The sequence below is a fragment of the Rana temporaria genome, chromosome 4, assembly GCF_905171775.1.
Source record: "Rana temporaria chromosome 4, aRanTem1.1, whole genome shotgun sequence".
Lineage (NCBI taxonomy): Eukaryota > Metazoa > Chordata > Amphibia > Anura > Ranidae > Rana > Rana temporaria.
Window position 1 is genome coordinate 310692194 of NC_053492.1, and position 72089 is coordinate 310764282.

The 72089-nt window shown below is 45.5% G+C and overlaps 1 protein-coding gene and 1 non-coding gene across 2 annotated transcripts; both read right to left on the reverse strand.

The window, feature by feature from the left end:
* Window positions 1-1084: 1084 nt before the first annotated feature.
* NUP43 (nucleoporin 43) lies at window positions 1085-32527 on the reverse strand. Its single transcript, XM_040350602.1, has 8 exons — window positions 32260-32527; window positions 18095-18217; window positions 16246-16323; window positions 15701-15872; window positions 12148-12283; window positions 9965-10116; window positions 9691-9810; window positions 1085-1537 (listed from the first exon to the last, which is right to left on the reverse strand). Exons 1-8 carry the CDS (start codon window positions 32377-32379, stop codon window positions 1311-1313), a joined length of 1128 nt encoding a protein of 375 aa, XP_040206536.1. The 5' UTR covers window positions 32380-32527; the 3' UTR covers window positions 1085-1310.
* Window positions 13910-14099, reverse strand: LOC120938553. Its single transcript, XR_005749129.1, has one exon. It is a non-coding gene; the product is annotated as a U2 spliceosomal RNA (small nuclear RNA).
* Window positions 32528-72089: the final 39562 nt, after the last annotated feature.

Genomic DNA, 72089 nt, shown 5'->3' on the forward strand with positions numbered 1-72089 from the left:
AACCATCTCTGCAGCACTCAGTCAATCAGGCCTGTATGGTGGAGTGGCCACTTCTCAATAAAAAGGCACATGACCGCCCACCTGGTGTTTGCCAGAAGGCACCTGAAGGACTCTTGGACCATAAGAAACAAAATTCTCTGGTCTGATGAAAGATTCAACTCTTTGGCTTGAATGGCAAGCATCATGTCTGGATAAAACCAGGCACTGCTCATCACCTGGCCAATACCATCCCTACAGTGCAGCATCATGCTGTGGGGATGTTTTTCAGAGGGAGGAACTGGGAGACTAGTCGGGATAGAGGAAAAGATGAATGCAGCAATCTACAGCAGTGTTTTTCAACTCCAGTCCTCAAGGCACACCAACAGGTCATGTTTTCAGGATTTCCTTTAGATGAAACGGCTGTGGTGATTACTAAGGCAGTGAAACTGATCAAATCACCTGTGTAAAATAATGGAAAGCCTGAAAACATGACCTGTTGGTGTGCCTTGAGGACTGGAGTTGAAAAACACTGATCTACAGAGACATCCTTGATGAAAACCTGCTCCAGAGCGCTCTGGACCTCAGACTGGGGCAAAGGTTTATCTTCCAACAGGACAACAACCCTAAACACACAGTCAAGACAACAAAGTAGTGGTTGTGGCAAAACTCTGTGAATGTCCTTGAGTGGCCCAGCCAGAGCTCAGACTTGAACCCGATTTTTTTATTTTTAATAAATTTGCACAGATATCAAACCAAACTTCTTTCATGTTGTCATTATGGGGTATTTGAAAATTTTTGAGGAAAATAATGAATTTAAGTAATTTTGGAATAAGGCCGTAACATAACAAAAATACTGAAAAAGTGAAGCGCTGTGAAAACTTTGCAGATGCACTATACTTCAACAGGCAAAAGTAGGGCTCCATATCATAAACTTGAGAAAACATTTGGGTGTTGGTGCAGCTAGGTTTGAAAAGTGGTTGTTCAACAAAAGTCTGCCATTAGCAAATATACATTTTGAGTTTGATAACCTTTTACACCTGTCTTTCTATTTCGTAAGGTTAGATTTTCTATAGCAACCAGGCAAAAATATACCAAGAATACCATGAAAACACAAACATCGTTTTACTACATTTGTTTGAAGGAACACCACTTGCATCCGCATATCCTTATTATCCCAAGGATACATGGGAATCTTCTTTTGAGTATGGCATCACTAAAAACAAATGATTTGCAGATTAGACAATCATTATAAAATGTTTAATCTTCTAGCAAAATACAAAATCAAAAGGAAAAAGGCCTTGCCACATCCCAATCCACTCTTGTTCAAAAATCTATGTGAAAAGGTTTTTGGAAACATAGATGGACTCTGAATCAGTGCCACATACAAGGTATTCGCCTAAAACATCCAGGCTGTTCACAGATAGTGTGTAAGAGGGCATTACATTGATAATTTCTAGACGTCCTTTTGTGGGATCACTGCTGAGCCAAGGTGTCATTAATGACTGGCTAACAGACTGTCCTAAAGTGCTACGGGACAAATGTGAAGTTCCTCTTCCTCCTGTAAAAGTAGCAAAAAACAAATAAATGTATGAGCAGGGTTAAATAGACAAAATGCAGAGATCAATGTATAAATGTTTTCACACATAATTTATACAACTTTCAATCAGAATTCACATGTTCTCTATTTAATCTATTCAGTACAATGGATGTATAAATGTTTTGGTGAAAGTAATTTAAAGGATAAGTTCACCTTTCATAAAATGTTACGTGTTGCCTATTCGGGGTGTAACATGTTAATGAATGCACCAGCCTCGAATCCCCCACTCCCATGCTGAGCAGGGATCTTCTCCCTCCCACTAGCTGTCAAAATGAAGGCTTCACCCACCCGGCTGTGTCACTCATTCACAGAGCTCTGTAAATCAAAAACGACAAGGTCTGGCAGCCTTTGAAGCTGGTAGTTCATCAATTCTTCCCATCAGCCTGTATCGGCTTCCTCGTAAGAGGTACAAGCAAGCCGACACACTGACAGATCTGCAGGAGACCTGCATGGCACCAGCAATCTGCTGCTTGCTGGTACAATGCTTTACAGGCTCCTACAACAAAAAATACATGCACATTTGTTTACCCGCAAAGAAAGTGTGCATTTGTTTTTTTTGTGAAAAGATCAACTTATCCTTTAAAAATAGACTTCATAGTAATCAAATAAGAACATTAGAAAAGACAAAAGACTATGCCAAAACCACTAGGTGCTTCATTTATTTCGATTCAGTTTAGCCACTTGCTGACCAGGCCTTTTTCTGACAGACATTCTTGTACAAATAAAAATCAGCATTTCTTAGAACACACATTCATTTTTTAACAAAGGCTCTAGAGAATAAAATGGCGGCTGTTGCAATTTTTATGCCACAGCAATTTATTTGGAAAAAATACACTTTTTTTAATATATTAAAAACACACTATTTTCATATATCGTTTTTTTTAGAAAATATGAAAGATAACGTTTAGCCGAGTAAATAGATACCCCACGTCATGCTAAAATTTGCGGGCGCTCGTGGAAATTTCTACAGGCTACCCATTTAGCATTACATAGGAGGACTAGTGCTAGAATTATTTGTGGCAATACCTCACTTGTGGTGCGAAAACCATTTACATATGTGGGCGTGACCTACGTATGCATTCACTACTATGTGCAGGGATGGGGGTGCTTTTTAATAAAAAAAAAAAAAAAAACCCACAAACACTCTCTAATATAATATATACACACACACTATATATATATATATATATATATATATATATATATATATATATATATATATATATATATATATATATATATATATATATATATATATATATATATATATATATATATATATATATATATATATATATATATATATATATATATATATATATATAATACACACACACACACACGTAACCACCTTTTGCCATCGCAATAACGAATGTAAACATGCAACAACAATACAGCCTGACTGCTCAACTTTATGGAGAGATCTGGGGTCTAAAAGACCCCAAATCTCTCCTCTACCCTTAACCTTTATGTACACCCTGCCTACATTTACCGCGGCAAAAACGAACTGCGATTTTGCCACAGTTTGCGTTTTTACACAATCGACAGTCAAAATGTTTCTATCCTGAACCCGATTCTTCCATGTTTACACAACCTACCCCTAACCGCAGCAGATCCTGCAGATTCTGCTAAAAGCCTATGTGTAGGGTTGAGCGAACCCGAACTGTAAAGTTCGGGTTCGTACCGGACTTTTGGAACCCGAACAATTTACTGTAAGTTCGGGTTCGGTGTTCGGCAATGTAATAGCGAGCTGCAGGGCAGCCAATCAACATTTGTTTAACTCGCGTGACCTAGAAGCCATCACAGCCATGCCTACTAATGGCATGGCTGTGACTGGCCAGTGCAGCATGTGACCCAGCCTCTATATAAGCTAGAGGCACATAGCACAGCACGTCACTCTGCTTTAGATAGGGTAGGGAAAGGCTGGCGCTGCTGCTGCTCTGAGGGAGAGAATTAGATAGGAATCAGACTGTCCTGCTTCAGAAATCAAATTTTTTGCAGTGTTTTCAGTGCTTCCTCCATATCTGTACGTGCGAGATAAACACTTTAGCTACTGTTCTTCTATTGTGCTATTCAAAAAAGACAGTGTATTATCTGAACGTGTATTTAGCACGGCAGGGGGCGTTCTCACAGACAAGCGCAGCCGCCTGTCCAGAGCCAATGTGGACAAGCTCACATTCATTAAAATGAACCAGGCATGGATCCCACAGGACTTGTCCGTACCTTGTGCAGAATAGACACGTATACCGGCCTTACCCAGCCATTCTTGTATTTCTGATCTTTCTCACTCTTATGGGGTGTACCCCAATTTAAAAAATAGATTAAAAATAAAAACCTGTGTTGGCCACCTCATCCTCCTCCACCGCCGCTTCCACCTACACTGCCACCTCAACCTCCTACTCCATATGGACCTCGTCCTCCTAGGTCAAGATTTTTTTTTATGTATTTTGTTATTTTAAGTTATTTCCCTATCCACATTTGTTTGCAGAGTACTTGCCATGCTCTTACCAACATTGTGCTGCCATTTTCAGCCCTCTAGCCCTTGCCATTACTTTTTTTAGAGACATTTTAGTACTCAAAAGTTCGGGTCCCCATTGACTTCAATGTTGCTCAGGGTCAAGTTCGGTTCCCGAACCTGGACACACACACACCCCCAAAAGCACCTAAGCTCAAGTTTAAGAGCTGCTAGTGTACAGCCTTAAGAGAAAAAGATCAACAGAAACTCGTTTACATGGGATCGGAACTGACATGACGGCGCTTCCAACCTCCTAGGCCATTTCCTTCGCTCATCTCTGTATCCATTTGCAGCCCAGAACCAGTGTGGAGACGGTGACCCTTCCCGGCGCTTCTTCAAGTGATCCAGTGGCAAATGCACCACTCGGACCACTTTTATCTGAAAGACCAGCGCCTGAGGGGAATTTATTTTACGGGGGTTATGGCATCTAGCTGCAGCCATAACCCTGGTATTTAGTTATGTATTTTTTGTTAGGCGGTGGGATAGTAAATATTAATATACATATGCATGCAAAAACAGCCATAATAAAAAGGTTTTTTACTCAACCAACTGACCGCCGCACGCAGCCAATACGTGGACATAATGGCACTCCTGGTCAAAAGAACGTACCTGTACATTCCCTTTAACCACTTAAGGACCGCCTCCTGCACATTTACGTCGGCAGAATGGCACGGCTGGGCACATGCACGTACAGGTACGTCCTGTGCTAGTACCCGGTCAGGGGCGCGCGCCCGCGACCCGGTCCGAAGCTCCGGGACCCGATCGCCGCCGGAGTCCCGCGATCGGTCTCCGGAGCTGAAGAACGGGGAGAGCTGTATGTAAACACAGCTTCCCCGTTCTTCACTGTGGCGGCGGCATCGATCATGTGATCCCTTTTATAGGGATACACAATCGATGACGTCACACCAACAGCCATACCCCCCCTACAGTTAGAAACAGACATGAGGTCATACATAACCCCTTCAGCGCCCCCTTGTGGTCAACTCCCAAACTGCAATTGTCATTTTCACAGTAAACAATGCATTTTAAATGCATTTTTTGCTGTGGAAATGACAATGGTCCCAAAAATGTGTCAAAATTGTCCGAAGTGTCCGCCATAATGTCGCAGTCACGAAAAATAAATAAATGCTGATCGCCGGGGGGGGGGGGGAGGGGGGGGGTTATTTATTATAGAAAAAAGTAAAAAATACCACCAAAAGAAAGCTCTATTTGTGGGGGGGGGGGGTTGGGGGGGGAGGATGCCAATTTTGTTTGGGAGCCACGTCGCACGACCGCGCAATTGTCTGTTAAAGCGACGCAGTGCCGAATCGCAAAACCTGGCCAGGTCCTTTAGCTGCCTAAAGGTCCGGGTCTTAAGTGGTTAAGGAAGCAGCCCGACCGCAGGTCCCGCGGACTCGATCGCTGCAGGGATACCCGCAATCGTCTCACGGTGAGGAAGAACTGGGAGATGCTGATGTAAACAAGCATCTCCCCGATCTGCCTAGTGATCCTGTAATCGGAAGCGGTGATCACTGTCGTGTCACACACAGCCCATCCCCCCTACAGAAAGAAGCACTCCCTAGGGAACACTTAACCCCCACAGCGCCACCTAGTGGTTAACCCCTTCACTGTCAGTGTCATTTTCACAGTAATCAGTGCATTTTTATAGCACTGATCGCTGTAAAAATGACAAAGGTCCCAAAAATGTGTCAAAAGTGCCCGACAATGTCGCAGTCACGATAAAAATCGTTGATTGCCATTACTAGTAAAAAATAAAATTAATAAAAATGCCATAAAGCTATCCCCTATTTTGTAGACGCTATAACTTTTGCGCAAACCGATTAATAAATGCTTATTGCCATTTTTACCAAAAATATGTAGAATACGTATCGGCCTAAACTGATAAAAAAAAAAAAAAAAAAGTTGTTTTTATATATTTGAGGATATTTATTATAGCAAATAGTAAAAAATAGATTTTTTTTTTCAAAATTGGCGCTCTATTTTTGTTTATAGCGGAAAAAAAAAACACTACAGGAGAAAGCTCTATTTGTGGGGGAAAAAAAAAAAAAAAAAAAAACACGTCATCAATTTTGTTTGGGAGCCACGTCGCACGACTGTCAGTTAAAGCGACGCAGTGCCGAATCGCAAAAAACAGGATTTTTTAAAACAGCTTACCTGTAAAATCCTTTTCTGGGAGTACACCACGGGAAACCCTGCCTCACTCTCCTCCACCGGACCAGAGATTCCTTATGTTTTTGAGAATGTTGGTCTCAGCAGCCAAACCGTCAAATTTAGCCGCCCAGAGTATCTCTCCAGGACGAGAGATCCTCTGGCCTACAGATCGGAGGCTTTAATAATTCGGTGGAATCTGTTTTCACTGATATATGCATTTCCTCCAATCACCCTATTACAAAGGCTACTTTGCAGGATCAAGAGGAAAATAATTCCTGTAATCTTAGTGGCCCCAGATTGGCCCAGAAGACTTTGGTACGCCGAGATCATAAAGATGACGGTAGGAACTTCCGCTTCGTCACGACCTGCTGTCGCAAGGTCCAGTGTTCCATCCTTCCTTACAAAGGCTAAATTTGACGGTTTGGCTGCCGAGACCCACATTCAGAAAATGCAAAAGGAATCTCTTGTCTGGTGCTTTCTACACTTAATAATGCCAGAAAACCAGCTTCCAGGCTTATTTACTAGAGTCTGGAAAGCATATGTTTTATGGTGTGAGACCAACAAATGAAATCCTCAAAGATATGACATAAGTAGGATTCTCACCTTTTGTCAGCTAGGAGTAGAGATGAAATTAGCCCTTGGTACCATGAAGGGTCAAATATCAGCTCTATCAGTCTTCTTTCAAAGACCGCTGGCATCTCATTCCCTAGTTTGGGCTTTCATTCAGGGGGTACTGCGGACCAATCCGCCAGTCTGATCTCCCTTTTGCCCATGGGATCTGAATTTAGTACTGTAAGTGTTGCAGAAGCAACCTTTTGAACCTATTCGCCAGATTCCTCTGATCCTTTTAAGCAGGAAACTGGCATTCTTGATTGCCATCTCTTTGGCTAGAAGAGTATCTGAATTAGCAGCGCTTTCTTGTAAAAAACCCTCATTTGTCATAAGGACAAAGTTGTATTACGACGCCATCCTGCCTTTTTACTTAAGGTGGTGTCGGAATTTCATTTAAATCAGGACATTTTCCGGATCCGCAGACAGCGGAGGAAAGATTTTTGCACTCTCTAGATCTAGTAAGAGCAATAAAGGTGTATCTGCAGGCAACCGCTCAGATACGCAGAACAGATGGTTTATTTTGCCAGATGGTTCCAAGAAGGGACAAGCGGCATTAAAATCCACTATCTCCAGGTGGATTCAACAGATTATTATTCAAGCCTATGGTTTAAAAAACAGAACTCCTTTTTTCTGTTAGGGCGCACTCTACCAGGGCAATAAGTGCTTCATGGGCAGTGCACCACCAGGCTTCGTTGGCTCAGATCTGTAAAGCTGCAACTTGGTCTTCAGTCCACACATTTTCCAAATTTTATCAGATAGATGTGAAAGGACATGAGGATGCCACCTTTGGGCGAAGTGTGCTGCGGGCTACAGTATAGAGCTTCTTGTCCGTGGTGGCCTGCTAGATCTGTGTCCCCCCCCCCTTTATATAGGGCATTGCTCTGGGTCGTCCCATTATGTAATGATTATGGCTCTGTGTTCCGTGGTGTACGATAAAGAAAACAGGATTTTTAAAACGGCTTACCTGTAAAATCCTTTTCTTGGAGTGCACCACGGGACACGGAGGCCCCCCCCCCCCTGTCTTATGGGAATCCTTATTGCTTGCTACAAAAATGAGGAACTCCCCTGATGGGAGGGGTTATATGGAGGGGAACTGTCTCCGATTGGTTGTGCCAGTGTCGAATCACCTCTGGTGACCATCCAACCCATTATGTAATGATTATGGCTCTGTGTCCCATGGTGTACGATAAAGAAAGTGGCCCGGTCTTTGACCAGAAAAATGGTCCAGGGCTTAAGTGGTTAAAGCATATCGAGTAAGCAAAAAAATCGAGAATACATTTTTTTTTCTTTTTTATTAAACACATTGATACAAGCACATTTCCCCATGTTGTCTCATTAAAAATGCTGCAAGTGCCACTGCTCCACTGAAATGATAGGAGAGGGGAAGAAACAGCAGGCAGCTAGTATGTGAGGGGGATATGTAAACTAGGAGTGGAGTAATCTCAACTCAATATTATAATACTTTCTTTTTTTTGTTGAATAGTATAAAATTAGTTAGAAAAAAAAAATAAACACACTTTAACCACTTTGCCGCCCGCCCTATTACAAGTCGGGCGACAAAGTGGTTTCAATATCCTGACCAGATGTCATATGACATCTTCAGGATATTGAGCCGCTGCGCGCCCCCTCAGTCTGACACCCCGCAACACGATCTAGGTAAAGAGTCTCCGACGGAGACTCTTTACCACGTGATCAGCCGTGTCCAATCACGGCTGATCACGATGTAAACAGGAAAAGCCGGTAATCGGCTTTTCCTCACTCGCGTCTGTCAGACGCAAGTAGAGAAGAGCCGATCAGCTGTTCCTCTGACAGGGGGGGGGGGGTTTGTGCTGATCGATTATCAGCGCAGCCCCCCCCCCCCCCCGAGGATGCCCACACTGGACCACCAGGGATGCCCACCACAGGAATGCCGCCCTAGACCACCATGGATGACAATCCGAAATAAATGGATGCCAATCAGTGCCCACAATGGATGCCAGTCTTCACAATGGGCATCACAGATTGGCAGGCATTATTGTTTGGCATCCATTAGTACAACACTACAGTACATTAGTGCCACCTATCAGGGCCCATCAGTGCCACCTATCAGTGCCCATTATCAATGCCACCTCATCGGTGCCCATCAGTGCAGTACCATCAGTGAAGGAGAAAACGTACTTATTTACAATTTTTTGTAACTGAAACAAAAAAAAACGTTTTTTTTTCAAAATTTCGGTAATTGTTTTAATTTTTTTGCAGAAAAAAAAAAATCCCAGAGGTGATCAAATACCACCAAAAGAAAGCTCTATTTGTGGGAACAAAATGATACAAATTTAGTTTAGGTACAGGGTAGCACGACCGCGCAATTGTCATTCAAAGTGCAACAACGCTGAAAGCTGAAAATTCATTGGGGCAGGAAGGTGTATAAGTGCCCTGTATGGAAGTGGTTAATGAATTTTAAAAGCAGCAACCCAATTTTTTTTGTAAAATATAAAAAGATGTTACGACGAGTAAATAAATACCCAATATGTCCCGTAAAATTGTGTGCGCGCGTGGAATGGTGACAAAATACGGTACTGAGAAATCAATGGGTGATGCTTTAATTTTTTTTTTTACAGGTTACCAGTAACCCTAAAGGTTACACTAGAGGTCCTGAGCTAGACTTATTCATTCACGGTGATACCTCATGTGTGGTAAGAACACCGCTTACATATGCGTGTGCAACCTACGTATGCGTTCGCTTCTGAGTGTGCGATAGGGGGAGTTTTACATTTTATATATATTATATATATATATATATACACACACACACACACACACACACACTAAGTAAAATGATAAAAAGTATATTGCTTACCAAGAAGAAAAGAAGGTCGGTCTGCAGCGTCAGCTGATGCATCCCAATGCCAAAGGGAACCATCTTCAGAACATGTGAATATATGATCCGGTTTTGAAGGGTGAAAATGAACCTCCCACACTATAAAAAACAAATTGAAAAAAATATTACACCATCCAGCCAATGGACAGCAAGTGGTAGGTTATACGATTAATACCACTATATTCTCACTTAATTTTCTGTACATAAAATAAGAACTTGTACAGACGCTGAAGGTGCAAGCCTACCAACTTACTTTCTGCATTGTGAGCGCTGAGCAAGGATACTGGAATTTTGCTCTGTCTAACATCCCAAATACATAGCATTCCATCTTGACCGCCTGTTGCTACAACATGCTGTTGACTTGGATGCCTGTCCAAGCAGTGTAAAGGGACCCTCTCATTAGCTCTAATAAAAATAGGAAACAGAACAGAATTTTGTTACATAATTTTTAATACATATTCATTAAAGCTGAACTCTGGGCACAAAAAAAAAAAATGTAAATATATTTCTAAATAGCCACAGATATAAATGTCACTTTGTATTCACCAAATGCCTTACAAACCCAATTATTGCCGCACGTCCAGCTCAAGGTAGAATTTTGGCAATGCATCGTGACCGAACGCCTGCACATGAGCAGGAATTTTGGAATCTCGGGGGGACAAATAGAAATGGCTGGGGATTGATACCCAGAACCCCCAGTGCTGAAGATGTCAGCAGCCGGCAGGGAGCTCTAGGGGAGGAGTATACTTCCGCTTTAATGAGTTGCTTAAATCTGGATTTCTACACAGATCTGGATGATATACACAAAGAACACCAATATTCAACTGACAATACACATGTCTTATTTAGACAAAATCTTTTTGCTTATAATTCAGCTTTAATTACATAATTCCAATAGTGAAAAGCAGCAATATTACCGTAATTTTGCACACTACTGCACAATTTAAAGGGAGGAGCAGGAAGGAGGGCTTATACAAAACACATCACAATATGAGAGAGCAGCAGTGACTGGTTTTTACTCCTACTCTGGTAATGTAATATATCAGTCAGAGATAGATAAATTCAATTGCATTATTTTAAATTAATTTCTGACAATTTAAAAGCTCCTGGAAACTTAAAGCCTAGGCCTAGTTTACCTAAAAAAAAAAGCTGCTGTGTTCTCATTTAATCAAAATCTTCCTCCTCCAATGCCCTACAACCCCCACTGCTGTAATCTTCTATTGTGGCAGGGGTTGCTATAACTATGGCCTCTTGCACATTTTACTGATGTATGAGCATCAGACATTCCTGACCGAAAAAAATCCTGTAGGCATGTACTTGTGAGTATAAAAATTCTAACTTTATTTTAATGAAGGGAGTGTGGTGTGTGTATATTTGAGAGAATGCATGCAAAAATACCGACCAGTTAAATAAAAAACCCATCAAACTGCTACCTCTCCACTTTGTACACCTTAGCATGTCAATTTAATACCAATATTAGCTGAAGCAGGATTTAGATATCATACCAACCATGTATTCATCTTTCCTAATTTTACTGCGTTCTAATCTCCATAATCTGACGTAAATGATTGGGTCCACTGAAGTATTATATTACTAGATATCTAAAAATTAGACTGTACTCTATTGAGTTGAATGTCGCCGCTGGAAACCACGTCTTTCAGGCAACAAGTGTTTGTTTTGCTGGTGCGAAGCTGCATCAGCCTGGTGGCTTCCTACAGAGCTGGATAGAGCACTCTGTAAAAAAAGATAACACTACCATATTTGCTTCAGTGTTTTAAACCCAAATTTACTTTTGGAACCTACAACCAGTGCATGAACCTACCCAGAGATTTTTCAGCTTACAAAAATTAAAGGGTATTCCCTTAAGCTATGATTAAACACTAGGAATAGTGTGAAACGCATCAGCTGTCCAGATTACTGTGACTTGTAGTTCTGTTTTACTTTATTGGTAAAGGAAACGTTTGTTTTGAGTGCAGCTGTCCAGAAGATTTTTCCTTTTTCTGCCTATTCCCTTAATATGTAGGGATTTTTTCTCACTTCATGTTTTGGCAATGTGACAGATAGAGAAAGGAAATTTCCCCAATGAAACAATGCCAAAAAAATAAAATAATAATAAATTATTATTATTAATAATGCTTGCAAAACCATTTTAGATTCTAAGCTCGTACAAGCAGGGTCCTCCTAGCCCTCTATTCTTGAATTATTTTGCAACTGTATGATCTCTATTTTGTGAAGTCTTGAGCAAACTGCTGATGCTATATAAATCCTTTATAATATGAGTCAGTTGTAGTTCCGTGAAGTAGAATCACCCAGAACATACAATCAGCAGATGAACTGTGAACACAAAACGTAGTGTAATTTACATACTTCTCTCACCCCCAAACTTGATGGTGCACTTTATTACTGCCCCATTCAACTCCTAAAATGAATACTCACACAGAGAATATTTGTGTAGGGTCATTGCCCTGTTGTCTAAGGTCCCACATCTTCAGCTGTCCAATGGAATTGACAGTCAAAATCTCAGTGGTACGAAGAAATGTTACTGCATGCATTGTACTGCTGTCTGCATCATCTAAAATAAGGAAGTGAATATAGAAGATGCTTCAGTCAATTTCTGGTGTCAACAACATTCATCACAAATTAGGGTGATTATTCTTAGTTGAGTGCAAGATATTCTCTTATCCTAGTTACCTATATAAAGCATGAAGAGAGACTGGTCAAAAAAAAAAAATATATATCAAAATGACAACACTGCAAAATGAAGAAAGGTGGTGTACAGAAAACATTGTTCCTGTAATAAACGTCATCTCAGTTATCTGTATTGTACTTTACTAAAAATTGTATTACATCAGATTTGTCGTTAAAGGAAAAAAGTGACACCACCTTTTAAAGGATGAGTGCCGTTTAGTACCAAAATGTATAACCGCAAACAGAATTCAATTTTAAAATAAATCAATGGAAAGGACTATGCTGCTAGGCATAAGTCCCCATGCTCCGCTGTCTACAAACTGCCCAGTGTGTACAAGGTTGGTACAGCATTAGCTTTTTTACTCCAAGATCAGGATAAGTTAAGCCTACAAAGCGAAAGGTGAGCCAAGATGGCTCATTGGTGCCATTCTGGGACAGACCAAGCTTTCCTATATGCAACTCTACAGGCCCTCCCTTTCCTCACAAAGTCAAAATAACCACTTGCCAACCGCAATCCGTAAACATACGCTGCGGCTTGTAAGTGCTGTACTGGGGTTATTCATGGCTAAAGCCATCAGCCATAAGAATTTAATTTCAGCCAACGATTGGCTCTCTCATGAAAGCAGTTAGAGTGGCTAATTAACTGCTGAAACACTTTAAAGAGGAGTTCCAGTCCCCCAAACACTTTTTTTTTTTTTAAACCACTAATTTGTCCAAACATGTACATAAACAATTGCAACGCGTCATATGTGTTGCAATTTTACTTTCTTTAAAAATAGTTTTGTGCCTACTGATCTCAAAAGCAGGCAGGTTCCATTTAAGCCGCGGGCAGCTGAAGCCCTCCTGTCTTCATTCCTGGGATTTCTTCCTGATTTCTCGCATGCGCAGTAATGTCTTTCTGACAGGTTGCCATAGCAATGTCGGTGTAACTTTCCGCCCCATTGCTATAGCAACCTGTCAGACACGTTTGCGTCATTTACTGACTGTAAATAACGCGAGATTTCATCAGTAGGCGATTCGCAAGGACTCCTGGGATACATGACGCCGCTATCCCAGGAGCCCTTGTGAACCGCCTAGTGACGTAATCGCCTAGGCAGGGAAATGCCTGAAGTGCGGGCGATTTCTAGAATAAAGGCCTTTACATGCCAGAAAAAAAATTAAAAAAACTGTCCATTAGTAAAAGCATGATCCATAAGTATGCAAGTGAAATAAAGGGTGGAACTCCGCTTTAAGAAGCAGCAGGAGGGGTCAAACCCTCCCACCACTCGCCAATGTTTCTCAGGCTTACAGTTTTAACAGACGTGCGCCTGAGAAATTATCCAACGGTTCGTGCGGCTGGCCGTGGAGGTTACCAGAAACCAGATCATCCATTATCTTGGGAGGACCGGATAAATGTCATGACATCACTTCTGGTCTAGGGTGGAAGTAAAACATTTTTTTAAACCAAAAAGGTAGAATTTTAGTTTTCCATGTGGGGTTTTCTTTTCCCATTTTGGAAACCTGTATAAGAGAGGGATGCACTGGTCCTGGAGGTACTGCAATACCAAGTCGATGCATGGAGTGGACAGAAAAAGCTCTTCTTCCATCTCCCTACTCGAAAAATGTATTTAACATATGGTCCACAGATAGGGGACGTATCAGATATTAAACTAATAAGAACATATACTACACTTATCTTAGCCAAAAGGCCGAGAAGCGCTGATGACATTTTTTATCTTCTGCTTTTAAAAAGGTAGAGGAAAGGTTTGGTTCTTATTGACCCCAGATCCCTCCATAAAGAGAACCTTCTATTAAAAAGGATGTTTACCATCCTTGTAATAGGAACAAAAGTGATCAAAAATAGAAAAAAAAAAAAAAATGTATTAACCACTTCAGCCCTGGAAGATTTTACCCTCTTCTTGACCAGAGCACTTTTTACAATTTGGCACTGCAACACAAATAGATCTTACTTTTGGTGGCATTTGATCACATCTGCGTTTTTTTTTTTATTGCGCTATAAACAAAAAAAAAAAAAAAACGTTTTGCTATAATAAATAATCCCGCAAATTTTTTTTTAAACTAATTTCTTCATCAGTTAAGGCCAATATATATTCTTCTACATATTTTTGTAGAAAAATGAAGTAAAATCTGAGCGTATATTGATTGGTTTGCGCAAAAGTTATAGCGTCTGCAAACTATGGGGAAGATTTATGGCTTTTATTTTTTATTAGTGATGGCAGTGATCTGCGATTTTTAGCAGTACTGCGACATTGCAACAGACAGATCGGAGACTTGACAATTTTTGGGACCAGTGCTATAAAAGTGCACTGATTAATGTGTAAATGTCACTGGCAGGGAAGGGGTTAACAGTAGGGGCGATCAAGGGGTTAATTCTGTGTTCCCTCAGTGTGTTCCCACTGTATGGGGATAGGATTGACTAGGATGAGTCATATCGTATTGCCTACTTAGTAGGAACAAATTATATGGCTCACACAAATCTCCGTGCTGGCACTTGTGCACGCGATCCTGTCTGGTCGGCGGTAGATCGTGCCCGCTGGCCACACGCATCGGGTCCACCTCTGGCGTTGCGCACGCGCCCTCTGGTGCCTGATAAAGGGTAAATTTTGCGCAGGAGAGCCATTGTGCCGCAGTATATGTGCGTGACATGGTCGGGAACTGGTTAAAAAAGGGACAGTAATATATATATATATAATTTTAAAGCACCAGCATCCCTCTGTGCTCACACGCAGAAGCAAAAGCATACGCAAGTTGTGCATGCATGTAAATGGTGTTTGCACAACATATGTGAGGTATTGCCGCAAATGTTCGAGCGAGAACAATAATTCTTGCACTAAATCTACTCTAACTCTAAACAGGTAACCTGTAAACATTTTTTAAAGCTTTACCTATGAAAATTTGTAAGTACAGGCAGTCCTTGGGTTACAAACAAGATGGGGTCTGTAGGTTTGTTCTTAACTTGAGTTTGTATGAAAGTCAGAACAGGTAAATTTTTTAAGTGCAACACCAACCAAAAAAAAAAAAAAAAAATTGTAACTTTTTTTGGGGGAGAAGAATCACTTTCTGTCCCATGATAACTCTTACAGGAGTGAATTTCTCTTCCTAGGGGTACATTTCCTCACTTCCTGTTGTCTCCCTCTGTAAGTAGGAGTCGTTTGTAACTCTTGGACTGCCTGTATCATAGTTTGTCACCATTCCACGGCGAATTATATAATCCAAGTTCTGCGTTAAGATTCAAATGCTCTAGCTACAAACATTGTACTTGTCTCCTACTTGGTAAAGGGAGACAAGGTAAATAACTTACCTATTGTCCTTACTATGTCTTTGCTGTCAGCTCTGAAAACATTTATTCGGCCATCTTCTCCAACAGAGACAATTTCTGGACTGTTGCAAACAATACCAGTGCACGGTGCTCCTGTGCCATTTGAGTTAACATTTTGATGAGCATGCTCCCACTTCTGTTTTTCTGATAATGTCTTGAGAGAAAAAATATATATTAGACGTTTTCCTCCATTTTGGAGTAAGGGAGGGTATAACCCCTGTCAGTTTTTCTTTTTTTGGCATATGTGTCCCATGGCCAAATTGGGAAGTGAAAGGAAATCCCTAGCTGTAACCAGGCTCACTACCAGAACTAGGGTCCCCATTGATTTCCAGATTTACTGATACATCTGGATCACTTGCCGAGTCACAAGCCCTACACTGTGGATCCTGTGGATCCCTCTCCATTTTATGGGACTGGTCCTAGGCTGCATTTTATGTAACTTCAAAAGAATAGAATATATATATATATATATAAAAAAAAAAAAAAAAAATACAAAAAGAGCAAAACTACATCAGATGCAACGTTACCTCATTCGTCTGATGGTGACGAAAGATTGTTACTTTTCCAGTCGATGATGCCGTCACAATTCTTTCTTGATCTAAAAACTTTAAAACAAATAATGTCAGGTTCACTCCTAGGGTGACAATAAGCAAAACTATATGGGCATTTCCAATAAGAGATGAGCTTGGGCATCCTTTGAACTCCTCTTCAGTCATTTGGACATCAAAGTTGCATGACAAGTGATTTCCTGTCCTAATCTATCCAAAACAAAGAATTCCTATAAGTATTCCTTTTGGATTATTCTGTAATACCTGATCATTCTTTAGCCCCATGTTTCCAAAAGGTGCTCAGGGACACACACAAAAAAACAAAAACACATGGGCTATAGAATCTACATATCTATAGTTACACACACACACACACACACACACACACAGCTGCTTATCAGTGAATTATTTTAAGTCACTTAGGGGGAGATTTTCTAAAACTGGGGCAGTCAGAATTTGGTAGTTGTGCATGATAGCCAACCAGCTTCTAACTTAAAGTCTAACTCCAGGATGGAGAAACTGGTATATCAACACAGGGGTAATGCCCACAAGTTTCAGAAGTTATGGGCAAAGTGGCTGGATGTATCGGGTCTAGCCCCGGTGGACTTGGTGATGGATAGGTTGCTGGGTATTAACGTTGGGTGAGACATGGAATGGGAGTGGATGCCACGAGAGCGCTGTCCGGAGTGATGGTGGGGGGGGGGGGGGGTTTTCCCTCCAGAATGGGGTTGCTATGTCTGTACATGTTATTTTATCTCTGATCTTTATTTCTATTTTGTTTGTGTCCCCGATATGTCGAGGGGATTTTGTATGCCTTGTACCTCTGCAAACTAAATAAAAACTTTTTTTTTTTTTTTTAAATCCAACAAAAGTCTAACTCCACTTTTGTTGAGAAAAATAAAAAAAATCCCCCTGGGTGATCTTTGTACATTAAAAAAAATGCATAAAAAAATTCTAAAGTGGAAAATACTGTGCTATGGGATATGAATAACTTGTTAAACTAATACACTAATAACTAAAGCTGCAATCTTTCACCACATGTGATAGACATATGAAAACAGACAAGAATACAAAGAATAAGATTGCGCTGAACTGTTCAGCGCAATCTTATTCTTTGTATTCTGATCTTTGTACATTGCAAGGAGTATAACAAACTGTTGCAGATTCCTACCTTGTTTGTGTGTTTGTCTGTGCCTCTGTTCTGAGTTGGTGTGGCAGCAGCAGGGCACTAATGAGAAAATCTGCTGGCCTGAACCCCCTTAGATGGTTTCCTATTGAAAGTATGTCTCCAAAAATGTCATTTTTGTTGCAGGGGATGCCTAAAATCTGACTTGTATCCTAGTACAGATTTCTGGGGAAATTGGTGAGCCAATCACACAAGCAGGAAAAGTTTCTGGGGAGTGGACAGTACACACTCTGTGTACAGAAAATTCCAGGTAGCCATATTGCATTTTCAGAAAATTACAGTGGCTACAGATTGAAAAGGAAAGGTAATTTTTAATAAAATTCCAATATGGTCAGTGTCGCAATTATATGCGCTATATTACGTTTTCTTTACTTGCCTTTTTATTTCCCCCACGAAAGTGGAGTTACCCTTCAAGTCTGTTCAATTAAGCCTTTACAATAAAACCTGGAAGCTGACTGGTTTCTGTGCAGACCTGCACCAGATTTTGCACACTCAAGTTTTAGTAAATCTATCCAGTTTTTATTTGTATTTTGTCACCTCCTGTGCAGCACAATAAAGGAATACTGGCATACCATGGCTTAGCCTTCACTGTACTGTATATTTCCCAAATACAGACTGAACAAACTGTAGAAGTGACAATACCTGCAGGTCTGTTACATCGCCTTTGTGTCTGATCTCACACAACAATTTTATATCGGTTTCGTAATCTTCATCCATAGTAATTGTTCCAAACTCTCCAGTGGACCATATGGACACTTTGTTTTCCTAAAACACAATTGAGAAAAAGTTATGATCATAGAATCATATTATAACTAGGGGATCATTAGTAGAAATGTTCTTTATGGAAAACATGTTCCTTCATCAATATGCATATGGCATAAATATTACAACCCAGGTATCCTCTTCAGCAGGCGGTCCAGTTTCCAAAAATAGTGGTCTCTGCAGCGGATTCGCCGAAAGATCACTCTGCTGCTTACGGGAGCCATCTGCATTTTAGTGTAAATATGAGATCTGAGGTCTTTTTGACCCCAGATCTCATATTTGAGAGGCCCTGTCATGCTTTTTTTCCTATTACAAGAGATATTTACATTCCTTGCAATAGGAATAAAATAAGTGACAGACTTTTTTTTTTTAAGAACATGGTAAAAAATAAAGGTAAAATAAGAAAAAAAAGAGCTTGCGTGCAGAAGGGAATCCATTCGCCCGCATATGAAAACGATGTTCAAACCACACATGTGAGGCATCACCGCGATTGGTAGAGCCAGAGGAATAATTCTAGCCCTAGAGGATCTTGTTGAATGAGCCCCAATTCTAGAAGGAGGGATGCGACCTAGCGCTTTGTATGCTTCACAAATAGCTTTCCTAATCGACCTAGCAACAGAGCTTTTAGACGTTTTGGACCCCTTCTTGGGGCCACTGAATAACACCAACAGCTGTGAGGAACTCCTAAAACCACTGGATTTCTCTGGGTAAAGCAGAAGACCTCACTTTACGTCTAAAAGACTAAATCTTTCCTCCTCCGCATTCTTGGTAGAGGTACAGAAACTAGGCAGGGACTACCTCCTGGGACCTATGAAAGTTTAAAGATACTTTGGGCAAATAGACAGGATCAGGCCTAATCACTACCCTGTCCTCTAGAATCCTCAGGAAGGGGTCTTTACAGGAAAGAGACTGCAGATCAGAAATCCTTCTTCCTGACGTAATAGCCAAAAGGAAGGAAATCTTTAAGGAAATTAATTTCAGGGAAGCCTCATGCAAAGGCTCAAAAGGAGCCCTTGTTAGAGCATTTAACACTAATGACAGATCCCAGGGAGGAATACGTTTGATGACCTTGGGCGCCTGTCTAGATCTGGCTGAAAAGAACTTCCTGACTAAGGGATCTTCCGCTAGTCTCTTATCTGAAAACAAACAAAGACAGGGCTGTAACCTGAACCCCAAGTGTGCTGACAGAGAGTCCTTTCTCTACTCCCCTGTGCAAAAAGTCCAATATGCAGGGAGCAGAAAAATAATCTAAACCGAATTTCCTTTGCCAGGAAATAAAAAAAAAGGTTTCCAAACTTTCCCATAGATTCTTGTGATCAACCTAAGGCTGCTCAGGATAGTTTGAATAACCTTCTCTGAACACCCCCTCAACTGTAAGATGCGCCGCTCAGCCTCCAGGCCGTCAAATGTAAGGTCTGAGGGTTTGGATGCAACACTGGTCCCTAATCTAGTAGATCCTTCCGATCTGGAAGGGGCCAGGGAAAATCCACAGAGAAATTCTTCAGAGAGGAAAACCAACTCCTCCTGGGCCACCAGGGGGCAATCAGAACAACTTCTCCCCTGTCTTGAATAATCTTCCGAATTACCAGAGACAAGAGGGGAAACTGAGGGAAAGCGTAGGCCAGATTAAAAAAATTCACGGGAAGGAGAGATCATTCGTCCCTAAGGACTCCGTCTCTCCACTTTTGGAAGACTACATCTTAGCACAACAGCTGGAACTAATGCTCACTCTGCTCAGATAGTCCGCCAGTGCATTCTCCTGATGTGGACTACCCTGATTGAAGTGACATTGATCTCTGCCCAGGACAGAATCTGTTGTGTTAGCGTAAGAAGTGACTCAGAACGAGTGCCCCCTTGCTTGTTCAGGTACGCCACCGTTGTGGCATTGTCTGAGAAAATTAATAGGTCTCTTGAATAGACCCTCTCTTGCAAAGCAAGAAGAGCTTTCCCCACAGCTAGTAGTTCCCTGAAATTTGAGGAATGGCCTGCCTCCTCTGGCAACAAGGCTCCCTGGGCCTGCCAGCTCTAAGAGTGTGCACCCCAGCCCCACAGACTGGCGTCTGTGGTAACTTTCACTGGAGCACGTTGTGCCCAGTTCTTTCCTCCCTGCAGGTGTTCCCGCTGCTCCCACCAGGAGAGATTGATAAAATCCTCTTGGCAGCTGCACCAGCTGATCTAAAGAATTCTTCTTGCGATCCCAATGGCGTAAGAGGAACGTCTGAAGGGGTCTGGAGTGTAACTGGGCCCACAGCACCCCTGAGATGGCTACAGTCATTAACCCCAATAACTGCATGATACACCGGGAGAACTGCGGGAGCAAATTGAAGGCCTGTACAAAGAGAAGTTTGACTTTCCACCCCAACTTCTGAAAAGTCTGCAAAACCAACTGCAGATCCCAAAAAAAGAGACTGTCTCGAGCAAAGATCAAAAAATCGTCTATATATGACTTGGGCCATTTTCCATGAGAATCGCAAATCTGAGGAACCTTCGGCGGCTCTGGCAGATTGCTACATGAAGATAAGCGTCCTGAAGATCCAGGGTTACCATGAAAATCTCCGGCCACAACAGATTTCTCACAGAATAAATATTTTCCATCCGGAAACTTCTGTAGAGAATAAATTTGTTCAGGACCCTTAAATTTATGGCCATACGGAACCCGCCAGAGGCTTTTTGAACCAAAAAAGACGTGGGAATAAATTCCCCGGAATTTTTGAGTTTCCGGAACATGAGAAATAACCCCTTCAGCTGCATCAGCCAAGAAGGCAACTGACTTGGCAATGAGTGGAAGAGACTCCCTAATCTCCTCTTTGGGGGTGTCGGATGAAAGAAGATCGTCCAGACGCTGAACCCATACGTCCAAATTCCTAGCCACACAGGTGGATGCTACAGCTGGACACAAGGAGAAATCTGAAGCATCCTAGGCCTTATGCAGCAAGAAAAAGAGATTTTTTAATACAGCTTACCTGTAAAATCTTTTTCTTGGAGTACATCACGGGACACAGAGCGGCATTCATTACTATATGGGTTATATGGAGTACCTTCAGGTGTAGACACTGGCAATCTCAAACAGGAAATGCCCCTCCCTATATAACCCCCTCCCATAGGAGGAGTACCTCAGTTTTGTAGCAAGCAGTATGCCTCCCAAAATGGTCCTCAAAAAAGAGGGGTGGGAGCTCTGTGTCCCGTGATGTACTCCAAGAAAAAGATTTTACAGGTAAGCTGTATTAAAAAATCTCTTTTTCTTTATCGTACATCACGGGACACAGAGCGGCATTCATTACTATATGGGATGTCCCAAAGCAATGCTTACAATGAGGGGAGGGAGAACATCTCCAAGACAAAAGGATTTAATTTAGAGATATACTCAAATCATAATAAATCCAACTTAGTTGAGAAAAATAATTTTAAATTTTAAATTTAACTCAAAAAAGAGGAGCCCCCGGAATCCGAGGGTCTCAAACTGCAGCCTGCAGCACTGCCTGCCCGAAGGCAGTATCAGTATTCCTTCTTACGTCCAACTTGTAGAATTTTGTAAACGTGTGGACAGAAGACCAGGTTGCCGCCTTGCAAACTTGAGCCATAGAGATCTGGTGGTGTGCTGCCCAGGAGGCGCCCATGGCTCTAGTAGAATGAGCCTTTAATGATACTGGAGGAGGCAACCCCTTCAAGCCGTAGGCCTGAGTGATTAATTGCTTAATCCACCTAGAAATGGTGGACTTTGCAGCTGCCTGCCCCTTCTTGGGCCCATCCGGTAGAATGAACAGCACATCTGTTTTCCGGATCTTCTCTGTAGCTTTAAGATAGGCCTTCATGGCCCTGACAATATCCAAGGTATGCAGCAACCCTTCCTTTCTGGAAGTAGGTTTAGGGAAGAAGGATGGTAATACCAAATCCTGGTTCAAATGAAAACTGGATATGACCTTCGGTAGGAAGGAAGGATGAGGGCGGAGAACGACCCTGTCCTTATGAAAAACAAGATATGGTTCCTTACAGGATAAGGCCGCTAGCTCCGAAACTCTTCTTGCGGAAACTATGGCAACCAAAAATACTAACTTCCTTGTCAGTAGAACCAAAGGAATTTCAGCCAACGGCTCAAACGGTTGTTTCTGTAAACTTGACAGAACAAGATTTAAATCCCACGGACAAAGCGGGGATTTAACTGGAGGTCTAATACGTAAGACCCCTTGAAGGAAGGTCTTTAACCAGCGAGTGGGTGGCCAGCGGCCGCTGAAACCACACTGACAGAGCAGAAATCTGTCCTTTGATTGTGCTTAATGCCAATCCTTTATCCACTCCTAGCTGGAGAAAACGTAATACTCTATCGATGGTAAATTTGCGAGAAAGCCATCGCTTGGACTCACACCAGCCTACATAGGCCTTCCAGACCCTGTAATAAATCACCCTAGAGACCGGTTTCCTGGCTCTGATTAGGGTAGAGACTACTTTCTGAGACAGACCTCTACCCCTGAGAATCAGGGATTCAGCTTCCAGGCCGTCAAATTTAGATGCCGTAAGGCAGGGTGGAGGATCGGACCTTGCGATAGCAGGTCTGGCCGTAGAGGAAGAGTCCAAGGGTCTCCCACTACCATCTTTAGGATGAGTGAGTACCATGCCCTTCTGGGCCATGCTGGAGCTACCAGGATGACTGGTATGTGTTCCACCCGGATCCTGCGCAGCAGGCGGGGTAGTAACTGGAGCGGGGGAAAGAAGTTTGAACTGATGCCAAGGGCAAACCAACGCATCGGTTCCGCAGGCCATCGGATCCCTTGAGCGGGATATGAACCTGTCTAGTTTCTTGTTGAGTCTCGATGCCATGATATCCACGTCCGGCACTCCCCATCTTTGGCAGAGTGCTTGAAAGACTTGTGGATGCAGAGACCATTCCCCCGGCCATAGAGTCTGGCGGCTTAAGAAGTCCGCCTGAAAGTTGTCCACTCCTGGAATGAATATTGCCGATATGCAGGGCACATGCGCCTCTGCCCATAGGAGAATCAAGCTCACCTCTCTCTGAGCGGCTTGACTCCTGGTTCCCCCTTGGTGATTTATGTATGCCACGGCCGTGGCATTGTCCGATTGAATTCTCACCGGGAACCCCTGCAATTTTGACGTCCAAGCCCTGAGGGCTAGTCGAGCAGCTCTGAGCTCCAAGATGTTGATGGGCAACTGCTTCTCTGGCTTTGCCCAAGTACCTTGGCGAGTGCAACCATCCAAAATTGCTCCCCAGCCCGTCAGGCTGGCGTCTGTGGTCACTATCTTCCAAGCCACTGGGCTGAAAGACTTCCCCTTCAGTAGATTCTGAGGGTCTAACCACCAACACAGACTTTGTCGGACTCTTGATAAGAGCGGCAACGGGATATCCAAGGCCTGTGGCCTTCTGCTCCATGCTGACAGGATGGCTGCCTGTAGGATGCGAGTGTGGCTCTGGGCGTATGGTACCGCCTCGAACGTGGCCACCATCTTGCCTAGTAACCTCATACATAGGCGAATAGTCGGTTCTTTCTTGCTTAGAACCAGTAGGATTAATTCCTTGATGGCTTTTACCTTCCTCAGAGGTAGGAACACTCCTTGTTGTTCTGTGTCTAATCTCATGCCGAGATATTCCAACTGCCTTGTGGGCTGGAAAGCTGACTTTTCTCGATTTAGGACCCAGCCGAACCTCTCGAGGTATTGGACCGTGAGGGCCACTGCTCGCTCCAAGCCGGGAGACGAGTGGTCTATGACTAGGAGGTCGTCCAGGTATGCTAGGATCGTGACCCCTTGGATCCTTAGCTTGGGAAGCGCCACGAATTGGAAGTGACGCGAAGCCACCATGAAGCGTAGATATCTTTGATGTGGCTGATAAATTGGAACATGAAGGTAGGCATCCTTTATGTCTATGGACGCCATGAAGTCGTCCTTCTGGAGTGTGGCAGCTGCTGACCGCACGGATTCCATCCGAAATGAGCGGATCTTTAGATATGCATTTACCATCTTTAGGTCCAAAATTGGCCTGACATCTCCATTGGATTTTGGGATGATGAATAGGTTGGAGTAGAAACCCAGCCCCTGTTCCAGGACTGGCCGGAATCCGAGGCGGATCGTTTGGAATCCTCGACTCCTGGAAATGAGGAGGAGGAAACCTTAGGAAATCTAATTTGTAGCCTGTGGCCACGGAAGACCGTACCCACTCGTCGGGAATGCTGGCTTCCCAAATCTCTGAAAAGAGTCGCAGCCTTCCCCCCACCTTCGTGGGTGGGGGCGCCCCTTCATAAGGTTGGCTTGGGGGCTGGTTTTGCTGGTTTGCGAAACCACTGCCTTTTGCCTCTAACAGCCTGTCCTTGTGATTTGCTGTTGAAGCCGAAGTTTGCTTTTGCAGGAGGCCGTCGATACTGCTTGGCATTAGAGGGCCCCTGCCCAGGGGAATACTGTCGTTTAAACGCAGGCCCCTGAACCTTCTTCTTAGTTGGCAAGAGAGTACTCTTGCCGTTTGAAATGGTCTGAATGTATTTATCTAGGTCTTCTCCGAAGAGTCGTCCTCCATGGAAGGGGAACCCTACCAGGAGCTTCTTGCATGGGGGCTCAGCCTCCCAGCTTTTTAACCATAAGAGTCTTCTCATATGGATAAGGGATAACGATAAACGTGACGCTTGCTGGATAGAATCCTTGATTGCGTCTACCGTAAAACATATGGCCTTTAGGGACATCCGAAAATTCTTCTGCCTGCTGGGCAGGAATAAGTTTAAGCATCTGCTTAAATTGATCCGATAATGCTTGAGCGACCCCAATCGCAGCCACAGCTGGCTGTACTACTGCCCCTGCAGTAGTGAAGGAGTTCTTAAGTAGTGCTTCCAAGCGCTTATCAACTGGATCCTTGAACACCTGTATGTTTTCTACAGGGCATGTTAACGATTTGTTAACACATGAGATGGCTGCGTCCACTGCAGGAGTAGCCCATCTTTTGGAACATTTTTCTTCCATAGGATATAGGACAGAGAACTTCTTAGGTGGCAAGAAGATCTTATCTGGCTTGTTCCAATCTTGGAACAAAACTCCCTCTAATAGAGGATGGATCGGAAACACAGCATTGCTTTGAGGCGCCCTCAGTGAGCCCAAAGCTGAAACCGTCGATACCTGGAGATCTGGTACTGGCAAGTTGAATGCCCTATGGACCAAGTCCGACAATCCTTGAATCCACCAGCTCTCCCTCAGGGAGACTGCCCCAGACTCCTCTGTATCCGGATCTTCGATCCCTGAACCTACTTGGTCCTTGTCCAAGAGGTCGTCCAATTCCCCTGAGGAAAGGACCTCCTCTTCTGAGGGTCCGCGCTCGGGCGACGGAGATCTATTCCGCTTACTGCCCCGCATAGCTGCGGCTATCATTTTACCCATGCTTTTCTGCATCTCTTTTAAAGAGGTGAGTAATACCTCCTCCGTGACCATCTTAGGGTTGGACTGACCCGCGTCAGCTCCAGCCCCAGATCCCGATGGCCCCAAGGCTCCCTGTGGGGAAAGCAGCGGCATAGCATTGTCCGAGACCTCAGACTCTCTGGGGGAATCCCCACCTCTTGTACCCTTGTTTTTTGATGCCATGGTACAATACCGAGGTACACCTGCTACTTATTGGTACCTGGGACTTATAAATAGTTAAATGCCCAAACACCTGTTTGGGGGATAAAAAATGCTTCCTCTCCCCTAGATGACACTTTTTTTTTTTTTTTTTTTTTTTCAAATCTAGGAAAGAAAAAACATTCTGTCCCCCTGAGTAGTATTGCAAGAAAAACTATGAGATGGAAAAGAAACAGCCTATTCCTAGGCTTGAAAACAGTCTTTCTGAAGACTGCAATATTCTTTCTGGCCACTGTGTGTCCTCGGCGCCCCGTGCTTGCCGTTCTGGTCTTTCCTCCTCAGTTCCAAAGTATTGAATGAGCTATATGGAACAAACAAGGAAGGGCCGCCCCTTCCTTAAGCCACTGACCCGCCCTTCCCCCCCAGCAATCTCAAACAGGAAATGCCCCTCCCGACAGGGGGGGGTGGGGTTGGGAGGAAGGGACCTCTCTGCTCCAGCAAACTGCAGCCTGGAACCATGAGGAGGTCAGCGTTTTGCCTGCTTTGCAGGCCGTGAGGAGGAAGACTGAATGGAGCATCGCCTGGAGGCTTGCAGGTAAGCACAGCTCTCTGACACACACATATACTTTTATATCACACAGGCCCCACTCAATGCTTTTCCAACACTACAAGGGAGGTCACATCTTATGGGGAATAATACATATAGAGCCATCCTATCTTTATGATATGTGACTAGTTTGCCAGATGCAGTGCATAACTTTAGGCATGTCCCCTGTGACCCCCCAGAAAAAACCTGCTAAGAACCAAGTTCCGCAAGTTTTCCCCTCACTTACCTGCTCCATGCCGCAGGACTTTGCCAAGCAAGAGGCCCAATCTTCCCCCATCTCGGTGGGGATGTCTAGACCTTCAGGCCCTGGGTTCCTATGAAGGATCCACTGTCCTGGGCCCATATAGCACTCTGGCAACAGAAACATTAGGCACCCAAAGGTTTCTAAGTTCTGGGCCCAGGGTCCAGCTCTCTAAAAAGAAAAGCATTATGGGCTATACCCCAAGGGTTTGGGGTCCGGTTACTGACCACTTTAGCGCTGAGGCTTTTTTGGACAGAACCGGTTAGCTCACCTAATCCCAAGGATGTGGAGGCAAGCTAAACCATGACTAACACCTAAGACACTGGCGGAAAAACTGAGGTACTCCTCCTATGGGAGGGGGTTATATAGGGAGGGGCATTTCCTGTTTGAGATTGCCAGTGTCTACACCTGAAGGTACTCCATATAACCCATATAGTAATGAATGCCGCTCTGTGTCCCGTGATGTACGATAAAGAAATCTGCCTTTCTGTCCATTTGATCTTTCAGGACCCCTGAGTCTTCAAAGGACAGGTCTGACTGTTTGGACACCTGTGACATAGGGGCATCCAGTCTAGGACATTTAAAGAAAGTCTCCTTGAATTCAGACTGAAATGGAAATCTCCCTTTGTGCCCTTTAGACTGGAATAACCTTATCTCAGGTTCCTTCCGCTCTGCAAGAATCATATCCTTAAAGCGGTGGTTCACCCTCCATAATAACATTTTAGCATAAAATGAGGCATAGTAGTGCGAGCTACAGTATGCCTGTCTTTATTTTTTTTAGCCCCGTACTCACTGTGCAATCGTAGAGACAAGATTCCGACTCGCCGCGGGGAATGGGCGTTCCTATGGAGAGGGAAGGTGATTGACGGCCGGCTCTGGCACGTCACGCTCCCCGAAGACAGCCGGAACAGGTCTCGGCTCTTCACGGCGCCTGCGCACAGACTATGCGCAGGCGCCGTGAAGCGTCAAGTCCTATTTCGGCTATTTCCGGAGAAGCGTGACGTGCCAGAGCCGGCCGTCAATCACCTTCCCTCTCCATAGGAACGCCCATTCCCCGCGGGGAGTCGGAATCTTGTCTCTACGATTGCACTGTGAGTACCGGGCTAAAAAAATAAAGACAGGCATACTGTAGCTCGCGCTACTATGCCTCATTTTATGCTAGAGGAAAACAATTTTTTTATTTTTTTTTTATTAATAGGGTGAACCCCCGCTTTAAGTGACTGCTGCACCGGAAAAGCTCTCGATTTCTTCCCATGTAGACCCCTATACACTTTATCTTGTACAGATTGGACCAGCTGTTGCATCTCAATCTGTTTCAAGGTATATATTGACTTTAAAAGTTTGTTAATATCTTCCACTGGAAAAAGATATTTGGAGCTACCCGTATCTTCCTCCAACGAGGAATCCCCATCAGATGAAGAACTTGGGGTCTCCCCTTCTTCCAGATTAGAAGAATTGTTAGAACTATTGGTCTCGGACACTAACAGAGGAAGGGGTCTAGCTGAGGCTGAAGGCTCTTGAGTTATAGAACTAGATGAGGAAGGTCCCAGCCCTGCTACTATATCATTAAAGAACCGGAAGGAGGCCACAACCTCCTTCATGGAAGACATCAACTCTTTTAAAGAGGCAGTCTTTGAACTAGCTCTGAATGGAATACAATCCTCACAAAATAGTTTTTTATAACTATCAGAGAGCCTGGGCCTACAGTTCCTGCATTTCTTCTTCACTGGTTTGGCCTAGAAAAAAGCAGAAACAGGAATCTGACAAGGGAATACCTAGGGGGCAGTATGGGACCCGGAGGCTGCCGCTGGTTCAATCCGAGCGGATGCGCCATCCCCAGACCTGTCCTCAAGCTCCATTGGGCGAGCGGAGAACAGCCAGAGAAATAGGCTGCTGTTGTCCTGCTAGGAATGCGTTCAGCAGACTGTTCCCTAGGCAGCGTGTCCTCCGTGTATTGCGCCGTACTCCTTTGAAAAAATGGCGCCCAGAAGCGTGTCACGTGGGTTCTGGCGCCATCTTGTCGCGTCACCGGAAGTCCTCCCACACCATCTTGGTACACCTCAGCGAAGCATGAGGACAAGGTTCCACACAGCAGAGCGGGGGGGGGGGGGGGGGGGGACAGAGGTAAGTTGCCACCGTTTCCTCAGCCAGGTAAGCAAGTACCTCAGAATAGGGAACCCTTCTGGACAGAACTCCTCCTGGGAGTACATGACTAAAAAAACACCCAGGCCACAACTAGTCCTGGATGACACCAGAGAAGGGGGGTCCACCAACCACCTTTTAAATCGTATCTGATTTGTATTTCCTGTAGAGGGCGGAGCCAATCATCTCTCAGTTAGCTGTCCTGGAAGGTGAGGGGGGAAAATGCACATAACTGCAATGACACACAGGTAACAGTAGCTTTCCATGTGTTATGTTCACACCAGAAAGCTATGGTTCCCTGCATTCCATAGCATTGAGGGCCCATTCACACCTGATGCAGGCCGATGCATTTCTGACTGCACTTCAACTGTATAGCCAGTCCAAAATAAAATGTAATAATATTGCTAGTTGTTCACATTAGTGCAGTCAAAAAAGTAGGAGAATGCCACATTCTTCCGCACTGCAACGCATCACAGTGTGCATAGAAGCCCAGGGAAGAAGGAAGTGACCTCACAGAACAAATGCAGATAGAAAAATGCACATCAACATGTAAAAAGCACAAAAAAAAAAAAAACCCACACAGAAAAAAAAAAAAAATGCACAGTGGATGACTAAGATTATATGCAACAGGTTTGCATAACACACTAACGCAAAGAGGGGCATCACAACGCACCTCTTAGGGCCCATTCAACCTGGAACACCGTGCCGGAGAGCCTTCCCTTGTGGTATGCTTCAGGGGTCAATACAAGTTAACAACACCCCAAACGCAATGCATTTGCCCACACTGGATCGCACGGTACAAAAAGTACTATGCAATGTAGGGCCGAAACAACTAATTGATTAATCGACAACTAATCGATTAGATTCATAATCGATTACTATTTTCATAATCGATTAATCGGCCAATAACATAATGGGTTAAAAAAACTAAAAATAGCCCTTTATAGTACAAAAAGAGAATATCACTACTGTTAATATTATATTAATATGAAAAATCTTTGTACATTTGCTGAATGAATGAATGTTTGAAATTTTTACTTGCTTTTAACATTCCTGTACGATTTACGTACAGCTCTAGTGTGTATGGGCCCTTAGGAAAGACACGCTGTAGGCTGCTCTCATGTGTGGCGTGTATGGGCACATAGGAAAGACACGCTGTAGGCTGCTCTCATGTGTGGTGTGTATGGGCACATAGGAAAGACGCGCTGTAGGCTGCTCTCATGTGTGGCGTGTATGGGCACATAGGAAAGACGCGCTGTAGGCTGCTCTCATGTGTGGTGTGTATGGGCACATAGGAAAGTCGCGCTGTAGGCTGCTCTCATGTGTGGTGTGTATGGGCACATAGGAAAGACGCTCTGTAGGCTGTTCTCATGTGTGGTGTGTATGGGCACACAGGAAAGACACGCTGTAGGCTGCTCTCATGTGTGGTGTGTATGGGCACATAGGAAAGACGCGCTGTAGGCTGTTCTCATGTGTGGTGTGTATGGGCACATAGGAAAGACGCGCTGTAGGCTGCTCTCATGTGTGGCGTGTATGGGCACATAGGAAAGACACGCTGTAGGCTGCTCTCATGTGTGGTGTGTATGGGCACATAGGAAAGACACGCTGTAGGCTGCTCTCATGTGTGGTGTGTATGGGCACATAGGAAAGACACGCTGTAGGCTGCTCTCATGTGTGGTGTGTATGGGCACATAGGAAAGACGTGCTGTAGGCTGCTCTCATGTGTGGCGTGTATGGGCACATAGGAAAGACGCGCTGTAGGCTGCTCTCATGTGTGGCGTGTATGGGCACATAGGAAAGACACGCTGTAGGCTGCTCTCATGTGTGGTGTGTATGGGCACATAGGAAAGACGCGCTGTAGGCTGCTCTCATGTGTGGTGTGTAAGGGCACATAGGAAAGTCGCGCTGTAGGCTGCTCTCATGTGTGGTGTGTATGGGCACATAGGAAAGACGCTCTGTAGGCTGTTCTCATGTGTGGTGTGTATGGGCACATAGGAAAGACGCTCTGTAGGCTGCTCTCATGTGTGGTGTGTATGGGCACATAGGAAAGACGCTCTGTAGGCTGTTCTCATGTGTGGTGTGTATGGGCACACAGGAAAGACGCGCTGTAGGCTGCTCTCATGTGTGGTGTGTATGGGCACATAGGAAAGATGCGCTGTAGGCTGTTCTCATGTGTGGTGTGTATGGGCACATAGGAAAGACGCGCTGTAGGCTGCTCTCATGTGTGGTGTGTATGGGCACATAGGAAAGACACGCTGTAGGCTGATCTCATGTGTGGTGTGTATGGGCACATAGGAAAGACACGCTGTAGGCTGCTCTCGTGTGGTGTGTATGGGCACATAGGAAAGACACGCTGTAGGCTGCTCTCATGTGTGGTGTGTATGGGCACATAGGAAAGACACGCTGTAGGCTGCTCTCATGTGTGGTGTGTATGGGCACATAGGAAAGACGCGCTGTAGGCTGCTCTCGTGTGTGGTGTGTATGGGCACACAGGAAAGACGCACTGTAGGCTGCTCTCGTGTGGTGTGTATGGGCACATAGGAAAGACGCGCTGTAGGCTGCTCTCATGTGTGGTGTGTATGGGCACATAGGAAAGAAGCGCTGTAGGCTGTTCTCATGTGTGGTGTGTATGGGCACACAGGAAAGACGCGCTGTAGGCTGTTCTCATGTGTGGTGTGTATGGGCACATAGGAAAGACGCGCTGTAGGCTGCTCTCGTGTGTGGTGTGTATGGGCACACAGGAAAGACGCGCTGTAGGCTGCTCTCGTGTGGGGTGTATGGGCACACAGGAAAGACGCGCTGTAGGCTGCTCTCATGTGTGGTGTGTATGGGCACATAGGAAAGATGCGCTGTAGGCTGTTCTCATGTGTGGTGTGTATGGGCACATAGGAAAGACGCGCTGTAGGCTGCTCTCATGTGTGGTGTGTATGGGCACATAGGAAAGACACGCTGTAGGCTGCTCTCATGTGTGGTGTGTATGGGCACATAGGAAAGATGCGCTGTAGGCTGTTCTCATGTGTGGTGTGTATGGGCACATAGGAAAGATGCGCTGTAGGCTGTTCTCATGTGTGGTGTGTATGGGCACATAGGAAAGACACGCTGTAGGCTGTTCTCATGTGTGGCGTGTATGGGCACATAGGAAAGACACGCTGTAGGCTGCTCTCATGTGTGGTGTGTATGGGCACATAGGAAAGTCGCGCTGTAGGCTGCTCTCATGTGTGGTGTGTATGGGCACATAGGAAAGACGCGCTGTAGGCTGCTCTCATGTGTGGTGTGTATGGGCACATAGGAAAGACGCGCTGTAGGCTGCTCTCATGTGTGGTGTGTATGGGCACATAGCCAGCATGGTAATAAAGCATCATATGGTATCTTTAAGCAGTAATGAGTTGTATTGTATCCCCCCTGATAGTAGCGGGAAATGAAAAGATGCTTTTCGCTGGCCAGCCCCCATTATTGGTCACTGTGTAAGGTACATGCTCAGTGTCCTCCATGTTTCCGGGCCAGGCTCACCTCATTGTCCCAGGAGCCCGCAGCGAACAGGTCCGGCTGCTGCAGAGAGGAGGCCGGCTCCGGGCGCCAGCGGGTCTTACTGATCTTCTGTGACACGAACTTGGCTTTGACGTTCTCCATGTTGTGGAATCACAGCTCTTCTCCCACACAGCACATGGAGCGCCAAATTCTACCACAACTATGACAGGCCGACTTCTCTCTCTCTTCTCCTGATTGGTGAAGCCATTCCCCACCTAGTTTCTGTCATACACTTGGGGACAAGAGGGCTGAGAATTGGCAGCAACTTATGTCTCCAGTACAATGGGGAAAACGACCGGTAAGGCGGCCATTTTTCCGTAGCTTAAGCCTATCTTTATTATAGAACAAGGCTTCCATAAGATAACTCCTGTAATATGGACAGGAAGAGACGGAACTTTCGTAGATAGGCGGGGTTTTCAAATAGGTCGCGGTGTAATACTATGTTGATGTATTTTCCATTCTGAAAAGAGTCGGAGTCTGAGCAGGGGGCGGGGCACACCTACACCAGTAAAAATTCTGTATACTAGAATACACAATAATAATCGAGAAATAAAACCCAAAAGCAAACCACCTCGGAGCACATTACAGTATGGGACATGCACATGCTTTTTCAGTACCTTCTGTTGATAAAATAAAATAAAAAAGTCTATAAAAAAGGAAAAAACTTTTCCTGTTCATGTTTCCAGAAAAAGAAATGGAGTCAGGATCTACTGCTCCAGAACTTTACCCCTCTTCTTTCATAATTTTAATCCCTACGACTAGAGTTGAGCGAACCCGAACTGTAAAGTACGGGTTCGGTACGGACTTTGGGTTTTTCCCGAACCCGAATAATTGGAAATAGTTTGGGTCCGGGTTCGGAGTTCGGGGAAAAACAATGCGCGGAGGTCCCTGCAAATTCAATAACCAGACCCTTCAGGTCTGGTATGGATATTAAGGGGAACCCCGCCGTGAATTTTAAAAAAAAATACATGTGGTTCCCCCTAAATATCCATAACCAGACCCGTTATCCGAGCACGTTGACCTGGCCGGCCGCAGAAAAGAGGGGGGGACAGAGTGCGGCCCCCCCCCCTCTCCTTAACCGCACCAGGCCACATGCCCTCAACATTGGGAGGGTGCTTTGCGGGTGCCCCCCAAAGCACCTTGTCTCCATGTTGATGGGGACAAGGGTCTCATCCCCACAACCCTTGCCCGGTGGTTGTGGGGGTATGCGGGCGGGAGGCTTATCAGAATCTGGAAGACGCCTTTAACAAAGGGGACCCCCAGATCCTGACCCCCCCCCCCTGTGTGAAATGGTAATGACCCACATGACCCCGCACCCTCTGACGTACCCTCTGCTACGTCACTGGGTAAGCCCAGTCTTCCCTCTCCCTGGGCTTCCCCAGTGACGTAGCAGAGGGTGCGTCAGAGGGTGCGGGGTCTCGTGACGGGTGGCCCTGCCTCCCCTATATAAGTAATGTCACAACTTCAGCGCGTCATTCGCTGGGCTGTGTCCAGCGGTGAGAGGAGGTCGGCGATGCTGCTCTCTGGATGGATGGATCTTCTCATCGCTGGAGATCACCCGCACCCGTCGCTGGATCTTCTCATCGCTGGAGATCACCCGCACCCGTCGCTGGATCTTCTCATCGCTGGAGATCACCCGCACCCGTCGCTGGATCTTCTCATCGCTGGAGATCACCCGCACCCGTCGCTGGATCTTCTCATCGCTGGAGATCACCCGCACCCGTCGCTGAATCTTCTCATCGCTGGAGATCACCCGTCGCTGGATCAGGACAACGTTGGAGCAGGAAGCCGGGAACGAGTGGATTATTACCGCTGGAGTTTTTTTCTTTTTATTAATAAAGGACTTTATTCTACGGTGTGTGTGTGTGGTTTTTTTTTTTACAAGAATTTACACTTCCTTCGTGAAATGGTAGGGGTACAGTGTACCCCATTACCATTTCACACAGGGGGGGGGGTCAGGATCTGGGGGTCCCCTTTGTTAAAGGGGTCTTCCAGATTCTGATAAGCCTCCTGCCCGCATACCCCCACAACCACCGGGCAAGGGTTGTGGGGATGAGACCATTGTCCCCATCAACTGATCAATTGATGGGGACAAAGCACCCTCCTAATGTTGAGGGCATGTGGCCTGGTGCGGTCCAGGAGGGGGGCTGCACTCTGTCCCCCCCTCTTTTCTGCGGCCGGCCAGGTCAACGTGCTCGGATAACGGGTCTGGTTATGGATGGTAGGTAGGTAGGGGGAACCGCGCGTCTTTTTTTTTTTTTAATTGACGGCGGGGTTCCCCTTAATATCCATACCAGACCTGAAGGGTCTGGTTATGGATATTTAGGGGGAACCGCACGTCATTTTTTTTTTAAATTGATGGTGGGGTTCCCCTTAATATCCATACCAGACCTAAAGGGTCTGGTTATTGAATTTGCGGGGACCTCCGCGCATTTTTTTTGTTGTAAAAGTCCGTATCCCATTGACTACAATGGGCTTCGGAGTTCGGGTTCGGGTTCCCGAACCCGAACTTTTTTTTTAAAGTTCGGGTTCGGACCCGAACCCGAACATCCAGGTGTCAACTCTACCTACAACACATAGACTGTAGTTGACTAACTAAAAAAAGTCCACTTCATGCTGACATTTATGTAGCGCCAAGACTGGAGGATATGGGTCAGACTCACAAATTGTACTCTTTCTCCTGCACTTACTTGGTGATTTACAGAGGACAAAAAGCTTGGTCTTTCCTGGCCCAGATATTACAATGTAAGCGGTTCCTGTCTTTACAATGTTCCTTCCCAGTTGATCCTTAAGGCCGGGTTCACACCACCTCCGCAAGCACCGCACAGCAGGGGTCCGGTGCGTGCTGGTTCATCGGTTCAGGCCCGATTTCAGCCCGAATTTTGGGCTGAAATCAGACCTAAAACGCATCAAAAAAAGGCACACGTTTTTCCGGCACACCGCACCGGACCCACTGCGGAGATATGTGAACCAGCTCCATGGGGAGCAAGTCACATTCTGCTGCAATGCAAATTGAATGCGGGGAAACGCGCATTCAATTCGCATAGGTGTGAACCCGGCCTAATTCTATATGCACTACTTTGCCTTGAAACTGTTTTGTACTACTGTAAAGCTGAGATGTAACCTTTATTCATGTCCTGGGTTTTAGACTGTATGTGCGTGTAGCACTACCCCTGAAGGAGCTGCTGGTTAGTTTTGGGTGGCACGTTACCTCGATCTTCTCGCTGTCTAGGGTGAATGGAGAGTCTGAAGAATTCCAATGTCCACACAATGCACTTCCTTTTCTGGGATTTATTTGCAGAACTTAGTAGAAAAGAAGTGTAGCGCCTGTGTACTTTATGGTACCGGTGCTAGTTAAATTTAGAGGTAGATCAGAGTGTAGTTAAACTCTGATCCAGATTTGTTAAGTGCAAAACAGGTTCTCTGTCTCAGCTGGGCTGTGCTGTGGGCTATTCTGTTGCGCTGGGGTGTTCTTCCAACCCCGGTACTGCAGGTGGCAGCAGTGGAGTCAAGGTTTGGGTGCTCTTTCCCAGCAGCCAATCAGGAGGGTTTGACCTTGCTGTGCATGCTGGGGAGGGGTATTTATGAGACAGACGCCATTGGTTCTAGGTCTTCTTCTTCGAGTGTTGTACCCACCTTTAGGGTGACCACATCACGGCGCCCCGGCGTTATGGCCTACTTGGCCGGGGTGTGCGTGCCACGCAGTGTTCCTGGTTCCGGGACCATGTTGGCCCGGAGCATCTGAACAGCGACGGGGACCCAGTGAGCGACTGGGTTCCCACCTTTGAGGATCCCAAGCTGTATTGCTGTTCGGTGGGGAGTCCTTCTGAGGAGCGCCATTGAGAGGCTGGCGATCCAAAAGGGCCTCGACAAACCACCGGGGGATCAAGGTAGCCAGACAGTGAAGGATTGAACACCTGTCAGTCTGTACCTGGGCGACAAGTTGAAGAAGATCCAGGCGTAATCAACTACGGAGGATTACCTCCGTAACTACAATCCAGAAAGGGCCTGTGGCAGAGGTGTCTTTCTGAAGTTCACCAAGGAGGGTCTGTGGCAGAGACTTTATCCTACAAAGGTTCGAGTGATACTCCGGCTGCCAGGTGAGAGAGGCCTGTCCGGGTACACTAAACCCACTCACATAGGAGTGGCACAGAGAATTGTTACGCTTGGGAGCAGGATAATTTCTCTATCATCACGCCTGAATCTGTTGTTCTATCTTCTTCTTCAACGTTACTTTCCTCACCACAAGTTTACTGTTTTTACCCGGCTGGGTAATAAAGAGCACAGCAAAGAACACCTGTTGCGGACATTCCTTTACTTCTACCAAATGCAATACACATCATTCACCCCTAGGAATTCGGCGGAGCCATGAGGTAAATGTGCCACCCAAAACAACCAGCAGCTCCTCCGGGGGTAGTGCTACAGAAGTAAGAGGGGTGGAAGGCTAGGTAGGTAGGTTCAGGTGTATAGTCACAGATAGGAAACACTCCTGCTTCCAGCATGCACATTTCTCTATGCCACTCTAGCCAGAGTGGGTATTGCTCCCCCGGATAGGTCCCTCTCACTGGCCTAGCAGCCGAGATAGCGCACGGAATAAAGTACAGTCTCTGCCACAGACCTTCCCTTATGAGGAGACACTTTTGGTCCAGAATCCCATGCCACAGAATTCAGCACCCGGATCTCTCCAGCTTAACTTTAGTAGAACTTTAAATCCAACAGGCGACCACCGTCAAGCCTCTCAGTGTATGGTGCATCCTTCGATAAAGTTTCCAGGCCTACTCCCAAGGTACCAGCCTCTTGCATGGCTCTCTCCAGGATAGGTCCTCCCCTGGCTTCCTTCATCAAGTGGCTTCCTCACGCAGGATGGACAGCACAGGATCACCTTTGAAAAAGCAGGCCCCAGTCTGACTACTGGGCCTACCAGGCGAAGCCGCGACCCCGGACCAATGTGGCCCCGGAGTCAGGATTCAGGACATGCACCCCAGGCCAGGTGGGCCAATGGCGTCTGTCCCTTAAGTACCCCTCCCCAGCATGCACAGCGGGCGACCACTCCCACTAATTCACTGCCGAGGGGGACACCCAATACACCCTGACTTTGCTGCTGCCACCCTTGGCCTGGGGTCGTAATAACACCCCCAGGCGAGCAATGGTGGACACTCCCAGCACAGCCATGGCTAAATTGCCCATAATCACACTAGTCTGAGCCAACAGCCCCCACTAAATTTAAAGCAGCGCCTGTTCAACAGGAGCAGAGCGCTACATGCATAAGGAATAAAAAAAAAAATAGAAAAATGTTAAATACCATTATAATCATTTTTGGGCCTTGGCATTGGATAAACTAGTGGGAGCAGTGTTGCCAACCTACCAGATTGAAATTTACAGACACAACACCTAAAATTTAATGGCAAAGGCAAGTTTTTACTGGCATTTCTAAAAGTTACAAACTCAGTGTTAAGTGCAAATTTGAGTATTTAGGCTACAAACAAATACAATACGCAATTCGCAATAAGATTTAAGGTAGATAATAAGGCAAAAAACATATTTTATTTTTGATATAGTAAATAAGTAGCTCAGGGACAGGACTCAGGAGGGCAAGAAATTAGAATAGGTGGCACACACACAATAAATTGACTTTCACAGTGACACTGACAGCAATGTACAGCAGCACAGATGATGATGAGACCTCACTGACACAACACATCCCCTCCTGACCCACAGTGATAGTCTCTCTCCAAGCCTAGTGGTCCCTCCAGTATAAACAACACTGACGGTCCCGGTCCCAGCCTGCCTTGCTCCCATATCGCAGACCCACACATGAGGCTCTGGCCGCTCTGCTTGGCTCCATTGCACCATTACATCACACGACATCCCCTGGCACTGCCTCCACCAGAGCTGCCTGATCACACTGTATCAGGCACTTGGATGGTCTCAGATGGCTCTGAACCAAGCCGAGTGTCACAGCCTTATTTTTTACTTGCAACCTTTTACTTTTCCTGGCAGGAGAAAATTGCCTGTATTTTACTGGCTGCCAGAAAAAATACTGACGATTGGCAACACTAAGTGGGAGCAGATTTATTTACTATCCACCTGTGCAAAGGGGCAGGACCCAAACAAACTAGGAATAATGGCCGTGAGTAACTTGGTTTGAGAGCGTTTTGCAAGACAAGTACAATATTTTAATACATTTTGACTTGCTATACAAGTGATGTCTTGATATAAGAGTAGCGTCGTGTCACAAGTGAGTATAAAAGAGAAGAGAGGAGCCTCTAAGTGTAGCAATATGGTTACCTTTAATGAAGGTCCAACATTTAGCAACATATTGCTACACTTAGAGGCGCCTCTCTTCTCTTTTATACTCTGTAGCTCCTGCTGGATTTTGCTTCTAATCCCATTGTGGAGGCTTCCATTTGTGGATGGACATTTTATGGTTACACAATCTATCACATTGCTATAATCTTTTTTTATGGTCTATAAACAGAAGGACTTATGAAAAAATGGTTGCGGAACGAAACATCTGAGTTTCCATTATTTCTTATGGGGACATTTGCTTTGATATACAAGTGCTTTGGATTACAAGCATGTTTCCGGAACGAATTCCTGAGTATTTTAAAAGATTACTATAACCAATCACCCAAAAAATATATAAAAGCATGCCAAGAGGAGGCAGATTAAGAAAGTGCAAGCCCTGGTTCACACTACTGTGACCTGCGTTCTGCATGTAGGCAGCCCATTCATTTCAATGGGCTGCCCTACCCAAAGAAATGCGGGGAAAGAATTCCCAGACAGTGGCGTCTCCAGCTTTCACATTTAGGGGGGGCACATGGGGGGACAGGGAAAAAAGTAGGGGGGCCAACTATAAAATGCAATTTTATATATATATATACAGTATATATATATAAAATCTCCTGGGGCCCTTTACTACGATCCCACAACGGGCCCTTTTACATGTTCTGTCGTGAGCTCCCTTCCTACTATACTGGGGCCCCCCAGGGTGGCAGAAAACAAGAGATATATGTCACCAGCACACCAAGAAAATATAAGGGTCCAAAGCAGTGGGAGAACTATCATTGTTGCAAAGGTTGTCTTGCCACCGGGCCCTGGTGTTCTGCCACTGTGGGGTTCCCCAGCTGTCCTGTCCCTGCTATTTACAGAGCTGGTCTGGCGTCTGTCTCCTTGGCAGCGGCGGCAGTCTATTAGGTCCTAGTGCTGGTGACATTATGGGTGCATGCAGGGGAAGGCTGGCACTATTGGTTATAGAGAACTGAGCCCCCAGCTGGTCACCTAGCAGCAGTAATGCTGTATAACCTTCTCTGTTGACATGCTGATCGGCATGTGATCCAGGTGATGCTCCCAGTCAGATCTAATAAACACAATATTTATTAGCATCAAGAGTACAACCACATATATATATATATAATCAAACGTATGTTCCGCAGCCGTGTGGGCTCTATGCCTGTAAAGTGTGGGCTTTGATCAATAAAATCTCTGATATTTATGACTAGGATTTGACTAAGAGCATCACCTGGATTGCATCCCGATCAGCATGTCAGAGAAGGGTCCACTGCTGCTAAGCAACCTGCAGGGAGCTCAACTGTCTACAACCAATAGAGATGGGCTCGGGTGTGTTTGAAATCCCACATGCCCGATCACGCCAGGAAGCCGACACTCCACAGTGCTAATCACAGGCAGTGAGACATTTCCTGATCTGTGCAGCTGCGGACCGAGAAATGTCTCACTGCCTGTGATTAGCGCTGTGCAGTGTGGGCTTCCTGGCAGGCTCTGGCATGTGGAATTTTGAACATGCCCAGCATATCTCTAACAACAAATTGTGCTGGCCCTCCTGTACATCAGCCCCATAAAGTAACCAGCTCTGGGTTCCAATGTCCTGCCGCCGCTGCCATGGAGACAGAGACCAGTGCTGTGAATAGCAGGGACAGGACAGTAACTCTGGTTGTTCCAGCACTGGTCCACACTGGGACGATTCCCCCATCCACCTATAATGTGTAGATGGGGGAATTGGATCATTTCTTTTTTTTTTTTTTTTTTATTCAACCTAATAGTTGAATGAAAAATAGTGATCAATGTATGGGCTGCCTAAGAGCTAAGACCAGCCATAGACATTTTAAATCTCAGCTGGTTCAGCAGGAACTGGCTGAGATTTGAAGCATTAATGAGCAGATTCTCTTATGATTATCACCAGTGGTTGCTGTATAGAATACAATTGCTGGGCAGGAGGGATATTCCCGTCAGCACTGTTTGTGTTGATGGGGGAATCATGCAAGTTTCTTTCCTGCAATCTGTGGATGTAGGAAAAAAAATTGCATTGTATATTACCTGCCTAACTGAAAGTGAAAGTGTAACAGAATGGCCCGTGACACCCAGAGACTTTTGAAGGATGGGGTTTACTCCTGTGCCAGCGTCACTATGCCCTTTTGTGCATAGGGTGACTGAGAAATGATAATTATAAATTACATGAGATGGGACATTAATGATAATTCATGTATTGCAGGATATCTTGAAATATTACAAGTTGTTAAAGTCTGACTCCGACAGGTCAATAGAGTGTTTTCATTCAATGGGGGGGACACATGCTTTTGAGGTGTTAATTGAGTCTGCTCCTAGACATTCCTTTGTGTGATGCTAATACTGTTTTGTGTCCATTGTGCTAATTAGGTCTCCTAAGACCTGTTCATTGTGTATGCTAATGACACTGTTAAGATGTGGAATGTGAATGTGTCAAGCTGTAGTAATTAACCCCTCTAAATGCGGAGCCAGACCGTCTGGGTAATAAGTAGTAATTAACTCATCGGAATGTTATTATCTAAAATAATGTGTATGAAGCCCCCCATTGTGTGATGTGTGGGTGGAGTGTGTCTTTGTCCCTGTGATTAACTGTAACATGCTTGTACTGTATATAACAAAGCTAAGTTACCATTAAAGGATTCATTCATTCATTTTGGAGCCAGTACCAGAGCTTGTTTTGTCTCGTTTATTCTGGGAAATGAAATGGGTCGTGTCTGATTTCTGTCGGACTGTCGGGATAACCTGTCATGGGGCGATGGATTGGAATATTGTAAACGGTGGTGACCGTTACAGAAAGTAAATTGTGAATGTCTTGAAAGAACAGGAGAGGGGGAGGGAGACAGATGGGGGAGAGAAGGGATGGAGATAATGCAGTTCAGTGATTACAGTGTACTGCAGTCTGCAGTGCACACACATACCCTCGGTCCAGGCTAGAATCTCAGGCATCATTCACACACATGCTGCTGATTTTCATATTTCCTGAACACACATCCCCTCTCTTCAGATACAGCACACCGAGATAGTGTGGGCGGGACTGAAAGGAGAAGGAGGAGGAGCTTTATTCCTCCCTGCTCATATGTGAGGAGAGTGGGGGGGGGGTGGCTAGACTCGCTGGGCTGTAAAAGAGTGTCATAGACTGACACTTGGCTCAGCTTGCAGTCACCACTCTCGGAATTTACAGGCTGGTTCTCCTGTCCTAAGGACGGGAGAAATCAGTCTGTTTTTTCAGTAACTGAGATGAAGGCTTGGGCCCCCCTCCCCCACAGTGCTCATGGAGTCCTTTCTGCAACTCGCTCTTCTCTGTGCCAATGAGGATGCAGGGGAAGGAGCAGATCGGGTGGCTGTGGTTGTGTGAACGCTCGCATTATGCAGTGTCAGCGAGCAGAGGGAGGGGGAGGAATGCCCCTCAGAGCTGACTGGGGACGCTCTCCCTCTCAGGAGAGACTGTTACTCCAGCGGCGGCCCGAAAAAAAAAAAAAAAAGCAAAAAAAAAAAAAATTTTTTTTTTTGGGGGGGGCACATGGTGGGGCACAGCATAATGTTGGGGGGGTCAGGGCCCCCTCTGGCCCCCCCCTAGAGACGCCTCTGTTCCCAGACCCATTTAAAAATTGTTTTGCCACATTAAGCCACACAGTATTGCTGGCGCCATGGGGAAAGGTTTACATGAAAACAAGCCGTGTTTGATGATGCTTGGGGGTGCCATTATGAATTAATTACACTCCACGTGTCTGCTAAAGTGCAGCTTGTTTCGATGCGAGTTGGGAACATGCATGATTTTGCATGTGTTCCCAACCCACAGATATGTTATGCAGATTTAGAGTACACAATAATCAAATAAGTACCTAAGAAAGGAGCTTTTAGTGCCGGTTCACACAGGAGCAACTTGTCAGGCGACTTATCCACCTGACAAGTCAAACTCCGTTCTGTACTATTGAACTGTTCTAATAGGAGCGACTCAAGTCGCTCCGACTTAGAAAAAGGTTCCTGTACGACTTTGGGACGACTTAAGGGCGACTTGCATTGACTTCAATACATAAGTCATTTTGCAAGTCGCCTCTGAAGTCGTGTGCAGATCGCCTTGCAGAGTCGCGTGGCAAGTCGTGCTGCCCCTGTGAACCGACACTTATAGACAATTTCTATCATGATACATATTCCAAGCTTTCAACTATATGTAAATGTTGAGATCTCCTGCCCTCTATTAGCTGTAAGTAGCTTAGCTACTTAAGGTGATATTAAAGGTTCAGATTTTTTTTTTCTATAATAACAGATGTATCACCCTGGAGTTTAGGCAGGGTTGCTCCTCACAAATTTACTTGCCAGGAATAATTATACTGGTTGATTGTTCGAGATCTATTGATTTCTCCCTAAGTTAGGCCTCGTTGCACTTTTCTCTTCTCTTCTACCAGTAGGTGGCCGTGTACTTGGTGGTACTAGATATGAGAAGGGCAACGCAAGATCGGGTTATGGGTATATGGGGTATCTCTGCCAATGGGCAGGGGTTTCCTTGAATCCCTTGGCCTGCTGGGAGAGTCTATACATTCGGGTTGAGTCAGGTAATCTATGTTCTGTGCCACCTGGACAGCTGTCTGGGTGGACGTGTGTTGTATTGCCCGGGCTACTAGGCCGGAGATTGGGCCTATCCTGGGCACATCTGGTTGCTAGGCTGTTTGAGGGCCTATCCAGAATCAAGAGAGCAGTGCAGGGTTGGGACTGTGCCTGGCAGTCCTACCAAAAGAGAACCTGTCTTGGTTGGAGGTAGAGGGGAAGCTGTCGCCAGTAAGGGACTATTCACCTAACTACCAGGGACCACACTGAGTAACTGAAGTAAGTACCGGAGCAGTATTTCACCAACTGGGGATGATGAAGAATCTGGATACTTCGGTGGGTATCAGACAAGGGACCCAGCCAGAGGAAGTGGCGCTTGCAGAGCAGCCTTGTGTGTCAAGCCAGGGACCGAGCAGGCCGGGGGGGTGAAGCTTGAGAGGTATTTTGAGTGCCCAGCTAGAGACCCAGCAGAGAAGTGGGGGTGACGCTTAAGGAAGATGCTACAATGAAGATTGGAGGAGCTCAAGGGATTCAGTGGCAGTGAATCATCTAGTCTAGTGAGAGACTGGGAGCTCAGTGGGTTGAAGAACTACAAGAAGTGATTGTAGTGAAAGTGAAAGAACTGTTATGTTTGTGTTAGGAACTGTTAAAGATTGTTGCCATAAGAGACAGCATTCCTGCACATGCAGATGTGCCGTCTTGCTGGATGCCTTTCCCTGCATGGTTGTCCTCCTATTGAAGTCTCAGAGTCTGCCAATTAATCTTGTAACTACCTAAGGGTGTCTTGGCCCTAACCTTCTCTCCCCTAAAAAGGTTTGTTAAGAGAAATAAAATGTATTTTGCATCCAAAACGTGTCTGGCGCCCAATAACGTTAACTATTCTGCACCCACCATGCCTCACAACCCACTACATACAGAAGGATGTCAGCTATTCCTGACCCTAGATGTTCTCATTAGATCAAAGAAGGCCTAGGACCTTGCTACACAAACATGTTATACTTCCCTTTTCTGTGCAATGGCTTTGCACAGAGCCGCCCCAATCCTCCTCTTCTGGGGTCCGCCGCCAATGTTTTTGGCTCACCCCCCATTTGAGAAAATCCCTCCCACACCAGCAAGTGGCGTTTGGATCGAGTTTGGGCTCAGGGGGTGTAATTGTAGGGGGAGGGGCTGGAAGAGGAAACCGCACTCTTAAAAGTTTTTAACCAATTGCTAAAAGGTTTTTACAGCTGACAACAATAATGTGGGCATTATATGTGTAGTGCACCCCCTAATGAGCCACAAGTACAAAGGGATCCACCACCCTGCACAGCCAGGGACACTGCATATTCACACCACACTTGAGTCAAAGAACAGTCCAGTGCTTTGTTTTATGACTTATTGAGGGGAATAAACTTGGATAGGGATATCATGGGATGCCCATTTAATCAAAACAGTAGAACTCTTCAGGGACACAACAATATACAGTCAGTATATACACTTCTCCTCTGTTTTCTGCACACAGCTTGATTGCAGAACTACAACTCCCAGGACCAGCTGGAACACTGTTTGATGATCTGACAAAAGACTCCGTCAAATCAATAGCAAAAGCCCTTTACAGGCAGGGATCGTGGGCTCTTTGTTTGTGTAGCAAAGTCCCAGTGCCCAGCTGTCCTCCTTTGGCTACTGATCCCAGCACCACGTCTTCAGGCACTGCCAGCCCATCTGGCTGCAGCTGCCTCTTTCTTTAGCCCTCTTGGCTAAGACTGCACAGGCTGACCCTTACTATGTCATAGATGAGGTGGAACCTAGGGGGGCTTTTCTTAGCTCTATACACCTCTGATTTGAGATCAGACAGTGGAATAACTAGCATATTACTGCTATGTGGGTATGCCTAAAGAGCTGCGAGCAACAAGACCCCCATCTTTGCAGGAACTCCATTGTGTTAATAGGTTGGAGGTTCGGTCCTTCAACACCCTCCTATCTGGATGTACCTATGTACCTGGGCTGTGACCGGCCCAAATTTATTAATTGCAATGGCCCAGATTCAGGTACGACATGCCCCTTTCTTACGGAGGCGCAGTGTACCGTTTTAACACTGCGCCTCCGTAAATTTCCTGCGCTACGCTTGATTCACGGAGCAGTAGCTCCGTAAATTGCGTGTGCGCTCCGGAAAACTGCGTAAGGGCGCGTAATTTAAATGATCCCGTAGGGGGCGTGGATCATTTAAATTAGGCGCGTTCCCACGCCGAGCGTAGTGCGCATGCTCCGTCGGGAAACTTTCCCGACATGCATTGCGGTAAATGACATCGCAAGGACGTCATTTGCTTCAAAGTGAACGTGAATGGCGTCCAGCGCCATTCACGATTCACTTACGCAAACAACGTAATTTTTCAAAAACGCGACGCGGGAACGACGGGTATACGTAGCATTGGCTGCCCCTGCTAATAGCAGGGGCAGCCTTACTCAAAAACCGACGTATGCAAACGACGTAAACTGCGTACACAGGGCTCGCGTAGGGTTGTGAATCGGCGTTAGTATGCAATTTGCATACTATACGCTGACCACTACGGGAACGCCCCCTAGCGGCCATCGTAAGAATGCAGCCTACGATATGACTGGCATAAGAGCCTTATGCTAGTCATATCTTAAGCTGCCGTCGGCGTAACGAGGTTCCTGAATCAGGAGCATTCGAAACGCCGGCGCAAGTAAGCAATTGCGCTGCATAACTATGGTTACGCAGACGCAATTGCTTCTTGAATCTGGGCCAATATCTGGCAAGCTATGTGGATATTTACCAGTCAGCAATTAACAGCCTTCAGCTCCGCCTATAGATGTTTAGATAGTTCCTAATACCCACTGTGTCAAGATTAGGGCTGTGTCCGTCCATGACCTCAGAGAAAAAGATTTTACGGTGAGTATAAAATCCTATTTTTTAGTTGTTTGACGTGTAATAAGAAACAACTTTTTTAAGTCTCAGTCTCTGTGAAGAGCTGACAATGACCGAGGGAACATGGAAAGAACAGGGAAGGGTCTGTGTAGAAATTAACTAACAACCACTAAACATGAGGGGATAACAGAGGGAGATACCAAATGAAATAAGTAAACAAGTTAAAACCTTAAGGACCGGCTCACGCCGATATACGTTGGCAAAATGGCATGGCTGAGCACATGGACGTACAGGTACGTTGCCCTTTAAGTGCCCAGCCGTTGGGGCGTGCGGCAGCACGCTCGCGACTCGGTCCGAAGCTCCGTGACCGTGCCCGCGGGTCACAGGAGCTGAAGAACGGGGAGAGGTGAGTGTAAACAAACCTTCCCCGTTCTTCTCTGTGGCTTGTCACTGATCGTCTGTTCCCTGTCATAGGGAACGACGATCAGTGACGTCACACATCCAGCCAAGCTCCCTACAGTAAGAAACACACAATAGGACACACTTAACCCCTTTAGCGCCCCTAGTGTTTAACCCCTTCACTGCCATTGTCATTTTCACAGTAATCAGTGCATTTTTATAGCACTTTTCGCTGTGAAAATGACAAATTGTCACAAAAATGTGTCAAAAGTGTCCGATGTGTCCGCCATAATGTCGCAGTCACGAAAAAAATCGCTGATCGCCGCCATTACTAGTAAAGAAATAATTATTAATAAAAATGCCATAAAACTATCCCCTATTTGTAAACGCTATAACTTTTGCGCAAACCAATCAATAAATGCTTATTGCGATTTTTTTACCAAAAATATGTAGAAGAATACGTATCGGCCTAAACTGAGGAAATTTTTTTTAATTTATATATTTTTTGGGGATATTTATTATAGCAAAAAGTAAAAAATATTGAATTTTTTTTTTAAATTGTCCCTCTATTTTTGTTTATAGCACAACAAATAAAAACCGCAGAGGTGATCAAATACCACCAAAAGAAAGCTCTATTTGTGGAAAAAAAAGGACGCCGATTTTGTTTGGGAGCCACATCGCACAATTGTTAAAGTTAATTGTTAAAGTTAAAGCGACGCAGTGCGGAATCACAAAAAGGTGCCATGTCCTTAACCTGCATAATGGTCCGGGTCTTAAGCGGTTAAAGTTGCCCTAAACCACCAGTAGACAGGGCTGTCTTAATGAGAGGGCACACCTGGGCACTGCCCAGGGGCCCCAGCTGCATGGGGGGCCCCTGCGCTTTCCCCAAAGCAGCTGGTACTTGAGCCCATGCTCCCCTGAAATTGGGGGCCCCATGATGGCACTGAGAGTGATAGATGCAAAGGGGAGGCAGTCTGCCTCCTACCTACTTAATGTTTGTTTACCTGCACTGTCATCATTGTAGGGGCCCCAGAGCATTACTTTGCCCAAGTGCCCATGATGCTATTAAGGCGGCCCTGCCAGTAGATGTCAGAATACTAACCTGATACAGTTCTATTCAACCATAGAAGAATGCCATATAGGTGAGACAGAATAGGTGGAAATTTTGGAGCTCGTCTTTGACCACCCTCATCTGGAGCTGGCGGTAACTAGAACCCTGTACTTCTCCAGGAAAATTACAGCACAATATTGGTTCTTTCTCCAACCATCTACAACACGTCTTTGGATTGATGAGGTGAATTCCATCCTATAATTAGAAAGCTTGACCTATACCCTGATGCCGCGTACACACGATCATTTTTCGGCATGAAAAAAACGTTGTTTTTAAAAACTGTAATTTTAAATGATCGTGTGTGGGCTTCACATCATTTTTCAGGTTCTAAAAAACGACAAAAAAAAATGTCAAACTTGCTGCATATTTTAACATAATTTTAAACAATGTCGTTTTTCGGGTTGTAAAAAATGATCGTGTGTGGGCTAAAACGATGTTAAAAACCAGCGCATGCTCATAAGCAAGTTATGAGACGGGAGCGCTCGTTCTGATAAAACTACCGTTCATAATGGAGTAAGCACATTCATCACGCTGTAACAGACAAAAAAGCGCAAACCGTCTTTTACTAACACGGAATCAGCTAAAGCAGCCCAAAGGCGAATGGAACTTCCCCTTTATAGTGCCGTTGTACGTGTTGTACGTCACCGCGCTTTGCTAGATCAATTTTTAAAAACGATGGTGTGTGGACAACATCGTTTTTAATGATGATGTTGCTGAAAAATGATTGTGTGTACGCGGCATGAGAGGTAGCTTTTAAAACTTGGAGGAGATCTGATGTGGATGGCTTGATGGCACTGTTTATGACTCCTTGGAGATTCTAGTTTCCATGAGAGCTTCACTGTTATTTACCACTTACAACTGCCACACATGTTTTGTACAATAATGAGACTACAGACCAAAATTCTTCCAACCGTAAATCCAAACTTTATTGCAAATATCTGTCATTTACTATTATAACACTTTTATCATGTAGCGCCTGGTTACTTCAAAGTACCGGTGCTATTTAAATTTAGAGGGAGATCAGAGTGTAGTTAAACTCTGATCTGATTAAAATGTTCAAATTGGGTCTCTGTCTCAGCTTGCCTGTGCCGTGGGCTCATTCTGTTGTGCTGGGGGTGTTATTCCCACCCCAGTGCAGTAGATGGCAGCAGTGGAGTCAAGATTTGGGTGCTCTTCCCCACAACCAATCAGGAGGGTTGAGCCTTGCTGTGCATGCTGGGGGAGGGTATTTATGGGACAGACGCCATTGGTTCTGGGTCTTCTTTGTCCAGTGTGGCACCCACCTTTAGGGTGACCACATCATGGCGCCCTGGCTTTATGGCCTACCTGGCTGGGGCATGCGTGCAACATGGTGTTTCTGGTTCCGAGACCATGTTGGTCCGGAACATTTGAACAGCGGCGGGGACCCAGTGATCGTCTGGGTTTCCACTTTTGAATATCCCAAGCGGTATAGCTGTTTGGTGGGGAGTCCATCTGAGTTGAGCCAATAAGAGGCTGGCAATCCAATAGGGTCTCGACAATACAATACCGGGGATCAAGGTAGCTGGACACTGAAGGATTTATCACCTGTCAGTCAGTACCTGGGCGACGTTAAGAAGGAGATCCAGGCGTAATTCTTCCAAGGAGGATTGCCTCCGTAACTGCAATCAGAGAGGGCCTGTGGCAGAGGTGTCTCCCTGAAGTTCATTCCAGGAGGGTCTGTGGCAGAGACTTTTCCTCAAAGGTTCGAGCGATACTCTGGCTGCCGGCTCAGTGAGAGAGGCCTGTCCAGGTACGCTATTCCCACTCAAGCAGGAGTGGCACAGAGAAGTGTTATACGCAGTGGCGGCTGGTGCTCAAAATTTTTGGGGGGACGCAAACGAAAAAAAAAAATTGCAGCCTCACTGTGCCTATCAAATGCAGCCACTGTGCCATCAATTGTCACCACTGTGGCATGCCATCAAACGCAGCCACTGTGCCATCAATTGTCACCACTGTGCCATGCCATCAAATGCAGTCACTGTGCCATGCCATCAAATGCAGCCACTATGCCATCAATTGTCTCCACTGTGCCATGCCATCAAACGCAGCCACTGTGCCATCAATTGTCACCACTGTGCCATGCCATCAAATGCAGCCACTGTGCCATCAATTGTCACCACTGTGCCATGCCATCAAACGTAGCCATTGTGCCCTCAATTGTCACCACTGTGCCATGCCATCAAACGCAGCCACTGTGCCCTCAATTGTCACCACTGTGCCATGCCATCAAACGCAGCCACTGTGCCATCAATTGTCACCACTGTGCCATGCCACCACTGTGCCCTTAAATTGTCGCCACTGTGCCCATTGTTGTCACTGTGCATGTCACTGTGCCCTTTAATTGTTGCCACTGTGCCCATTGTCACCACTGTGCCCATTGATTCCACTGTGCATGTCACTGTGCCCTTTAATTGTTGCCACTGTGCCCATTGTCACCACTGTGCCCATTGTTGCCACTGTGCATGTCACTGTGCCCTTTAATTGTCACCACTGTGCCCTTTGTCACCACTGTACCCATTGATGCCACTGTGCCCTTTGTCGCCGCTGTGCCCTGTAAAATGCACTTACCTTTCTGCTTCCATGTCCCTCAATGTCTTCTTCCGCCCTCGATGACGCTTCAGCCAATCAGGTTACCGATAACCAGAATCAGCGAACCTGATTGGCTGAGAAGGACGTCAGTCTTATCCAAGGAACGCACCCCCCGTATGTCCCCTGGATAAGCTTCCGGGAGACGAGGGCTGTACTCGGAAAGCCTATCAGAGCCGCTCCCAACCCAGTGCAGTAGATGGCAGCAGTGGAGTCAAGGTTTGGGTGCTCTTCCCCCGCAGCCAATCAGGAGGGTTGAGCCTCGCTGTGCATGCTGGGGGAGGGTATTTATGGGACAGACGCCATTGGTTCTGGGTCTTCTTCGTCCAGTGTGGCACCCACCTTTAGAGGCTTGCAATCCAATATGGTCTCGGCAATCCACCGTGGATCAAGGTAGCCGGACACTGAAGGATTTATCACCTGTCATTGGGTACCTGGGCGACGTTAAGAAGGAGATCCAGGCATAATTCTTCCAAGGAGGATTGCCTCCGCATTTGCAATCAGAGAGGGCCTGTGGCAGAGGTGTCTCCCTGAAGTTCATTCCAGGAGGATCTGTGGCAGAGACTTTTCCTCAAAGGTTCGAGCGATACTCTGGCTCCCGGGTCAGTGAGAGAGGCCTGTCCAGGTACGCTATTCCCACTCAAGCAGGAGTGGCACAGAGAAGTGTTATACGCAGTGACGGCTGGTGCTCAAAAATTTTGGGGGGGGCGCAAACGAAAAAAAAAAAATTGCAGCCTCACTGTGCCTATCAAATGCAGCCACTGTGACATCAATTGTCACCACTGCGCCATGCCATCAAATGCAGTCACTGTGCCATGCCATCAAACGCAGCCACTATGCCATCAATTGTCTCCACTGTGCCATGCCATCAAACGCAGCCACTGTGCCATCAATTGTCACCACTGTGCCATGCCATCAAGCGCAGCCACTGTGCCATCAATTGTCACCACTGTGCCATGCCATCAAACACAGCCACTGAGCCATCAATTGTCACCACTGTGCCATGCCATCAAACGCAGCCACTGTGCCATCAATTGTCACCACTGTGCCATGCCATCAAACGCAGTCACTATGCCTTCAATTCGCACCACTGTGCCATGCCATCAAACGCAGCCACTGTGCCATGCCATCAAACACAGCCACTGTGCCATCAATTGTCACCACTGTACCATGCCTTCAATTCAAGCGTAGCCACTGTGCCCCTCAATTGTCGCCACTGTGCCAGTTGTCACCACTGTGCCCTTTAATTGTCGCCACTGTGCCCATTGTTGCCACTGTGCATGTCACTGTGCCTTTAATTGTTGCCACTGTGCCCATTGTCACCACTGTGCCCATTGATGCCACTGTGCATGTCACTGTGCCCTTTAATTGTTGCCACTGTGCCCATTGTCACCACTGTGCCCATTGTTGCCACTGTGCATGTCACTGTGCCCTTTAATTGTCACCACTGTACCCATTGATGCCACTGGGCCCTTTGTCGCCGCTGTGCCCTGTAAAATGCACTTACTTTTCTGCTTCCATGTCCCTCGATGTCTTCTCCCGCCCTCGATGACGCTTCAGACAATCAGGTTACCGATAACCAGAATCGGCGAACCTGATTGGCTGAGATGGCCATCAGTCTTATCCAAGGAACGTACCCCCCCCCGTACGTCGCCTGGATAAGCTTCCAGGAGACGAGGACTGTACTCGGAAGGCCTATTAGAGCCACTGGTGGGCGGTGCCCGGGCGCCCCCTATGGACGGGCCGCCACTGGTTATACGTGGGAGCAGGACTGTTTCCCTATCACTATGCCTGAATTTACTTTTCTCCTTCTTTCTTCAACTCTACTTTCCTCACCACAAGTTTTATTGTTTTTACCCGGCTGGGTAATAAAGAGCACAGCAAAAGACACTTGTTGCGGACATTCCTTTACTACTGCTATATGCACCATTCACCCCTAGGAATTCGGAAGAACCACAAGGTAAATGTGCCACCCAAAACAAACCAGCAGCTCCTCCGGGGGTAGTGCTACAATCACATAATTATATTTTATACTTCAATGTTGTATTTCAGGCTTATACTAGGAATCTTCACAAGATATGTCTGTAACAAGAAGATCACAGGTCACATATCACCGTATTCATTTACTGCAAAGGTTCTAGTTCCAAAACATTCATTTTACAAATGTCTCAAGCATTCGCTCAGCCTGCACAAACCTTCCCCATATTTTCTCTGATATGGTTATTTCCTATGCTCATCCACTCCATCTAGTGGCCAAAATACCGCAATCATAAAATAGGCCACATTCTGGCCACTAGATAGAGCTGAAGATCATAGGGAACAAAAATATGTAATTAGTGAAAATATAGGGACATTTTGTGCAGGCTGGTCGAATCTTTGTGACATTTGTCTAATGAATGTTATAAATAAAGTCACTTCATTATACTTGCTGTCCTTTTTTTTTTTCTGTTTTACCACTTCACCCCCGGCAGGTTTTACCTCCTTAATGACCAGGCCATTTTTTGCTATATGGCACTGCGTTACTTTAACTGACAATTGTGCGACATTGTCAGTGCCACAATCAGGGCGGTACAGCCCATACAAGGGTAAGGATAGATAGGGGCAGGTGGACTGAAGGGGAGCCACCCCTCCTTAACCACTTAACCCCCGGACCATATTGCTGGTCAAAGACCAGAGCACTTTTTGCGATTCGGGACTGCGCCGCTTTAACTGACAATTGCGCGGTCGTGCGACGTGGCTCCCAAACAAAATTGGCATCCTTTTTTTCCCACAAATAGAACTTTCTTTTGGTGGTATTTGATCACCTCTGCGTTTTTTATTTTTTGCGCTATAAACAAAAATAGAGCGACAATTTTGAAAAAAATGAATATTTTTTAATTTTTGCTATAATAAATATCCCCCAAAAATATATAAAAAACATTTTTTCTCCTCAGTTTAGGCCGATACGTATTCTTCTACATATTTTTCGTAAAAAAAAATCGCAATAAGTGTTTATTGATTGGTTTGCGCAAAAGTTATAGCGTTTACAAAATAGGGGGTATTTTTATGGCATTTTTATTAATATATTTTTTTTACTAGTAATGGCGGCGATCAGCGATTTTTTTCCGGTAATGCGACATTATGGCGGACACTTCGGACACTTTTGACACATTTTTGGGACCATTGGCATTTTTATAGCAATCAGTGCTATAAAAATGCATTGGATTACTATAAAAATGCCACTGGCAGTGAAGGGGTTAACACTAGGGGGCGTGGAAGGGGTTAAGTATGTTCCCTGGGTGTGTTCTTACTGTGGGGGGGGGTGGCCTCACTAGGGGAAACACTGATCCTCTGTTCATACATTGTATGAACAGAAGATCAGCATTTCCCCTGCTGACAGGACCGAGAGCTGTGTGTTTACACACACAGCTCCCGGTCCCCGCTCTGTAACGAGCAATCGCGGGTGCCCGGCGGCGATCGAGCCCGCCGGGCACACGCACGGGAGTCGGGGGCGCACGCACCCCTAGTGGCCGCTCGAAGAGCGGACGTATAGCTACGGGCTCTCGCCCAGGAGAGCCGACCTGCCGCCGTATAATGACGGTGGCTGGTCGGTCAGTAGTTAAAGGTACAGGAGCACACCAAATACCCTGCATATAGCACAATGGCTGCAAAGGTGTTGGTGCACTGCTGGACCAATATAAGCACCACACGTGAAACATAAACGTGTCCACCGCCCCCATCTATAGCTGGCAATCGCAGTAAGTGGCATTGGAAGGCTAAAGCAGATAACAACAAAACCTGGGGAATGCCCAGGGAAAAACCAAGCCTGCTTACCAACCAGCCTGCAGAACAACCAATTAACCTAACAGTATGCATTAAAAACAGGGGTTTTGTCCGCACGAATTTGCAAACGCATGTGTGAGCCACAGAGCCGCGCCAAGGCACCCTGTAATCTGTGGTCCTAACACTAAACATTGAGCGTCCCCACAGTGGACTATCTATCCATTAGAATGCATGTGCCTCCACTGGGGGGACGCTCATTATTTAGTGTTAGGACCACAGATTACGTCATTTATGATGAAACTGGTCAGGGCGGTGCTGGGTATCGACGTTACCACGCTCCCACGTGACCCCGGAAGCACGGGCGTTCGTACTTTTTAACTTTTTTGCCGGCTTTTTTTAACTTTTACTGTTTGCTGCTTTTTGCCTCACTGTAATGCCTTGTGAGCTGTAAATAAACAACCTGTATTTTAAAAGAGGTAACGCACATTGCTGCTCTTTATTTCATTAACCTCTATGGTCTGCGTATTTGTCCATTACGGAGAGAGCGACACTACAGGACCTCCATTGCTAACTTCAGAGGAGGAGACCCTGAGGAGCTCGGTGGTTTGGACATTCCAGTTCACCATTTAACCCTTGCAGAGGTTAATATCTGCACAAGCGCATATGACCTTGTCATCTGAGGTCCAACATATCTGGTAAGAGTCCCCCCTTATTATCTTGTGTGACACCTGAGGAAGAATTCAGTGTGGTGGTGGTGTACAGCAGTCTCACTTCCTATTCTTGCACTCTGCCATTCGTGTGGAATTGGACTATTTCTCTTTGAACATAGAAGATTTTGTCTTTTTACTTTGGTCACTCATTTTTTCTTCTTTTGGACACTTTTTGTTTGTTTTAAACACGGACACTCAATACAGTTCTCCAAACTTGTTTGAGATATAAGTCACATTTTTTCTCACCAATTTTTGATGCATTTATATACAGTATTTCACATTTATCTCTGCAGTTTTGCACCTATGTATGATAAATTTACCTATATTAACAGAGTAACTTGTTACTAGTGGTATATTATATTCTGTTTTAATTATAGGTATTCGCAATACTTTTATTCATACACTTAGGGCTAGATTCAGATAGATCTGCCTATCTTTAGACAGGCGTAGCGTATCTCACATACACTACGCCGCCGTAACTTAGAGCGGCAGGTCCTGTATTCAGAAAGAACTTGCGCTCTAAGTTACGGCGGCGTAGTGTAAATTCAAATTGTCCAGGCAGTGGGCGTGTTGTATTAAAATGAGCCTTGACCCCACGTGAACGTATCCCAGTGCGCATGCTCGAAATCACGTCGCAAATAGTCAATGCTTTCGACGTGAACGTAACTTATGCACAGCCCTATTCGCGTACGACTTACGCAAACCAAAGGTTGGTATGTACGTAGCTCATGGATCCAATACGTTTCCAGATGGGACACCCCCCCGTGTGCGGGACTCACCTCTCCAGTGAGGGACAAATTGGTCAATCACTAGAAACTGTGTTCCCATAGGGTCACGGTTATGACATTGTAAATAGTGACGGGGAACACTATGATTGGTCTTACCCAACTTGATGTTAGCTATGTGTTCGTTAACCAGAACTGTGAAAGTTCTAATAGTGCGCCCAATATATTGTTTCTTGCAAGGGCAAGTTAAAAGGTACACAACATATTGCATGGAGCACGTAGTGAAATGTTTCATCTGGTACACCCGTAAGGTGACCATAGACTGAAACATCTCGCTTTTTCGTCTGCCACTGGTGTTGTGTAAACACACATTACACCTACGGCAGGGAAAGAAAGCTTTACAATCTTGAAAAAAAGTGACCCTTTTGGGGGGGATCGATACAATTTTATATATTTCCGTAATCACTTTTATGTCATTATTTTGTTGGTTTTATTACAATAAAACCCTTATCATTTTGATCTGCACCATTTGGAGCATTGTTTTTCTTTCTCCTTGCATGATCTGCTGGACAAAGTTTTAAGCTTTACCATCATGCTTTCTTAATTCCTTCGGGGTTGCTTCCTCCCATCACGCAACTTCGGCTTGAAGTGGGGGTTCTTCCTTCCTCCTCCTTTGGGTCTAACCTTTTGATCCAGATTGATTCATACTCACTGAGAGGTTCCGGTGAAGGACTATCGAGTTACATCCAGGTCAAGCGTGTGGTTCTCATCACCCAGTCTCTGGACAAGTCGAGTTGATCTTCCCTGGGATAGTCCATGCTTTCACGATCTGCTGTCGCTGACAGGCAGATCCTCTGGATCCGGTAAGAGTATTTCATCTGCTTCACATAGTTGGGAGGAATGTCCTGTCCATGATGATCGATGTGGCCACATGTTTTTCATCGTTTTATATACTTATTGATGGAGATTCATTTGCACATTAATTATTTTTGAAGTTTTTTTCACTTCACATTCATTTGTATACAATTTATTTGTCCCATTAGTCATTCCATGTGACATTGAGTGTGTTTTATCATCACTAGCGCTACATATTTTTCTCTTATCACTTGTTCAATTTTTGTCACATTGTTGTGTAGCAGCTCATTATTCACTTTTTCCTTTTTTCACGTTTACCTTTGACACTTTTTATTGCTGCTATCTTTATTTGACCATCTTGATTGTCATGGATGTGTTTGACTATAGACTATTTAGGTCATTCAATGTTGATGGTGTATTTACCACCATTGGACCAAACACTGAAATTAGTGGTATGTTCATTAGATTAAAAAATCTGATGACTACATTGGTACATCTACAATGGGATATGGCCTTCTTGGAACAGTATATAAAAGAACATATGGTTCCAAGGGGCCTCCGTTGGGATGTATCTCCACAACAGGGAGACCCAGATATTGAGTCTTGGTTCCAATATTTCAATGAAGTGGGTACCAAATTGCTTGTCTTTTTGGTTGACAAAAAAAAACGTCTTAAACTTTCACTCATTGATAAGGAGATCAAGGATTTAAAAGAAAAATTGACCCCTTATAGACAGTCTGTATAGTAGACTTCTCTTTCAACAGGTTTGAAAAACCACCTGAAAAAAGAGGAGAAAGACCAAAGACTTAAAAAACAGTTGAACAAAAGTATAATAGGGATGTGACTGATTATAAATCCAACCTAGTTTTTAATTGGCAGAAGAAAATTCTTCAATCATCTGAAACTCAGAATTCAAAGAGAACACTTACCTTTGAACCTGTTGTTAAAGATGGCCTCACCCGGGCACCTATTGCTTCACAAACCCCTAAGGAGAGACCTTTAAAGCTTCCAGATCCCCAAAATAAACCTTCAACCTCGAAACCTTATCCCGTATACCCTCCCCCGAATAGAGGTAGAGGTTCCAGGAATAGAGGTAGAGGTTTCCAACGGGGACAGTCAGGTGACTCTCATTATTATGGGAGCCCTAAAAGACCTGCGTTTGATCATCATGATGGTCGGGGCGATTATTGATGCGATGGTCGTGAATACCAATATAGAACCCCTACTCAGGTTCATAACAGGTTTCCTCCCCCACAGGAGAATTATACGAGAGATGAGTATTATGAATCTCGTGGTTATCATGATAGGGATGATGATTTATTGTCCCAATCTCCATATAATTACAATTATAGTCACCCAGGGCCCTCTTACCATTCGGGTTTTCACAGGGCAATGCAAGATTACCTGGCAAGCCCAGCCGGAGAAGAGGTACCCGAGGGGGACGCAGGATCCAAGGCAAAAATAAAAAGAATTTAAGTGGTTCTGGTGTCTTTAATCTAAGCTTGGTTAGTTTAACGGATGAGGAGAAACTTGTTCTAGATAAAGGTTTGAAATACATCCCTCCCAGGAAATCGAACAAGTTCTCCACGTTTATTGACGTACAAAAATTCATCCACAAGCTGAGCATTCAGAGACACTTTCTATCCCCACCTTTTGGCACTGCCTCCACAGTTCCTAAACCACCAGATGTACATACAGGGCTTGCCAATCCCTATTTATTTAATCCTTCTGGAACCATGGCTCTGGCAATTAATGTTTTCCGCAGCCTGGTTCTACAGGATTTGGAAAAACTACCCAATAAAAAGATACACATGAATCCGAAAGTTAGGGGAGGTTTGAAAAAACGTTGCGAACAAAAATATTTGATCATTCGTTCAGCCGACAAGGGCGGTGCCATTGTCATGCTGGACAAGGTTGATTATATCAAGGAAATGGATAGAATTCTGGGGGACTCGGAAACATACACCCCTATCCATATAGGTCCCACCTTCCAATATAAGAAATCTCTTATTGAGTTGGTTGATGAGGGTTTTTCTTTGGGGATTTTGGATAAAAAGGAGCGGGATTTCTTGGTATATATTACCTTCCCAAGGTACATAAAGACCCAGTCGATCCCCCTTACCATCCTATAGTCAGCGAGATTGACTCGGTCACGGCTAGGATAGATAAATACGTGGATTTCCATCTTCAGCCCTTGGACAGACTGATGCCTTTCTACCTTAAAGATACTGGGGACACTGTTAGGTTACTTGAATCGGTCCCCTTTGAGGAGGGCATGATTCTGGCAACAGCTGATGTGGCTGCACTCTACACGTGCATTCCCCACGACTTGGGTTTCAGTGCAGTGGAGCATTATCTATCTCTCAGTACAACCCTATCCATCATACAGCGCAATTTTATTATGCAGCTCCTCAGGTTTGCAGCCAAACACAATTATTTTTGGTTTCAAAACACTTTTTATTTGCAGACTAAGGGGGTGGCTATGGGGGCTAAATTTGCCCCCAGTTTGGCCAACCTTTTTATGGCCAAATGGGAGGAGGATGTTGTCTATGCCCTTAGAAAGCCTGAATTGGTCCTTTGGGCTTGATAAATAGACGACATCCTCCTCCTATGGAAAGGCGACCATGAATCACTCAATGGGCTAGATTCAGAAAAGACTTACGACGGTGTATCTCCAGATACGCCGTCGTAAGTCCAAATGTGCGCCGTCGTATCTATGTGCGGTATTCAAAAACTGAGATACGCCTGAATTTTGCAAGATACGACCGACGTAAGTCTCCTTACACCATCGTATCTTGGGTGCATATTTACGCTGGCCGCTAGGGGAGCTTCCGTAGATTTACGTGTCGAATATGTAAATGAGCTAGATACGCCGATTCAGAAACGTACTTGCGCCCGTCGCATTCAGCTACGCCGTTTACGTAAGGCTTACGTCCGGCGTAAAGTTATCCCTGCTATTTGAGGCGCAGGTAATGCAAAGTATGGACGTCAGAACAAGCGTGCCTTTTTATGTCGTTTACGTAAGTCGTTCGTGAATGGGGCTGGGCATAAGTGATGTTCACGTCGTACGCATTGCGCCGTAGTTTTTTAGGGAGTTTATGCGACATGATTTCTGAGCATGCGTGCGCATGCGCCGTTCGTACGGCAATGCATTTACATGGGGTCACGATTCATTTTAATACAACACGCCCACTACCTGCCTACTTTGAATTAAGCGGGCTTACGCCTGCCCATTTACGTTACGCCGGCGCACATATGGGAGCAAGTGCTTTGTGAATACAGTACTTGCCTCTCAATGTTACGTCGGCGTAGCGCATATGAGATGCGATACGCCTAACTAAAGATGCGCCCGTCTCTCTGAATCTGGCCCAATGAGTTTATGTCTGTATTAAATACTAATGACAGGGGTATTCGACTGAGCCATGAGGCTAGTTCTACCTCCGTACATTTTTTGGATCTAGAGATCAAGGTAACTGACAATCACCTTGAGTTTACCACCTATTTCAAGCCTACAGACCGTAACGGGTACATCCCAGTTGATAGCTGCCATCTCCCACAGTGGTTGAAGTCCGTACCTCGTAGTCATTTTTTACGTTTAAGGCGAAACTGTACTAAAGTTGAAGACTTCACCTCTCAATCTGCCGTTTTTGAGAGACTGGTTTGTCGAGAAGGGTTATGAGGTTAGCGACCTTGATGTGGAAATCGGCCGAATCCTACAGATTGATCGAAGTTCACTTCTACAGGTGCGCCCTAAGAAGGCCAGAGACGAGAAGTTTAGATGGTCTTTTTTCACCACATACTCTATCCAATCTAGACAAATTAAAGAAATCCTCAAGAAGCATTAGGGTGTCCTTCAAAACGACAGTGGACTAGATTCACGTAGCTGCGCCCCTTTTTACGGCGGCGCAGCGTATCGTATTTACGCTGCGCCGCGGTAAGTTTAAGAGGCAAGTGCTGTATTCACAAAGCACTTGCCTCCTAACTTACGGCGGCGTAGCGTAAATGGGGCCGGCGTAAGCGCGCGCCATTCAAATGATGTTGAGGGGGGCGTATTTTATTCAAATTAGGTTGACCCCGCGTATTTTACGTTTTTTACGAACTGCGCATGCGCCGTTCGTGAAAAAATCCCAGTGCGCATGCTCAAAATTCCGACACAAATGGTCATTGCTTTCGACGTGAACGTAAATTACGTCCAGCCCTATTCGCGAACAACTTACGCAAACGACGTAAAAAATTCAAATTTCGAAGCGGAAACGACATCCATACTTAACATTGGCTGCGCCACGTAATACCAGGAGCAACGTTACGCCGAAAAAGCCTTACGCAAGCGACGTAAAAAACTACCGCCGGGTGCACGTACGTTCGTGAATCGACGTAACTAGGTAATTTGCATATTCTACGCCGAAACCAACGGAAGCGCCACCTAGCGGCCAGTGTGAGAATGCACCGTAAGGCCCCATACACACGAGAGGATCCATCCGCTGGAATTGATCCGCGGACCGGCTCCAGCGGATATATCCCCTGGTGTGTACGATCCAGCGGATCTGTTTCCGCGGATTTTTATCCCCTGGGATGGATTTCCAGCGGATAAAAATTTGAAGACATGCTTTCAAATCTATCCGCTTGAATCCATCCCAACGGATTGATCCGCTGGTCTGTACAGACTCACCGGATCAATCCGTCCGAATCAATCCCCCGCATGCGTCGTAATGATTCGACGCCTGCGTGGAATTCCTTATATGACAGCGTCGCGCACGTCGCCGCATCATCATCGCGGCGACGCCGCGACACGTCATCGCGATGGGATTTCGGCGCGGATTTCGATCCGATGGTGAGTACACTCCATCGGATCAAAATCCTCGAGAGGATTTATCCGCGGAAACGGTCCGGTGGACCGTATCCGCGGATAAATCCTCTCGTGTGTATGGGGCCTAAGATACGACGGCGTAATATAATTACGCCAGCCGGATCTTAGGCTAATGTCGGCGTATCTAGCTTTCTGAATACAGAAAGTAGATACGCCGGCGCAGCTTTGAATTTACGCGGCGTATCTATGGATACGCCGGCGTAATTCTTTGCTGAATCTAGCCCAGTCTTGGGACCTGCTTTACCCCGAAAGAGCTGGTGTTATCTTTAGGGGCGCTAGGTCTATTCTATTTTTCAAGATTGTAAAGCTTTCTTTCCCTGCTGTAGGTGTAATGTGAGTTTACACAACACCTGTGGCAGACGAAAAAGCGAGACGTTTCAGTCTATGGTCAACTTTCGGGTGTACCAGATGAAACATTTCACTACGTGCTCCACGCAATATGTTGTGTACCTTCTAACTTGCCCTTGCAAGAAACAATATATTGGGCGCACTATTAGAACTTTCACAGTTCGGGTTAATGAACACATAGCTAACATCAAGTTGGGTAAGACCAATCATAGTGTTCCCCCATCACTATTTACAATGTCATAACCGTGACCCTATGGGAACACAGTTTCTAGTGATTGACCAATTTGTCCCTCACTGGAGAGGTGAGTCCCGCATACGGGGGGGTGTCCCGTCTGGAAACGTATTGGATCCATGAGCTACGTACATACCAACCTTTTGGTGTGAACGTAGAATGGGACATCAACTCTTTTATTAATCGGGCCTAACTACCAATATGGTGGTCTATGTGTCCCTATATTTGTCGCCTTTTTTGGGGAATTCTAGCCATCCCCGTGGATTCATGTGTATCTTTATTTATCCTTTATTTATTTCTGATCCCATTATTTTAGGTTGACTATACTTGCTTTAATGTTTTTGGCAGGTCTGTGTGGGAAGTTTCCCCTTTTTACAGATTTATAGCCATGCATTTTAGATTTGATTGGATTGGTGCAGTGCCTTCTTTTACCCGTAAGATAGCGATATCCTAGTTCATATGGGTATGTGTAGCGCCTTGTCTTTCCCTCAAGATGGCACTGCTCTGCTCTAATATGGATAACATGTGATTTAGCTCCTGCTATGATCACGTTCTCCATGCGACATGGCCTTCCGCTCACCGCTGCCCATTGTGCGACGTTTCTGACGTGAATGCGTTGTGACGTCGCACCTGGGCTGTGTTGTTGTTTGTGCGTGGCTAGGTGCGCTGCGTTCCATCGCCGTGCTCCATGTGACTATAGCGACGTTTTACGTTGTGACGTCACATGTATGGCACGGCGTGGCTTAGATGTGTGTTTCTGCACTGTACACTGGCCGATTGTTATCCTTGTTTGCGGGAACTCGGCACAGGTGTTAGTGTGGTAGGCCAGGTCCGCTGACAGCTGGAATGTGGGGTGGATAGTGTGTGCGCTTATGGGAGAGTGCTTTACGATGTTGCCCCCCTCACCACATTGGTTTGATTGATAGGACTGCAACACAGGTTCTTATTGATCACGTTGGTTGGAGGAATCTGACCAATGTTGCAGGATGGGTGGACATGTGGGTGTTTACCACAATGTGCCTTAACCCCTCCTCCGTTCTTTTGGCTGTCTTTTTAACCTCTATAATTGGTTATATGGAGATTACTACCGGGTCATAGACTAGTGATTTTGGATGTGCTTTACACATATTGTAATGTGATTGGTCTGTGCTTGGAGGTTGCGAGTCTTATGCCCCGTACACACCATCACTTTATGTGATGAAAAAAAACGACGTTTTTAAAAACGTCACTTTAATTGACAGTGTGTGGGGGAAAACGTTGTTTTATGTCTTGTAAAAAATGACCAAAAAAAATTGAAGCATGCTTCAATTTTATGTGTCGTTTTTCAAAACGTCGTTTTTTACTTCACAGAAATTGACCGTGTGTAGCAAAAAACGTCGATTAAAAATACGTTTTTACACCCGCGCATGCCCAGAAGCTAGTTATGAAGCGAGCTTCAATGGAAAAAGTGGTGAGAACGTAACCTCGCTTTGCTAGAACATTGTGAGAAAAACAATGGTGTGTAGGCAACTTCATCTTTGAAAATTGAAGTTTCAAAAACGTCATTTTTTACTTCACATAAAGTGATGGTGTGTATGGGGCATTATGCCGCGTACACACGATCATTTTTCGGCATGAAAAAAAACTACCTTTTTCGGCATGTAGAAAAAACGATGTTTTTCCAACTTCATCATTAAAACGACGTTGCCCACACACCATCGTTTTAAAAAAATGCTCTAGCAAAGTGTGGTGACGTACAACACGTACGACGGCACTATAAAGGGGAAGTTCCATGCGGATGACGCCACCCTTGGGGCTGATTCCGTGTTAGTAAAAGACGATTCGCTCTTTTCTGTCTGTTACAGCGTGATGAATGTGCTTACTCCATTATGAACGGTAGTTTTACCAGAACGAGCGCTCCTGTCTCATAACTTGCTTCCCAGCATGCGCAGGTTTTTAACGTCGTTTTAGCCCACACACGATAATTTTTTACAACCCGAAAAACGACATAGTTTAAAACATTGTTAAAAAATGCAGCACGCTCGAAATAATTTTTTGTCCTTTTCCAGAACCTGAAAAATTATGTGAAGCCCACACACGATCATTTTAAATGACATTTTTTTAAAACAATGTTTTTTTCATGCCGAAAAATGATTGTGTGTACGCGGCATTACACGTCAACACGTTGACTCTCCTCCAATCACAGACAGATACTCTCCAACTTGCCTGATTGGTTTGTTCCCCAGTCTAATTAGGAGTATTTTATTATATATGTATGGCAATATGGGGGAGCAGGTAGATGCCGCAGTTGAAGTCCCTTAGGATGAAACGCGTAGGGCTTGGTACGCCTACTCCCCATATTGCTTTTATTCTCTTTTTTATATATTTCCATGATCACTTTTATGTCAATATTTTGTTGGTTTTATTACAATAAAACCCTTATCATTTTTATCTGCACCATTTGGAGCATTGTTTTTCTTTCTCCTTGCATGATCTGCTGGACAAAGTTTTAAGCTTCACCATTGTGCTTTCTTTATCCCTTCGGGGTTGCTTCCTCCCATCACGCAACATCGTCTTGAAGTGGGGGTTCTTCCTCCCTCCTCCTTTGGGTCTACCCTTTTGATCCAGATTGATTCATACTCACTGAGAGGTTCCGGTAAAGGACTATCGAGTTACATCCAGGTCAAGCGTGTGGTTCTCATCACCCAGTCTCCGGACACGTCGAGTTGATCCTCCCTGGGATAGTCCATGCTTTCACGATCTTCTGTCGCTGACAGGTAGATCCTCTGGATCCGGTAAGAGTATTTCATCTGCTTCACATAGTTGGGAGGAATGTCCTGTCCATGATGATCGACGTGGCTACATGTTTTTCAGCGTTTTATATACTTATTGATGGACATTCATTTGCACATAAATTCTTGTTGTTTTTTTCACTTCACATTAATTTGTATACAATTTATTCATCGGTAGCTAGATTCACGTAGACCTGCCTAACGTTAGGCAGGCGTAGCGTATCTCATATACGCTACACCGCCGTAAGTTAGAGAGGCAAGTGCTGTATTTACAAAGCACTTGCATCCTAAGTTACGGCGGCGTAGCGTAAATGTGCCGGTGTAAGCACGCCTAATTCAAATTGTGAAGAGGTGGGCGTGTTTTATGCTAATGAATCGTGACCCGACGTGATTGACGTTTTGAACGAACGGCGCATGCGCCGTCCGTGGACATATCCCAGTGCGCATGCTCCAAATTACGCCGCAAAGACTCATTGGTTTCGACGTGAACGTAAATTACGCCCAGCCCCATTCACGAACGACTTACGCAAACGACGTAAAAATTTTAAAATTCAACGCGGTTCCGACGTCCATACTTAATATTAGCTGCGCCATCTTTTTGGTGGTTTATCTTTACGCCTGAAAACGCCTTACGTAAACGGCGTATCTTTACTGCAACGGGCAAGCATACGTTCGTGAATAGGCGTATCTCGCTGATTTTACGCATTCTAGGCGTAAATCAGCGTACACGCCCCTAGCGGCCAGCGTAAACAAACAGCTAAGATACGACGGTGCCGGTGGTCATATCTTAGCTACATTTAAGCGTATCTCTATTTGAGAATATGCTTAAATATACGACGGCGCAGATTCGGAGTTACGACGGCGTATCTACTGATACGCCGTCGTAACTCTACGTGAATCTGGCTACAAGGCCATAACCTTCTGCCTAAGATTAACTTGACCTCACATTACTGCTAGCCAATGCAAAAAGTACAGCCCATTGCCTGATTTCTTCACGTTACCCTTCCTCCTCCCTAATGCCAACTGCCTGAAAAAATAATGCCTTGCTTCACCACCTTTGTCTTACTCAGCAACCAGGCCTGCTGTCTACAGGAACCAAACAGTAGATACATTCCTATGTTTTTAGAAAACACGAATGACCACCAAAGTGGTTACAAGATGGTTACATATGGGCTAAATTGTGATATAAAATGCGTCAAAAATCACAATATTAAAATCCACAAATTAAATAGATAAATATTACTAAATTACCAAATCTACACTGTACTTTCGTATGTTTGTGATTATAGCCAAACATTACAATTGCTTGTATACAGTTCTTAACCCAAATGCCGCGTACACACCATCACTTTATGTGATGAAAAAAAACGACACTTTCTGTGAAGTAAAAAATGACGTTTTTGAAACTTCAATTTTCAAAGACGAAGTTGCCTACACACCATCGTTTTCTCACAATGATCTTGCAAAGTGAGGTTACGTTCCACCACGTTTTACCATTGAAGCTTGCTTCATAAGTAGCTTCTGGGCATGCGTGGATGAAAAAACGTCTTAGAAAACGACGTTTTTTGCTACACACGGTCAATTTCTGTGAAGTAAAAAGTGCACTTTTGAAAAACGACACATAAAATTGAAGCATGCTTCAATTTTTTTTGGTCGTTTTTTACAAGACATAAAACGACGTTTTCCCCCACACACAGTCAATTAAAGTGACGTTTTTAAAAACGTCATTTTTTTTCATCACATAAAGTGATGGTGTGTACGCGGCATAACAGTTTCAGCCAGAGTATTCACACCTGGACACTCCTATCCTATCAAGTTTGCATATATTGCCACAATGATTTGATTTTAGCTGCATACTTGTATTTCTAAAATTCTGTTTGTGGAGTATATCAGTGCTATATGAATTTACAGGAGTAAACTAGTTTTAGATTTGATGTATATTTATTATTGAGATTTGTGTCCAGGACGCTTCAGAATAATTTGTTGATTATTTAATTTTATATATAATTTTTTGTGGTAATGCTCAGTGTCCTGTAAACTATTTAAACATTTTGTCAAGGACAGCAATGCTTTCACTGATTGTACTGCAGAGCTATGAATTAAATGCAGTTAATTTTTCCTTTCAGCATTGCTGCTCTAGTAATTGGGCATTCAGCAGTGCTGTGTTCCTTTCTGTCACTAGAGGGTACTACTGTTTTACAGTTCTGTTTTACATGGCTTAGGAAGCATTGTTATTCGTTCTAAAGTTTGCTTATCTTGTGTGTTTACTGCCTCAGTATTCCAATATTGATTATCGTTACAATGGCACCTGAATGTGGGTGGGATATATTGGGCAGCGAGCAAGTAAACATAATGTGCCTGAAAAAACCAATGGGCAAGCGTAAGCGTTAGGGGCTAAATTGTAATGGCTAGACGATAGAGTCAGAGCAGCTCAAAAACTGCAGCTCTTGTGGGATGTTCCTGGTATACAGTGATCAGGACCTACTAAAAGTGGACGAAGGAAGCAGAATAGGCAACAGGGTTATGGGCAGCCAAGGCTCTTTGATGCACGCGAGGAGCTACTGTAGCTCATTTGATGAAAAATTATAATTGATGCTGGTTTTGATAGAAAGGTGTCAGAACACACAATGCATCATGGTTTGTTGCGTATGGGGCTGCGAAGCTGCAGACCAGTTAAGGTGCCCATGTTGACCTATGTCCCCAGTAAAAAGCACCTACAATGGGCACGTGAGCATCAAAACTGGCCCAGGGAGCAATGGAAGAAGGTGGCTTGGTCTGATGAATCATGATTTCATTTACTGTGTGGAGGACCAGGTGTGAGTGTGTAGCTTACCTGGGGAAGAGATGGCACCAGGATGCACTATGGCAGTGGTTCTCAACCTTTCTAGTGCCGTGACCCCTTGATAAAATTTCCCAAGTTGTGGGGACCCCTAACAGTAAAATTATTTTCGTAGCGTGGGTTGTCGGCACCCAAGGCAAGACAAGTAATTTGCGCCCCTAACTCACGGACACTTAGCGCTCCCCGAGTCCCTTTCAATCATACAGTATTAAAAACCCTTTTGGTACATTTTAGGATGTTCACCTTTTTATCTTTCACTATTTCTTGTTTCTTGTTTCTTTCCATATCCCTCTCTCTAGCCGTCTTTCTTGTTCTTTTTTTTTTTCTTTCTCTGCTCCTCCCCCTCTTTTCCTCTCCATTCCATGTATTCTATTTTTATTCCTTCTCTTAATCCTTGGTAGGGGGAGTGGGCGGGGGAATGGGATGAATGGCAGTGCTGGGGGTGGGGGGTGGGATCAGTGGCAGTGCTGGTGGGGGGGAGGGATCAGTGGCAGTGCTGATGAGGGGGTGGGATCAGTGGCAGTACTGGTGGGATCAGTGGCAGTGCTGGTGGGAGGGGGGGGGGATCAGTGGTAGTGCTGGTGGAGGGTAGGATCAGTGGCAATGCTGGGGGGAGTTCTGATGAGCAAACTCGGGTGCTCTTGATCAAAGTCATCGGCTGACCTGAGAACTGTAGTGGGGACTTTTAATGGCAACTATAATCACAGGTAGTGTTACTCACTGTGTCTCCGATTTCACTGTGTCTCACAATTTGTGGTGTCTCTCGTAGCAGTTACACCTATGCCAAAATCAGGAGATAGGGTCTCCTCCAGCCCCTCCCACTTCACATTCGTCACCAGTCAGATGACCTCTAGTCTCTGCCCCCCCCCCCCCAGCCATGCCGTGAACAGAATGGGCAGCTGCGAAGAGGCCTAGTGGGCGGCCACGGGCTCATGGGACAGCCCTGCTGGGCGGCCACGAAAAGGCTGGAAAAGCAGCGTAGGCTTCAGGAACAGCCCAGGATTCGGTGACCCCTGGAAAATCATCATTCGACCCCCGAGGGGGTCCCGACCCTTAGGTTGAGAACCACTGCACTATGGAGTGAAGGCAAGCTGGCCATTCATAATGATGTTTCCCATGTATCTAAACATTGTACCGAGTACCCCTTCATGAAAACAGTATTCCTTGATACCAGCGACCTGTTTCAGCAGAATAATTTACTCTGGCACACTGCAAAAAAGGTTCAAGAATGGTTTGAGGAGCACAATAACAAGTTTGAAGTGTTGACATGCCCTCCAAATTGTCCAGATCTCAATCCTGTCGAACATATTTGCGATGTTCAGAAAAAAAAAGTCCAATCCATGGCAGCCCACCTCACAAAACTTACAGAAGTTAAATAATCTGCTATTGATGTCTTGGTGCCAGATACCATAACATACTTTCAGAGCTCTAGTGGAATTCATGGTGAAGTCCACCTGATCAATACCGGCATCCTATTTATCAGCTCCTCTGTCAAGATGGCCACCTAAGATCTCACAGGATTTTAGTGTCCAATTGGACAACTGTCTTCCCAGAGATAGCCACTGGAGATGCTAAAGTCTTATGTTTTTTCTCTTTAAAAATAATCTCATTGACTAACTGATTTTGATTGACAGTAGCTGGAGCCAATGGCACCGCTGCTGTGTCTCAAACAATCGGGAGGGAGAGTCCCAGATGACCGAGACACTTGTGCACATCGCTGGATTGAGATGGGGCTCAGGTAAATATTAGGGATTGAGGGGGACTGCTGCAAACTGAAGGTTTTTTATCTTAATGCATAGAATGCATTAAGATAAAAAACCTTCTGCCTTTACAACCACTTTAACCACTTAGGCCTCGTACACACGACCGGATCTATCCGCTGGGATTGATCCGCGGATCAGTTCCAGCAGACAGATCCGGTCGTGTGTACGTCCGAGCGGACATTTCCCGGCGGATAAAAATCCAGCCGACGGATTCCCAGCGGATAAAAATTTCTCAGCATGCTAAGAAATCTATCCGCTGGAATCCAGTCCAGCGGACTGATCCAGTCGTCTGTACAGACTCACTGGATCAGTCCGTCCGCTCCCCTCCCTCGCATGCGTCGTAATGATTCGACGCATGCGTGGAAGTATTTACCTTCCAGCGCCGCGCAAGTCGCCGCGTCATCGGCGCGACACGTCACTGCGGATGTAATCCGCGCGGATTTCGATCTGATGGTGTGTACAGCCATCAAATCCAAATCCGCCAGAGGATTTATCCACTGGCGGATAAAAATGAAAATGTGCCATGTGCCCCATGTACCCTCATGTGCCTCATGTACCCTGATGTGCTGGGCTCTGTACATCAGGGTACCCTGTGCCCTGTACCCTGATGTGCCATGTGCCCTGTCCTGATATGCTGTGCCCCATGTTCCCTGATGTGCTCTGATGTGCCCCATGTTCCCTGATTGTGCCCTGATGTGCCCCATGTGCCCTGATGTGCCCCATGTGCCCTGATTGTGCCCTGGTGTGCTCGTATGTGCCCCATGTGCCCTGATATGCCCCATGTGCTCTGATTGTGCCCTGATGTGGCCCATGTACCCTGATGTGCCATGGGGCACATGAGAGCACATCAGGGCACAATCAGGGAACATGGGGCATACCAGGGAACATGGGGCACATGTGAGCACATCAGGGCACATGGGGCACAGCACATCAGGACAAGGCACATGGCACATCAGGGTACAGGACATGGCACATCAGGGCACAGCACATCAGGACAGGGCATATGGCACAACAGGGTACAGGGCACATGAAACAGCACATCAGGGTACAAAGCCCAGCACATCAGGGCACATGGCACATCAGGGTACAGGGCACATGAAACAGCACATCAGGGAACAAAGCCCAGCACATCAGGGTACATGGGGTACCCTGATGTGATGGGCTTTGTACCCTGATGTGCTGTTTCATGTGCCCTGTACCCTGATGTGCCATGTGCCCTGTCCTGATGTGCTGTGCCCTGATGTGCCATGTCCTGTACCCTGATGTGCCATGTGCCCTGTCCTGATGTGCTGTGCCCTGATGTGCTCTCATGTGCCCCATGTTCCCTGGTGTGCCCCATGTTCCCTGATTGTGCCCTGATATGCTCCCATGTGCCCTGATATGCCCCATGTGCCCTGATTGTGCCCCATGTACCCTGATGTGCCATGTGCCCCATGTACCCTGACGTGCCCCATGTACCCTGATGTGCTGGGCTTTGTACCCTGATGTGCTGTTTCATGTGCCCTGTACCCTGATGTGCCCTGTCCTGATGTACTGTGCCCTGATGTGCCATGTCCTACACTGTGCCATGTGCCCTGTCCTGATATGCCCTGCCCTGATGTGCCGTGCACCCTGATGTGTCCTGTTGTGCTGTACCCCTATGTGCTGTGCTCTGATGTGCCCTGTACCCTGATGTGCTGGGCTTTGTACCCTGATGTGCCCCATGTACCCTGATGTGCTGGGCTTTGTACCCTGATGGGCTGTTTCATGTGCCCTGTACCCTGATGTGCCCTGTCCTGATGTGCTGTGCCTTGATGTGCCATGTCCTACACTGTGCCATGTGCCCTGTCCTGATATGCCCTGCCCTAATGTGCCGTGCACCCTGATGTGGCCTGTTGTGCTGTACCCCTATGTGCTGTGCTCTGATGTGCCCTGTACCCTGATGTGCTGGGCTTTGTACCCTGATGTGCTGGGCTTTGTACCCTGATGTGCTGGGCTTTGTACCCTGATGTGCGCTGTGCACTCATGTGTGCTGTGCCCTGTGCCCTGATGTGCTGTACCCTGATGGTGAGTGGTCAGTGTGTAGTGTAGTGGTCAGTGTGCAGTGTAGTGGTCAGGGTTAATAATGCGTTCGCTGACACCAGTACTGTTTTTGAAGTTTTAAAGTTTGCATGCGGCCCCCCCATGGGATATGGAAACTTGTCTTGTGGCCCTCAGGTAATTTGAGTTTGAGACCCCTGCTGTAAACAGTCATTTCAGCAAAAAATGTTTTTTCCTTTAGTGATCCTTTAACACCCGCCCGCCGGTAACTGAGCAGGGACGTGGAGCTCTGTGTGTAAACACAGAGCTCCACGTCCTGTCAGGGAGAGGAGATCGATGCTGTGTCCCTTGTACATAGAGACACAGATCGGTCACCTCCCCCAGTCACCCCCCTCCCCCTACAGTTAGAACACTCGCTAGGCTACACATTTAACCCCTTCCCCGCCCCCTAGTGGTTAACCCCTTCCCTGCCTGTCACATTTTTTACAGTAATCAATGCATATTTATAGCACTGTTCACTGTATAAATGTGAATGGTCCCAAAAATGTGTCAAAAGTGTCTGATGTGTCCGCTATAATGTCGCAGTCCCGAAAAAAATCGCAGATCGCTGCCATTCTTAGTAAAAAAAAAATCATTATGTTCCCTATTTTGTAGGCAATATAACTTTTGCGCAAACCAGTCACTATACGGGTATTGCGTTTTTTTGTTTTTTTTTACCAAAAATATGTAGAAGAGTACATATCGGCCTAAACTGAGAAAAAAAAAATATAAAAAAAAAATGGGATATTTATTATAGCAAAAAGTAACAAATATGGGGCCGGATTCAGAAAGAGATACGACGGCGTATCTTCTGATACGCCGTCGTATCTCTGAGTCCGGCCGGTCGTATCTATGCGACTGATTCAGAGAATCAGTTACGCATAGATATCCCTAAAATCCGCCAGGTGTACCGTATTTTTCGCCTTATAAGACACACTTTTTGTTCCCCAAAACTTGGGGGGAAAAGTTGGTGCGTCTTATAAGGCGAATACACGATTTCGCCTTACCGATCCGCATTCCGCGGAGCGCACCGCCGCCGTGGCCTTAGGAA

What these genes read in the sequence shown, in the direction of transcription:
- NUP43 (XM_040350602.1), bottom strand. Translation starts at nt 32,379, where the DNA reads ATGGAGAACGTCAAAGCCAAGTTCGTGTCACAGAAGATCAGTAAGACC. An exon ending in CGGGCTCCTGGGACAATGAG is followed by an intron (nt 18,218 to 32,259) that starts GTGAGCCTGGCC and finishes ATTGTGTTTTAG; the next exon opens with GAAAACAAAGTGTCCATATG. An exon ending in AGACATAGTAAGGACAATAG is followed by an intron (nt 12,284 to 15,700) that starts GTAAGTTATTTA and finishes TCCTTATTTTAG; the next exon opens with ATGATGCAGACAGCAGTACA.